Source organism: Patella vulgata, chromosome 1 (genome assembly GCF_932274485.2).
Source record: "Patella vulgata chromosome 1, xgPatVulg1.2, whole genome shotgun sequence".
Lineage (NCBI taxonomy): Eukaryota > Metazoa > Mollusca > Gastropoda > Patellidae > Patella > Patella vulgata.
Genome location: NC_065879.2, coordinates 74,962,510 through 75,028,838, shown reverse-complemented (window position 1 = coordinate 75,028,838; position 66,329 = coordinate 74,962,510). Strand labels below are relative to the sequence as shown.

Sequence of the window (66,329 nt, the reverse complement as noted above, 5' to 3'; positions counted from 1 at the left end):
CAATTATTGGCAGTTGTATTAATAATTAGATATAATATTATTATTGACAAGTCTGATAATTTTACATAAATGTATACTTATAAATTAACAAAAATACAAGAATATATTTACAAACAATACAATTGATGTAGACTTAGATATTTACAATAATTTAACACGTTACTTGATAACCATATCTTTTTAATGTACGGGGAGCCACGATGGCTCTGTCAGTAAGACTTTTGCTCGCTAACCTGGAGGCCCCGTATGCGTCCGTCTTCAATAGCCCAATCGGTACGCAACAACAGGACGCTAAACCCCATTTCATTTTACTTGTAATGTGCGTGTATCTATCATTATTAGAACAAAGAGTCCAAGAAAAGATTACGAAGGTAAATAATAAGGACAACAAAATGCAAGGATAAACTGAATTCCATGGTGGCTCGGTGCGTATGGCGCGCATGCTCACTAACCATGTTTTCCCGGTACGATTCCGGAGTTGGCTGAGACAGTTTGCCCGAGTTTCCACTTGTCAGCGGTGCAAGACCGAGGGCATGCTAGAGAAAAGTTGTAACCTTGGATATCAAAAAAAAAAAAGAAAGAAAAAAAAGGCCGTAAAGGTTACCATTGCATTCTTAAAATTCTTAAGTCAATAGTTTTGTTTTTAACTGGATTTAATCAGGATTTTCTCAGTGGTGGAGGATAAAGGGTCTGACAAGGACAGCTGTCTAGTAGTTTGGAGGGGACGAAAAACCGAGGTCACGTGTACACATTGGCGTACACGTAAAAGATCTCTTTCTTTGCAGATGGAATTTCTTCATAGCACTCTGTATTGCGTATGCCAGTCTTAAGTCCAGTCGGAGCAGAATAATAAATAGGACGTTAAACTCCATTTTATTTGGTTAGCTAACGGGTATATAGTGCCAGGCAATGAAAGCGTGCAATAAAAATAACCGAATAAAATATCTCAAATTATTAAGAAATAGTTATGATTAAAAGATTTATATACAACCTTATTATTTTGATTTTCGTGTAATTACCACAACGTTTGGCGTCGAATGCCTTATTTCCAACCTTTCACTATCTCTTCTTTGTTTATTTCGTTTCCTGTTTTAACACGAAACGACAAAACAACAAAACACAGACTTACAAGTCGCCAAAAAAGAAAAAGTTCGACCACTATCGCTATTAAAAATTTGTCAATTATCTATGTGCGCTGCGGGGTATTTCCAAATATTAGTAAAAAAAACACACATAAATCGCTTAAATGTTCCGTAATCAATTCAATTTACTGTAATAGCAGACATTTCTAGAAGGAAGGAGAAACATATTTTTGTTTGCTTCTAGAAAATCTATATAATGCGTTTTGTTGTCTTTTTGCATTTCAATAACCGGTAACCCAGTTGGTTATATTTTCTGTTGATTTTAAAATTATAGATTAAAGAAGCAAAAGCGAAATAACATGAAATGAAATGGGGTTTAAAGTCCTACTGTTTTGCTCCGAACTGGGCTAATGAAGACGGGCATACGCCATACAGTGTGCCATTGCTATGGGGGAAATTCTGCCTGGACAGCGGCACTACGACCTACTCTTATATCGAATTCCAACTGTCAAGGGATCTTTTACGTGCACGCCAATGTGTACACGGGGGCCTCAGTTTTTCGTCTCATCCGAATGACTAGACAGCTGTCCTTGTCAGGCTCTCCGTCCTGCATCACTGACAAGCAAAAGCACTTAATCAGTTGGATGTGACAGAAACCGTGCAAAATTGTACTCCTTGCACACTGTGGCGTATACCTGTATTCATTAGCCCAGTCGGTTCAGAAAGGTAAGAAATCAAAACTCATTTCATTAAAATAAATTACGTGAGATGGTCATTGTGCGACATGAAAATGAATTCAGTAAATTAATACAATCATCTATCACGTCTACTACAGTGTCCGTCTGAAATCCGACACAATGAATATTAAAGTGGTAGAATTACTTATAGTTATTTCAGATTAGAGCGCTGTTTACGCGAATTATACTTTGGGGATGAAATAAAAATTTAAGTCGAACACGTCATATGCTCACTTATTATTGTTATTGTGCAATCAAATAACATATGTATAAAATATAGAGGCTAACCGCTGTGATTGAACGATAAAATTCCGATAAATTTTGTAATAGGTTTGTTGTGAGGAATTCTCACGTTATCCTTTAATTTCGCGTGTGGTTGGTTTAGTACCGGGGAATACTGGTAGCAGACTTTCTGGAATATAGGTTTATGTTTTGATTGTCAAGGCTAATAGTACAAGCTGGACTTCTGGTAATATATGCGTGTTACTATATAAACATTATGATTGTCAAGAACTCAACTAGTTTATGAGTTCAACAGCATTTTCGACAGCAGGACTTGGGTTTGATTCCCTGTGTATGGAGAAAATGTTTCGGTACTTTTTAAAAGAAGGTACAGAAAATGAATTTGCTGTCTCATGTGGCCATTGATCCAGTTTACTAATCAAAGTTTAAATTAACAGTTAAAATTCTACTTTTTCTGGTAAATAAAGCATATACTTTAAGTATTGAATTGGGTGGGAATCAGCTTAGCGAATCAAAATGATTTTCCAGGAGCTTGCCCCCGGAGCAATTGGCAATTGTTAACGAATACTAAAGACATATTTGCAAACTATTACCCCCCCCCCCTCCCGGCCCAAAATCCGACGCCCTCGATTGCACGATAACCATTAAACTGCTAGTAACACTTCGCTGCTGATGAATCGATATAGCTATCATAATTGTATTGTTCATTTGACTGTTACTACTTACAATGTTCACGTTTTGTCTGGGTGGTACCCCGTCTGTTATTATTATTGTGTTCTACGTTTTGTTACCTTGGTTGTATGTAGTGCAGTCACTAGCACTATATTATTAAGACTGTTGTAAATGCTATAAATTATATAAAATCACAACTATAATTATTTTCATATTTATTTCTCTTGGGAGACTAAGATTTAACGACGTAAGCGTAAACCTCGATTGCTAATAATAACATAGGGACAAAGATTACAAGCTTTGCTAAATATTTGTATTAAAACGAAGGCTATGATAATATTTTAATAACTGGCTACCAGTCGAAATGAAATCGTTGGTTATAACTAAAACAAAGATTGATTTTCTCCCGTCCGGTCGCTAATCACTATCTAACCTTATATTTGAACAGCGAAAGCAAAAGCTGCAATTTTTCTATCAAAATCAATCAAATATTTGGATAAAAGTTTAATAACCGGTTACTAGTTGTAGTTATAATAAGGAAGATTGATCTGGCCAGTCCGGTCTGGGGGTTATTGATTTAGCCCAGTCTACTCTGGGGTTGTTACCTAACACAGTTGATAGTACTTAAGAACATACTGGGCTGCTACGGATCTGCAAAGACAAAGGCTCCACTTAATTTGCTAGTACACAAATCTGATTAAAATCAGATATATAAATCAGATGTTTTGAATTCATATTTCGTTTTTTGTCCTTTAATTTAACGGATTCGCTGATTATTCTAAAATTCAATTCGGTCGTCGCCCTTAGAGCATTTACAGTGTAGCATACCCGACCCATCAAGGTTAGTCGAAAAACAGATATACACGTAATTTAATTTAATTACAAACTTAAAACAAGGGAGGTAATCTATGAATTAACGTAATACCTCTATATTATGGTAAAAGTTGATTTGTTCGGCGGTATGTGATTGTTTTTTTTTAATGTTTTATAACCAATCATAATTTAACATTTCGTATTTTATACTTTCGATGATCTACACTACATGAAGATCTGACAGGTTGACCCTATGACGTCAGACATTTGATGAACCAATTATCATTGATGTTACTAGTGGGTTACCCACAGGTCCGTACAAAACACGCCTAAAGCTCTCCGTAACATACTGTTTCATTGGCTAAATTCCTCACACGTCAATGATAACAACTCTTCCAGATCCTAGTGTAGTAAAGACAAGTAAAACGAAATTTGGAACTATAAAAACGAAACGAAATAGGATCTGTGTTTTAATCAGATTGATGTTTGTATTGCTGAATTGCAATAGAAAACAGGACAGCTGCGAGCGAACTGACTGCTTGTTCTTATATGGCCAATATACATTGGCAGCACCGATATTTTTGGCTCGGTAACGAGTCGCAAGAGCTGATAAATATCTGTGCGTGAAAGGCTCTTAGACCCAACTATCATGCGATGGAGTCTTCAGGGTTTTTATTGTCGATTTCCAGCAAGTAATAACATTGTGCAGATTATTGTTGCCTTTTTATTTACTATTGATCATTGGGTAAGTCCCATTTATCAGATCATTTAATGGAACACCCCGTACAGTCTGTTTTAGTGACGACCTAAATACTAACCAGTAAGCACCGGGACTATAACTTTAATCTCACTAAAGACAAGCAAATTATCTCATCATCGAATCCCATTGAACATTGTCACAATATCTACCATTGTCACAATCAATTTGACAAGCTTACACACACACGCCCTTCCCTTGTGGTTTTTTATATGAGAATAATAGTCTTCCATAATTAGCCATTTACCAAATGAATACGTTTATAAACTACCAGTGTTACAATTAAACGGTCTATAATTTCTCCCTTTCATCGTGTTATTATCTAACTCAGATACTTAATCTTTGGGTTCATCCTTACTTTATTGTAATTGTGTCTACCATTATCTTTAACTTTACATCTATCGGTCCACTGAAGTCCAGATTCGTTTTTTTTTAAAGAGACATTATGCGAGAGCTCAATTGCCTATTGCGGGGCGTTTTTCTGGCTTTAGATATTGTATATTTTAGACATTGATTTACATCACTAGTCTATATCAACACGTTAGACAATCGGATGGCTTCGATATTAAGTGCATTAGACACAATACCGCCCATAACGGATGGAGTGTGTGTATGGAATAGCTCTATTTAACGTCCACTTACACCGACAACCGAGACTTCACAACCGTCAATATTAACTGTGGGTGGAGTTGCCATCTACCATTTACGGTTATTTCTTGTCAAAATCTAAAACATTCATAACTTCGCCAAGAGACAGGCCACAGATCACTAAACATTTGCCCATTGACTTTAATGTTAATTCTCGTCTCTTAGACCGGCTCTAACTTTTTCCCAAGTTTTCGTTGTGTAGAACGCTTTCTACCACAGATGGAGCAACATGTGGCAACCTCTTGCCCAAAAGCACGTATGAGGTTCACCATGGAAAACTTGAGATACACAAGCTGGAAGTAGAGACAAGAAAACATGCAATTTTGGACCCTACATTTCAACCTAACCAACCTCTCAACTCTTGTATCCTTCCGCCTCAAAATCATGAGTATTCACCAAAACCTGGTAGAAAATGTATTTTCAAAACCTTTTCTTCGATTCTACAACAAAAAGTCAACAAAAATCGTCATGCAAAAGGGGGACAAAGGGAAAGGGAGAGAAAGACTAAAAATAACTTTTGCCCTACGGTGACGGCGTAGAAATATTTGGTGAGCTGTTTCCATATAGGACTAAGACTAGTAATTATTTCCCCTTATTTCATGATGTAGTGCGAGTTATAAATAGACAATTTTTCCCTTAATTTTTTTCTCCCCTCTTCCTGCATTTTTGGGTTGACTTTTTGGTCTAGAATTGGAGAAAAGGGATCAAATTTGCAATTTCATAGCAGTTTTGGGTAATACTGATGATATTACAGCGGAGGGATAGGGGGTGTAAAGTGTCTTTCTGCAGAGCAATCATTGTGTCGAAAGTGAGATTTTCACCCCAGTCAACTTCAAATCCGTGTAGCAAAAAATCTATATGATTAACCCCCTATAAAATTATGATGAGGAGATTGCCAAATGTTGTCCCCATTGTGCTTATAAAGATTGGAACCAACGGAATGTTGAGAAAAAAGCTACAGCCTGTGATGTTACAGCCATTTAACATTGAAGTCAATGGGCAAATAATTGCAAGTCTGAGACCATAAGGTATTTTGACTGAACGTATTAACTCTCCTACTTTTGTATTTTATGTGTTTTGTAGTTTATCATTCGTCTTTCATATATATGTATTATTACTTGTATCGAAACACTTCCTAGAAGAAATCACTGTATACCTAAACATAGCTGATACAAGAACTAAATATGTTATACTAGCAGGATACCCGGCTTCGCTCGGGGATCATAAATCCGAAACTGGAAGTGGTAGACTAACGCCACCTGGCCTATGTTACTCCCCGGTCCGAGCTACCCCTATACCCCAAATTTCAGACTCGGGGCAGACCTAGTGTAGCCGCCAACCCCGAACAGACCGGCTTCGCTCGGGGGTCATAACTCCGAAACCGGAAGTGGTAGACTAACGCCACCTGGCCTATGTTACTCCCCGGTCCGAGCTACCCCTATACCCCAAATTTCAGACTCGGGGCAGACCTAGTGTAGCCGCCAACCCCGAACAGACAGACTTCGCTCGGGGGTCCTAACTCCGAAACCGGAAGTGGTAGACTAACGCCACCTAGCCTATGTTACTCCCCGGTCCGAGCTACCCCTATACCCCAAATTTCAGACTCGGGGCAGACCTAGTGTAGCCGCCAACCCCGAACAGACAGACAGACAGACAGACAAACGACAGTCACAAATATATATATAGATAACTAGATATTACTTTGGGAGAGGAGGCGGTGATTGGTCGCGCTGCACTTATGGAACGGTTTCTGTCACATATAAGTGATTAAGTGCTTTTGCTTGTCAGTGATGCAGGACGGAGGGCCTGACAAGGACAGCTGTTTAGTCATTCGAATGAGACGAAAACTGAGGTCTCATATACACATTGGCGTACACGTAAAAGGTCCCTTGACAGTTGGAATTCGACAGGCCGTAGTGCCGCTGACCGGGCAAAATTTCCCTCATAGCACACTGTATATGGCGTATGCCCGTCTTCATTAGCCCAGTTCGGAGCAGAACAGTAGGACGTTAAACCCCATTTCATTCTATTTTAAGAACCCGGTGAACTTTCTCGCCCAACACCGTGAGAGAACCCGGGACCCCTGGCTAGCGAGCTAACGTCTTACTTACTGAGCCATCGCGACTAGTACAAAAAGGTACCGTAATTTAAGAAAAGTACCGTAATTTAGAATTATAATGAATAGACATTAAGGTTAGAAACAGGAAGCTACGCCAAGGCACCATAAACCATTTTATAAAGAAGACAACTTCCTATTTAATTGTGATCTATATAGGGATGTTAGACGTCAATTATTTGGTGGTAATTGGATGGCGGCAAATGGCCATTAGCGTTCTGTGAAAGCAGTATAACTGCTGTTTGATTCTGGTGGATTTGATACTTTTGCGGGTTTTTGGTTTTTTGGGTTTTTTTTTACAATATTTGTAGATTTTACACGGGATTCTGATAGCTTTATTGCACCGAATGACCTAGAAAGTATCATGTTCGGCGAATAACGAATAACGCTGACCTCAATAATTGCATTTATCTTTGACTATTACTATATCATGTTACACGTTAACCCCACAATTAGCAAGGCATTAACCCCATGTATTCGGCTAATAATACTGGAATTCTGCTGAAAATATATACAATAAATAATGTGGCGCGTGGTGGTCGTTTTGAGTCCTCGATTGTCCAGCTAATAGTGGTGCCGTATGGTTGTGTACTAGTCTCGATCCTACCAGTCCAATATTGGTCCGGACAAAATAGCTTCACGTAGTATCAAAGGTCATAAGGTGATTCAAGTAGGGTTTAACATTGCTTGAGCACCCCACCCCCTCCTCCCATGTAAGCAAAATACATAGCTGGTGGATTGAGACAACATTTCCCGTAAGTCATAGCGTGAACTATATACGCGAGATGATGTTTTTTTCCAGACCAATGTTCGTTATAGTCGAATGTGGAAACAATTTAGGCTTGGATTATCAATGCTGCGGTGGCAGTAAACATCCGACTTATAATATTCTAAAATGAAATAGTACGATTCTTACTAGTCAGCTAGCGGACGGAGGCCAAGGGTGTGTGTTTGTGGGTGTGTGTGTGTGTGTGTGTGGGGGGGGGGGGGTAATGGTTAACGCGCCATTGAGACAACCTCGTGGGTTTTCTCCGCATCCTGCAGTTTCCTCCCACTGCTAAAGACCCCTACGCGCTAGCGAATTATTAAAATAAAATTGAACCACATGTTAGTCCCGAAATGACCCATTCAAGTAGTCTCTTACCCAGTGCGCTACCATGGCTCCCAATTTATACGGTAATCACAGAACGTTGGCTTGCGTGAAATTAAACACTGTGTGGGTCTACATACATATTTTTAACTGAAAACATATTTGTTGTGGCTCGTAAAAATAATCATATAGAATACATATTTTTAATTGAAAAGACATTTCCTGGGATCGATAAAAATAAACAAACAGACTGAAAGTGATTAACAAGCTCACAATAAATGAAAACAACGAACAAAACCGGACCAAGAACCAGATTGGATAATATAATGTTATACGCTCGTACCTGCTAGAGGGACAATGCGAGGGTAAAGTCTGTTATTAAAAATATTCAGAACTGTAGCTCGTTAATTAAAACCCTAATTAAGGATATATTATGTCAGATTTAGATAAAGAGCTGATCGTTCTTGCTGCAATAGTTCAAAAATAGATAATGACATTTGAATATATTGAAAATTTCATTTAAATTACTTTATTCTGAGCAAAGTTATTACTGTTTGTGGCTTTAGAGTAGATTGTTGAGCCAATGTGGTTTCTCATTAGCAATAAGGACTATAGTATGCCTGTCAGTCTATCATCTACGTCTACATAGGCGTACGAGCCAGGGGGGCGGGGGGGGGGAAGGGTCAGCTGCCCCCCTAACTTTCGGGCAAGCTGACTTTTTGGGCAGACGGTAAAGTGAAAAAAAAATTTTTATTTCATCTACTTGGCAAAATAAAGTGCCCAAAATCTAATAAAACACTAATTTTACGGGTTGGAAAAGCAGGAAAACGCGTTTGCGGCTGTCAAATATTCGAAAATTTTCTTGGGGGGTCCATACAAGGTCAGTTCCGCTTCTTCACCTCTCGAAGAAAACCGGCGCCGCTGTCTGTAAACCCGAATTTTTTTCGTGCACTTTTAGTTTTGCTTCCCTTACTGTTATCGAGCCCTAATATAACACTAATTTTACTTTTCTTTTAATTGAATACCACGAATTTGTACTGAGTTGACTATGGATTAAAACATATTGTCTGGAGCCACTCTACTTTGTGCGACATTTTTCGGGCATCGATTATTATTTGTGAATGCAGCTGCAACAGTCTGATTGGATGGTTGGGATTCAGAGTGGGATTTTGGTTACAAAACCATTGGATACTTTTGGAGTTTACACAGGCTAGAATAGCAGTAAACGCATTTGCGGTGGTTAAATTTTCAAAATTTTCTCCGGAAGGGTATAACCCCGAACCCAGCGACGATTGATTGGTTGTTTGGAATTCCGGTCAGCCAGGTAGGCTATGTTGGACCAAATTGAAGTTGCTGTATTCACAGGCTGGAATAGCAGGAAAACGCGTTTGCGGCAGTTAAAATTTCAAAATTTTCTCCCAACGGTCCCGTCTTCGTGGACTGTAAACGATTGATTGGAATTCTAGTCAGCCATCTTAATAAGGCTATATTAGACCACTTTGAAGTTACTTTGTTCACGGTCTGAAATTGCAGGAAAATGTGTATGCAGTCGTCAAATATTCCAAAATTTTCTTTTGAGGGGGTTGAGGGGGGGGGGGGGGCAAGGTAAGGTGCGCTCTATTCGCCTGTCAAGGAAGACTGGCGCTTTCTGTAAACCCGAAATTTTTTCGGGCATTTAGGGTTCTGCCCCCCTAACTGTCATCGAGTCCGTACGTCTATGTACGTCTGTATATAAATGTATATATTACTTATATCTAGATAAGTGTTTATATCTATATAGAGCTTACTGTGATATATTAAATAATGTTATTATTACTAATGACCGACGTTAATAATTTACATATTGCATATATAAGCCATCAATAACAATCATTAGATTTAGAATGTCACGATAATATCCGTTCATATATTATTGATACACTCTAAGGTTGGAATATATTAAAGACATATTCTTCAAAATAGGCTACTTTAACCAACCATTGGAGAAAATGTCTAAATTATGATGTGAAATATAACATGTCATAAACCTAATAGTTCCGGTGTAATATTTTACAAAGAGATGAAGATTTAAAATAAGCAGTAATGATAATGGGTTCTTAGATATTACATAATGAATGTTAAAGCTGACGAAGACTAATATTTTAACGAGTCCGCTGTATTACCAACTCACAACGCAAGTAGGTAACAAGTAGGTCCCGACAAATCCGCCAACAAAACGCAAATGATCGCACATTATTAATAAATATATTTCATATTGTGTATTGCAATTTCGAAGGGTTAGTGCGTAGTGGCCGATAGTTGACGGTGATATTTGCGCCCACCTACCAATATGAATTCAAAGACCAACCACACTTTCCTCGTCGTCCATGCTACGTCTGAACAATCTAGACAAAATAAAGTCTGTTCATTGTTTGTCCCAGCTTTACATAGATTTCAGTCGCCTGTTTTTGGACTGACTAGATCCATTGACTATCAATGTCATCTACGGTTATCTTTATTATTTTATTTATTCGAAGCTTATTGGTCACCTATATTATGGGATTTTCAAAAGTAGCATACTTTTATTTACAGCAGGTTCTTAAGGAAGATGCACCGAGACCCGAATTAACATCTTGAAAAACAGCTTTAAACAATATAAACAAGTCAACAGCGAGGCTGATGATCCCCGCCTTTATCCCACCATAATAATTACTTGTACCTTCATCATTTGTAAAACGTCAAGAAATCAAACAGTCTAGCTCTGATTAACCCAAGATAATATATTTTATTCTCGTATACGATATAATTGGAGTCATTATGAAGCCGCCACTAGCCCTTTTATGTCGTAATATTTACAGATTAAAAGTCCATTTCTGGTATCCAACAAAGAAGTAGAATGAATATTAATACCTTACAGATAATTATTAAATGTCAACTATTTTACTTCTAAATTTTACTAATACCTCGATTACTAACATAATCACAAATCGACAGAAGTACATTGGTATATTAAGTTCACTTAATCATATAGTTTATGTGGAAGAGTTTCAATTTACTTCATGTTTAAATTGTTTAAATGTTTTTGATGCCCTGGCAGGACTTTAAAGAATACCAAGGCTGTGATGGTTCGGTGAATGAGGAGTTGGTTCGCTAACTTGGAGGTCCTGTGTTCGATCCCTGTGTTGGCCGCAAAGCTTTATCGGGATTTTCAGGCGTTGTTCTCCCTTGTCAGTGGTTTGGAAAGAGGGTCTGGTAAGGGATAGCGTATAGTCGTTCGGATTGTACAAAAAACCTAGGTCCCGTGTAAACCTTGACGTGCACGTAAATTAATCCTTGACAGTTTGAATTCGATGTAAGAGTTGGCAGAAGAGCCCCTGCCCGGGCAAATTTTCCCTCCTAGTACACTATGATATATACGATTAGAATTTTAAGATTTTTTTCCGCCAATTCTCAAAAAGAATCGCCAGTACCCCAAAATGTTATCCCATAATCAAATTTTAATCGCCACTTTCATATTTTTGTTGCAAATTGTGACTTTGGCGAACAATAGGACGCTAATCCCAATTTCACTTCATTTCATTTCGACGGAGATTCAATTATGTGTACGAAGGATTTTGAATTTCGACATGATTCTTTAATAAGACCATTCCTTGTAATATTATTGTAAATAGTTCGACGTGAGCCATAGTCAATAGAGCGTTGGGTGGATTAATGTGGGCGTAAAAATGTGAATATTCTTCAACAAAACTGTCTCTACTACACCATTTTGTATCATTTTGTCGAATTATGACAATCACATAGAAACAGCAAAACCAGAAAGAAATAGACAATTTATAGTCTATAATGATCCCTTACATGCGATAAATGGTCTGAATGGGAGGAAAAGCTCACGTTAAATACATGTATACGTGTACCAATATAGTCTATAAAAGATTACTGATAGAAAGGGTGATTATTATCAATACAAAGATTGATCCGGTCGCAGGAAATCATCTTACCCTTTTTTGACAGCGAATGCAACAGTGGTAATATTCCAATCAAAAGTCCTGTTGCTATAAAATATATGACTATTTTTAAACAGAGGAATGACAGATAAGTAATTATAAATATATATCTTATGCTGTTTTGGATGTGAATAGATAGTTGGCATCAAATGAAATATTGGCAGAAGGCGAACTACGATTTCTGCTACTGATTAAATAAAGCTTAACTGTCATGCCATTTTAAGTCAACTGGCGTGGTTTCGATTTTCCGGTTGTACGTGACAAGGAGTAGGGTTGCCTGTCCAACCTCGTAGGTTTTCTCTGCTTCTTCGGTTTGCCTCCCACTGCTAAAGACCCTTACGCGCTAGCGAATTATTGAAATAAAATTGAACCATGCGTTAGTCCCGAAATGACCTAGTTTGTGTCGAGTTGGCGTTAAACCCCATCTCTCTCTCTCTCTCTCTCTCTCTCTCTCTCTCTCTCTCTCTCTCTCATGCCATTTATTAATTATAAAAGAAAAATGCCATTGATTATTTTATAAGAGAAAACATCATATACAGACAGTTTTAAAAACATAGTCTGTCTACGTTAAAACCAAATATTAAATCCTGAAACACGAAACACAATGGTGACAGGCCATCAGCTTTGTGAGGGGTGTGTGATTATGACAGAAGAAATAAATTGTCATATAGATGTGTTACTGGGTATTTCCATATGGCTCCTTCTTAAGACTGACGAAACAAACATTGACGATAGTAGACGAAGAGAAATAAAAAACTACCGAGAACAAATTGCAAAAGAATTTCTTTCACTAGAATCTAGTAAAGGGGTGTCTAAAGGACTCCCATCTCAAAATTGTCCGCTGAAACCCTGTAGCGTTTTTCATAATTAGCATAAATCCAAGATGGCCGCCAATTGGACTTTCTGGCCTCCATATCTTGGAAACGGCTCGTTTTAGAGCAATAAATGTATTATTATTAGATAAAAAAAAGTGATATCAACGAATCGGAAAATAAAATTATCACCACGCCAGCATGTTATGGTGTGACGTCCTGACGTCACACTGCCGTTGTTTTGACGCCAAAACACTGCTTTGATACCGAATAAGCGGGTTTGACGTGAATTCTGATGTCTTAGAGAACTCAGAATAAGCGGACTGTGATATAGTTTGTTTTTGTGACACTGACTGATTGAACTGGAATCCAATCTGGTGATTGGCTTGGAATCATGTCTGGGTTTTCCCCAGATATTTGAAACTTTCTATTGCTAATTTTGTGAAAAGAGTCGTATTTTGCCATGGATACGTGTATAATTTGCGGCAATAACCTAAATAATGGTGAGGATGTTGTTAAACTCTGGTGATTGGCTTGCAATCCAGTCTGGGTTTTCCCAGATGTTTGAAACTTTGTTTGCTAATTTTGTGAAAAGAGCCGTATTTCGCCATGGATACGTGCATAATTTGCGGCAATAACCTAAATATTGGTGGGGATGTTGTCAAGCTCACCACCAAGGGATCGAATGAAATCAATCAGGCTGCTCAGTTTCACGAGTTGGACATTTCGGTCACCCCTAATGCTCATGTGCATGTACAGTGCAGACAGAATTACACTCACCAGATTGGATTCCAGACCAGTCAGTCAGTGTCACAAAAACAAACTAGATCACAGTCCGCTTATTCTGAGTTCTCTAGGACATCAGAACTCACGTCAAACTCGCTTATTCGGTATCAAAGCAGTTAGTCCGGTCGTCAAACCCAATATTTCGGGTGAACCTGGAAATTGTCTACAAAGTTTTTTTTTTAGGATTGATTTTAGTAGCCTATGGTGTCCTCTTTCAGAATCTGCTGGGTAAACCTCGGTCACCCTTGAGCGTTTGGAGAAATTCAAGAAGACGACCACCATTTCAAATAATTCCCCATAACTTTATTTTAGGATGATGATTTTGGTGTCTAACCGTATATTTGTGGGGTCAAGGAATACACTGAAATCATTCATTATGTTGTGGGGTAATTAGATGAAAGCAAAATCTAAAATGCCAGACAATATGGCCCTTTATCTCGTTAGCGCCGGCTGAGGGCCATTATTTCACCAAACCAAAGTATATCTAGAGACAAACTACATATTTCTTGATAAAGGAGCATATGACTCATGAGTGATGTGATAACATCACATACATGCCTATTAGGGGCTCCAGGGCCACATGGGCCGACCCTGAAAAGGGGGGCACAAGCTGTTTTTTTTTATTCTACCCACAAAACACGAAAATAACCCCCGCAAAACTAGACAATATTCAGTTTATTTTTTTAGTTGTATTTCTGGCTGCAACCTACGACAGTACAAGCACAAAATATTGTACATTCTAAGCCATCCCTAGTGCATCTACAAGCAAGCGTACTGCAGGAGGTGTCATTCTTGCATCCGCATCTGATGAGACACATGGCAGACCCCGGAGCAAGTTGGCCGGTTGTAATGTTATCAATTTAGTATCCTTCATCCAGCAATAGAGTTCTGGATCAAGTTCCGACGGATTACCATCTTCCAGTGAACATCACACAATGGCTTGTTGACGAGCTCTTGCGTTCCCTGTAAATGCATCATTCATTGAGCAAGACTACCATGTTTGAGTGGGAATGATGACTTTTGGATGTCCATACCCACCAGCGTGTTTCAGGCATTGATTTGCTAGAACTCTGTCCATAACAAGCTGACATAAATACAGTGGCCCGTGTAAGCACCGATTCTACTACTCCGAGGAGTGAGAAAGAGAATACAATCAAGCTCTCTTCACTTCCAAAGCTGTAGCAGCATGTAACCGTGGCATATCGAGTAAGAGTATGGGCTGACAGGATTTCAATGATAATTGACATGTGTTTCTTCATAGTTTGACCAATGTCAGTGGTTGTTTTTTCTTTGATTGGTGATTCCATTGTGACGTGATTCTTGTCAGCGTGTTATGGACAGAGCTCTTGCAAATCGACGCCTGAAACACGCTCTAGGGTATAGGCATCCAAAACTAAAAATATATCGTCATCATCCACACTTAAACCAGTCTTGCTCCAATGAATGGTGCATTCGTAGGGAAAGTAAAAAGATGTCACCACCATGGTGTTATGTGACGTTCACTGGAAGACCGCAATCCACCGGAACTTGATCCAGAACTGTATTGCTGGGTAAAGAGACTAAATTGAGAACATTACAACCGGTCAAATTGCTCCTGTGGCTCATCAAAGGCGGATGCACGAGTGACGCCCAAAATAGTACGCTTGCTCTTGTAGCTGCACTAGAGATGGCTTAGAATGTATAGTATTTTGCACCTGTGCTGTCGCAGGTTGCAACCAGACACACGACTAAAGGATTAAACTGAATATTACCTAGTTTTGTGGGGGTATTTTCGTATTTTTTCGAGTAGAATTTGTTTTTTTAAATGTTCAAAACATTTTCAGGGCCGCCCCATGTGGCCCTGGACCCCCTGTTAGGCATGTATGTGGTGTTATCGTATCAATCATATGCTCCTATGTCCAGAAATATATAGTTTGGTTTGGATAAATAATTATTGTCCAAACCGCCGCTATCAAGTTAAAGGGTCATATTGTCTGGCATTTTGCATTTTACTATCATCTAATCACCCCACAATATAATGAATGATTTTAGTGTATTCCTTGGCCCCACAAATATACGGTTAGACACCAAAATTATCATCCTAGACAAAATACTATGGGGGTTATAGGGGATTATTTGAAATGACGGCCGTCTTGGACGCCATCTTAAATTTCTCAAAACGCTGAAGGGTGACCCAGGTTCAACCGGCAGATTCTTAAAGAGTACACCACAGGCTACTAAAATCAATCATAAAAAAAAACTTTGTATATAATTTCCCGGTCAGCCATATACCTCGAGACAGTCTACATTTCCTATTTGCTTCTTTGTATTCAGTTTTGTTTTTTGTTTTTGTGACGATGGAACATGTACCACCGATGTGGTTACTTGTATAGTTGAATTTTACTACATATGCTTACATTCGTATTTCGTGTAGCATATAGCAGATCATGACTCATGCTGGCATTACACAATGGGTTCTTTGGGTTGTATTCCTAATTGTTTTCAAATTTGAGTGGACGCTTACGGCTAGCCCCCGGATCCATTCACTTTTTTGGAATTGTCTGTATGTTTGTGTTTTCCTGAGTATCATGTCCTGTCCGTGTATTTGTTTTTGTGTAAATTTTGTGTGGTGCAGTCCCCCTGCACTTACTAATAGTGCTGCCGGATTAAGTGTTTTGGCGTCAAAATAACGTCAGTGACGTCATTACGTCACAATGCCGTCATGACATCACACCATGACCTGCTGGCGTCGTGATAACCTTTTTTTCCGATTCGTTGGTATCACTTTTGTATCTAATGATATACATTTATATGCTCTAAAACGATCCGTTTCCAAGATATGGAGGCCAGAAAGTCCAATTGGCGGCCATCTTGGATTTATGCTAATTATGAAAAACGCTACAGGGTTTCAGCGGACAATTTTGAGTTGGGAGTCCTTTAGACATCCCTTTACTAGATTCCAGTGAAAGAAATTCTTTTGCAATTTGTTCTCGGTAACTGACAAACAGAAATTATATCTCTCAGTCTATAGTAGGAATCAGAAATCTCAAGGAGGAACTTTCTAAACCAACACGAGGATTCAACCTGGTTACTATTAGTGAGGTAACATCGTGGACCACATCGAATTGATGGCGGACATTACTTAAATATTTGAAATCTGCACAAATCCGGTGTACATGCAACTTCAGAAACAAAAACGATATAAATTTACACATTAATGGTTAGAATAAAACTAGCGCCTAAATAAAATATCTGGGTAGGATAATAACATGATTACTGGGAGACAGAATTTATTGACCGTTTAATTATAACACTCCGAGTTTATACATGCATTCATTTGGTTAATGGAGAAATAAGGACCGAATCTATTTGGATGTCTATATCGAGATGTTCATGGATCGCCAAAGTTCATGTTTAAGAATAATGGTAAGATTTATATTACATGTTTTACTGCCACTCCAGTGGGAAATATGTATATTCGTGGAATCTTCGATATTAAATTTAATAACATTTATAAATGTAAATGACGTCTAATGTACTGTGACAGATTTATGGTTTTAACATTTGTTACGAACCAAAAGTGGGACGAGAAAAGAATGTGGCTTTGACTTAAAGTAGCCAAGTCTCTAACTCAATATCATCCAAAATCTTCGACATTGAAAACACGATTTATTTGTCGGTTTAAATCAACATTGATGTTGTGATTTTACCGGGTTAAAAGATGGCCCTCTGATATCCAATATTTAAGACAAAATAAACATTTTACAATTGGTACACGAATCGTGTACCATAATGCGTTTCGTCGCTATTTGTAATAAGGGACTCGAAAAACGAGGCTAGGCATACTCCACAAGTCATGTCAAACGGTGACGCTATATTCTTATCTGGAGAGCATGCCCAATAGATACTATCGGTGTAGACTGGGATAACCAGAAACTAGAGATTGAAATCCGATTGAGAATACTGGCGTATGTCGCCGAACCTAACTGATTAGAAATTACAGTAAAAACAGAAACGATTGAATGTAAATCAATTTATATACATTCATATTACATTATTATATGCTTTGCGACCCATTTGTGTCAATTTCTAGGTCCCAAATATTAGCGATTTACCTCCTTTAACGGTATAAGAATACAACTCAAAGTGGAAGGAGAAAAGAATGTCACAATAACTGGAACCAGTTTTGACTTAAACGTTAAGAATACAGCCCTGTCGAATCTAGTAAAATGCATATAAAATAACTAGTTAATTCACCGCTTAATACAATAACGATTATTTTCGCGTCATAATCACCGTCTTAAAATGAATATTGATCAATCAACGCACTTAATTAGATAACATTCGCGCGATCTGGTTTTGTATGACGTTAATCTGAAAAGGAAAGATGATTCACACGACCAAGAAAAATAAAACTATAGACGTGTTTTTTGTTCCAGTAGTATTAGTTATTCCTCATTATCATCCATTAAAATACGATTCTGTGTATGCCTCAGTGTTTGCATGCTATTTCAAAACAACAATGGCAAGTGTTTTAAAAGTCAACAGACAGTGCGGTTATTACAGTTCAAATGATTTAACAAATTAATAATTGTATAGTCAATGTGATGTAAAATAATAGCTTGCAGTATCACATCTTTATTTGGTGCAGATAAATAGACGATAAACTACAATTCATTGCATTTCAAATATGATACTGCAGTAGTGCGTTATATTATGTCTAGTTGTTCAGATGTACACATTGACATGCACGTAAAACATGCCTTGACAGTTGGAATTTGGTATTAGATTAAGACCGTAGTGACGCTGTCCGGGCAAAATTTCACTCACTGTATGGCGTATGCCTGTCTTATTAGCCCAGTTCGGAGCAGAACAGTAGGACGTTAAACCCCGTTTCATTTCATTTCTTTTTGATTGTGGATGCTGTAAAGGGTATAGCTAATAGCACACTGTATGACGTATGTCCGTCTTCATTATCCCAGTCGGAGCAGATCTCATTTCATTTTCATTAACGTTATATTCTGGCGTGTAGTGGCTAATTTCATATCTTTCATCAAACAAAACAGTATCTTGTTTTTGTTTCCTTCCAATTATAACCATAAAAAACCTACAATAAACTTGTAGATAGACACTTATAATGTAATTAGGTCTACAATTGTTGATCTACAGTCGCTTTAAACTAAAACATAAGGCCATTATATCTTTCATCTATATGCGTTTCCATTATTGGTATACAAAAAAAATGAAAAGAAGACTGATTCAATGTAAACCTGATTTTTTTCCAGTTTTTCGAGAAAAAAAAAATCCGATAGGAAATAACAGAACACGCGATGTTTATGTTAATTTCTTCTTGCTTTAAAGATACATTCCCACTAAAGTATTTATAGGGTAGTTATTCCCAATAAAGTACAGTATGGAAAGTAGAGACACCCACACTTAACAGAAAAATACTGGCTTCCCTGAAAAACACTCAGGGGCACTTTACAAAGTGACAATGTAGACATAAAAAACAGCAAAATTATGGACATGTTAACATGTCAGTTAACAGCTTGTTTAAATAAATGTGTTTTAAGGTGTTTTTTTAAAAGAATATAGAGTCAGTTGAAAGCTTGTTTAAATAAATGTGTTTTAAGTTGTGTTTTGAAAAGAATATAGAGTAAGTTAAAAGCTTGTTTAAATAAATGTGTTTTAAGTTGTTTTTAAAAGAATATAGAGTCAGTGAAAAGCTTGTTTAAATAAATGTATTTCAAGTTGTTTTTTTTAAAGGAATATAGAGTAAGTTAAAAGTCTGATTAAATAAATGTGTTTTAAGTTGTTTTTTTAAAAGAATAATAGAGATGTGCAGCTTCTTAAACTCAACTATAGATTATTCCGTAAAAAAGAGACTTGAAAACTAAACGAGCGCTGCCCAAAAAGACTAGTTAAACAGATTTACACAGACAGCGGCACTATGGCCTATGGCGTGAAAACAATAGAAATGATTTATGGACTTGAATTGTTCCAGAACCAATATTTCTTTCCTTGGAAGTAATTTTACTTGTGATTAGTTATAAGTCATTCGAGATACAATGCTATAACAGAAAAATCAATCTTTATATAATCCCTATAGACAATAAACTATACTGATGATGAACCTAACAGAGGAAACTGTCATGTGTAAATAACATAAATCAGTAAGCAAGGAGTAATTAGGGTATAGACATTGGCGGCTATTGATCTGATTAGGGCAGATAACTCTAAATTAAATACACGTTGACGCCACAAGCCGGATCTAAAACAGGCATTGCGCACACTGTAAACTCACTACGCAATTGTAGTCTACGTACCAGTGATTGTCTTGTTGATGAATTTCCTCGACACATAACCATCGAATGGGAAACATACCCAAACTACTGGACAAAATCATACCCTTCTTCAAATGAATCCTTGTTGATATCTACATTTATTGACCGATCAACCTGCAAGACGACAAAATGGGCTTGCGTGCTAGCGTTAATTGGTGGTTGTTGCTGCGTTATAACTTGCATTTCAGTCACTGTGGGTTTAGTTGGCGATTTGGGTCCCTAATTAGGGTTTCACACTGCGTAGCTTGTGTGAAACACTATTGATTTTGTTCGGATTATTATTCTTATTATTAGGGTTTCACAGCTTGTGTGAAACACTATTGTTTTTGTTAAGATTATTAGGGTTTCACAAACACTATTGTTTTTGTTAAGATTATTAGGGTCAACATTTTTTGTGTCCGTAATTTTCCTTGGCCGCCATTGGCTAATTCGGTTTTTCAGTCCTACATTAATTATTTATTATTTGATTCATATGCTGCGTGGTCCAAAATGACATTTTTTTTGTTACCGGTAAAGATTCCTGTCGGCACCGGGAGTGACGTAAAATCAGCCAAAACTGCAATTTTGACAGATTTTGACAGTTCGGTACAATATTTTGAAAGCAAATATCATTTTTTTCAAATCTGATTTAACTGAAAGGGTGCGCCCTGTAAAGACGCACCAAACATCGGGCTCATTTTTTTTAATTTCGTTTTCGGGCCATTTAGATTAAAAGGCGAAAAAAGGTGTAAGAATAAGCTATTTACAACCCATCCACCGTCTTCATATTTCAAAATATTTCATCGTAACTTTCATAACCTCGTATCAATAATCCACAAAAAGAGAATATATGTCAAAATTAGTTTGTAATATCAGCAGTTGCCGAGAAATAGGCAATTTTGCATGAATCACATTTTGTGTTATTTTGCCTGTACAAGAATCAATTATTATTCAATTTTCAATTTTCTTTCACCATTTGATGCCTCATGCCACATTTGACTAGGTTAAACCATTTTAACACCTTTACTGTCACAGAAAGTGACGTCATTTGGGCAAAAACTGAATTTTTAGCCTTCAAAACCGATATTTGTTTCAAATGAGTCGTATATGTTATTTGTTGAAAAGTATGATATTTAATTTCAATCAACAACTAGAATGAACCCATACGACCATACAGACACCACAAAATGGGTTCTAACTTTTAAGGTTGCAGAGAAATAGACGATTTTCTACAAGTCACTTTTCAAGGTTTTTGGTCTGTAACAGGGTCAATTATTATTCGATTTTCATAAAATTTTCACCATGTGATGCCTTATGCCATTCTGATTTCATAAAACTAATTTAACATTTTCATTCTCACCAGAAGTAATGTCATTTTAGCAAAATTGTATTTTTAGTCTTCAAAACAAATATTTTTTTGAAGTGAGTTATATTTAGTATTTGTTTAACATTATGATATTTCATTCCAATGGAAATATAGATTGGATCAATATGATCATAAATATGTCAAAAAATAGCTTCTACAATCTTCCCTTGCCAAGAAATAACCAATTTCGTCAGGATCACTTTTTATTACAGTTTATGGGTTCTAAGTTAATTATTTATTGCCTGATTTGTATAAAACAAAAGCTCATATACTCCTTGGTGCAAATTCTCAACTTGTTTCTACCAATAAAGTTTTCTGTCGGCACCGGAAGTGATGTAATTTTGCCTAAAACTTAAATTTCACTGTGTTATACCTAATGCCATTTACGATTTCATACAAGTAATTTAGTATTTTCATTATAACCGGAAGTACCGTCACTGTGGCAAAAACTGTATTTTTAGCCTCTAAAACAAGTAATTGTTTGAAGAAAGCGATATTCATTATTGGTGTAAAATTGTGATATTTGATTCCTATGGACAAATAATATCAATCAATACGATCATATTAATATCACAAAATTGTTTCTAACATTTTCCCTTGCCGAGAAATAACCAATTTTGTCAGGATCACCTTTTAAGATTTTTCGCATTTTAATTTCAGTGTATGGGTTCTGAGTTAATTATTTATTGTCTGATTCGTGTAAAAGAAAAGCCCACCTGTAGCAAATTCTCAACTTACTTCTACCTATAAAATTTTGCCTAAAACTTCAATTTTGACGTGTCGAAAGGTCATTTAAAAAGCAAATATTAATGTTTACAAATCTAATAGATCAAGATGAATGCCCATACTAAAGACGCAAAATATGTCTTGCTTTGTTTTCTTTTTTATTTCGGTTTTGCATTTGCATCATTTTGAAGCTGAAAAAAGTGTAAAAATGAGCTATTTACAATGCATTCAAGCTTTTCATATTTTAAAATATTTCTTGACAACTTTAACGGACCTGTAGCATTAATCCAATTTTGTCAGGATCACTTTTTAAGACTTTTTTCACATTTTAAGTCAGCTAACTTACTGGTAAGTTAGTAATAAATTTTGTCAGGATCACTTTTTTTGACATATCTAACGCATGGTAACAAATGTATAAATGGATTTGATATTGCTGGGTTTGGTTGATTCTGCGTCCATTCCTTAACACATGTGCAATGCTTATGTGGAAATCTGTTTAACGGTTTCATTGGTACCGAATGTGACATACGTTCAAGGGTAACGAGGCACCGGAAGTGACATAAATTCAAGGGTTACGTGGCACCAGTGAAACCCGTCATTACTGCATCGCCAACACGTTGGCCGTTTTATTTTCCACTTGAGCATATGTCAGAAACTACTTGTCGAATCGATCCCATATCTTTGGTTTTACGGGAAAGTCGGCATGACATAGATATTAAATCTATTTCGAACATTCTGCGACAATGCGAAATGTTCGAAATCACCAAAGTTGTCTTTTTTTAAAAAAAAAAATATTGCCGTAATGTTTACAAAAATCGACGGATTTTAACATTTGATACACTTTGACATAGCTGGAGACAGGGCAAATAGCTACGGTACTTTAGATTTCGCTGATATTATGCGCGAAATTTTGAAAATTTAAATTTTTATAAAAAACTTTTTTATTGATGAATATTTTACTTGAGCAAAAATGTCAACAATTTTTGTCTTAGTAATTTACGTTAGCCGCCATTGGCTAATTCAGTTTTTAGCTCCTAGAGTAGGCCTAATTATTTATTGTTCGATTTGTATAATAGGTCTGTTTTCCGAAATGTCATTTTTCATGTTACCGATAAAGTTGCCTGTCCGCAATGGAAGTGACATAATTTTACCAAAAACTACAATTTTGACAGTTCGGTACCACTTTTTGAAAGCAAATATTATTGTTTTCAAATCTGGTATAACTGAAAGGGTGCGCCCTTTAAAGGCATACAAAACATCGGACTCATTTATTTAAATTTCGATTTTTTTTTTTCGGGCTATATCGATTAAAAGGTGAAAAAAGCTGTAAAAATAAGCTATTTACGACCCATCCAGCATCTTCATAATTTCAAATATTTCTTCGTAACTTTTATAAACTCGTAGCAATAATCCATACAAAGAGAATGTATGTGAAAATTAGTCTGTAATATAAGCAGTTGCCGAGAAACGGGCCGTTTTGCATGCGTCATTTTTCACATTATTTTGCCTGTAAAATAGTCAATTATTATTCGATTTTCAATTTTATTTTACTATTCGATGAATAATGCAAAATTTGACTAGGTCAAACCAATTTAACACTTTCACTGTCACTGGAAGTGACGTCATTTGGGCAAAAACTGTATTTTTAGCTTTAAGAACAGATATTTTATTAGAATGAGTCTTTTTTATATGTTTTTAAAACTATGATATTTGATTACAATGAACAAATAGAATGAACCCATATAATCATGCAGATACCACAAAATGATTTCTAACTTGTACGGTTGCAGAGAAAAAGACGATTTTCCACTAGTCACTTTTCAAGGTTTTTGGTCTATAAAAGTGTCAAGTATTATTCGATTTTTATAAAATTTTCACCATGTGATGCCATATGACGTTTCTGATTTCATAAATCTAATTTTACATTTTCATTCTCACCGGAAGTAATGTCATTTTGGCAATAAATACTGTATTTTCAGCTTTCAAAACAAACATTTTTTTTGCAGTGAATTATATTTAGCATTCGTTTAACATTATGATATTTTATTCCAATGGACATATAGATTGTCGAGAAATAACCACTTTTGTCAGGATCTTTTTTTAAAGATTTTTTGCCTTATTAATTTCAGTTTATTGGTTCTAGGTTAAAGGAGCTAAATCGCTAATATTGTGGACCTAGAAATTGGCACAAATGAGTCGCAACACATATAATAATGTAATATGAATTTATATAAACTGTTTTACATTCAATCGTGTCCGTTTTACTGTGAATTGTCATCAGTTATGTTCGGCGAAACACGCCAGAAGTCTCAACTGCAAGTCAGTTTCTAGCGTCTGGCTATTCCAGTCAACACCGATATTATTTATTGCGCATGCTCTCCAAATAAGAATATGATATCACCGTTTGACATGACTTGTGGAATATGTCTAGCCTCATTCTTTGAGCACCTTGTTACAAATGGCGCTGAAACGCATTATGGTACACGATTCGTGTATCAATGGTAAAATGTTTATTTTGACTTAAATATTGGATATCAGAAGCCCATCTTTTCCAGGTAAGATCACAACACCAATGTTGATTTAAATTGCAAAAAAAATCGTGTTTTCAATGTCGAAGATTTTGGATGATATTGAGTTACGGACTTAGCTACTTTAATTATTTATTTCCCGATATGTATAATACAAAGTTCATATGTTTCATGGTGCAAATCGGTAACTTTTTTGTTACCGATAATGTTTTCTATCGCCACCGGAAGTGACGTAATTTTGCGAAAATTTACAATTTTGACCGGGATCACTTATTAACATATGTAACACATGGTAACAAATGTATAAATGGAATTGATATACTTGGATTTGGGTGATTCTCTGTCTATTTTGTAACACGTGTGCAATGGTTATATGGAAACATGTTTAACGGTTTCTTTTTTGCCGGAAGTGACATAACCCTAACCCTTTACTTCACTTTGAATTATTAGCTGGAACACTCCTATTGTACGGTGTACGTGAAGCTTGTAATGTATTACTGACTTCAAATCATTTCTAAAATCAATATATATATATATATATTTTAATTACGACGGTCCAATAGGCTTAGCTGACTTTAACCATGTTTATATAATATGCAGATTTCGTTCTAAGTATAAGATGTTTAACACATAAGTACAAGTAAGTAAGTAGGCTTATCATCAAATATTGTGATCATTAGACGTGGTATATTGCCGATAGTTCATCAAACTGCTTCAACTTTGATATATTAACCAGTTTTCGATTCTACGGGGTGATTGGATAAATTACCCCATTTAAACTCCATATATATTTATTTATGTAAACAATAAAACATAAAAACACACGAGAAAATCAATACAGCTGAGCACATGATAAATCAAAGATTTGGAAAACTTTTCTCACAATCTATTCTCTATCTTAACTTAAATTGACCCCCCCCCCCCCCCCTACGCCTATGCTGTTATTCATATTCAATCAATATGAAATTTTCCACAATGGCTGAATTAATGATACGTGTGCAAAACAATATTTAATATTGATTTGAAATGTATTGTTTTCTAGACATCTGTTATGCAATAACTCCCTGGATGGAGAAAGAAAAGTTGTAGTTTGCATGTTTGACATGTTTTTAAAACATCTTGTGTATTGTTTGATTCTCTAGAAATATGTTCAAATAAACAAAATCAATTGCAAGCCATGTAAAATTTATTATTAAATGAATCCACGTCAAATGTTTCTACCAAGATAAAAGTTTGAATATTTTTGATGTGTCGTATTTTAAACAATTTTCCAAGAATTCAAATTTTCACCAAATATTCACCAATTCCAGATAAAAGGGTCCTTGGAGCTACCAACAACAATACAAATCACACAGTCACGGGTAAAACAAGCTATTAGACGTATTATACATATAAGCAATCCAATGTATTATAATAATATACAGTACTAGAAGAATGCCCGGCTTCGCTCGGGGGTCATAACCCCGAAACCGGAAGTGGTAGACTAACGCCACCTAGCCTATGTTACTCCCCGGTCCGAGCTTCCCCTATACCCCAAATTTCAGACTCGGGGCAGACCTTGTGTAGCCGCCAACCCCAAACAGACAGACAAACGACAGTCACAAATATTAATATAAATAATGATCTATTCTAAAGGATAAGAGGGCAGAATTCACATAGGTTGATCTTTAAATACCTAACATAAGCATATACACGTGCAAAGAACAAAAAAATAAAAGCGTTATACACGGCCAGTCCAATACTTTACTAAAAGAGAGAGAGAGAGAGAGGGGGGGGGGTAACGTCCACTCGACACAAACCTAGGTCCAGTCGGGACTAACACGGTTCAATTTTATTTCAATAATTCGCTTGCGCGTAGGGGTCTATAGCAGCTGAAGGAAACCGGAGGAAGCGGAGAAAAGCCCAAGGGGTTGGACAGGCGACGCTACTCCTTGTTACGGTACAATCGGGGAATCAAAACCACGCCAGTTGACTCAATTACAGACCTTATGATACAGCGCGCACGCGCTAACCACTCGGCCATCCAACCCCTTTACTCAAAATTAAAAACAGACATACAATAAGGAATATTTCCCAAACGTTGTATAATAATATTGTGAGTAATAATCGGCTATGTGCTACATGAAATATAAATAGGAAAAACTAATACCTTTACGAGTTACGATTTACGTGAAATGTAGTAAAAAAAAACCAAGTAAAATCTAAATGGCCTGTGTAGTAATCAAAAGTTAGGAATCAACACATAAGCTTGTGTATTAATTACAAAGTTAGGACATTTTATTTATATAAATCAGAGAAAAACTAAAACTGAATACAAAAAATCCTTAAAATCGTCTTAAACTAAAATTCCATCCTAACCTAAGATAGATGCGTTTCACAAAACGATTTTAAGCATTTTAGATAAAATCCACTAAAATATTATTGTAAGTTAAAATAGTAGCGTTTCACAAAACTATTTTAGGGTCAATTTTAACTAAAATCAATTTTAACTTAGGACAGCCGTCACCCTACCCTAACTTAAAATCACGACATTAACAAACATCGATAGAGAGAGGACTGGGGTTTAACGTCCACTCGACACAAACTAGGTCATTTCGGGACGAACATATGGTTTAATTTTATTTCAATAATTCGCTTGCGCGTAGGGGTCTTTAGCAGTGGGAGGAAACCGGAGGACCCGGAAAAAACTTACGAGCTTGGACAGGCGATCCTACTCCCTGTCACGTACAACCGGCGATTCGAAACCACGCCAGTTGACTCAATGACATGCCTTATGATACAGCGCGTACGTGCTAACCAGTCGGCCGCCCACCCCCTCCCTCCCCAAACATCGATAGAGCTACGCTGTTAGATCTATTGCGACATATAGATATATTTGGAATAATGTTAATATTGCCAATGTCATATAATTTGAACATGCTATCATTCAGAAAAATAATTCTCATTCAATTTCTTTTCATTGCATAGGAAATATAGCTGCGGCCCACCCGTTTATTTTATTGTAAGGCAATATAAGCAATTAGATGACGCACCAAATTAAAACCCCAAGGTCAAATAAATCCTCAAAACCCCAGCAAACAAAACTTCTTGTTACTATGTTATATTACCATAATAAAGTATAAATTATACCATTTTCAAATAATTAATAGACAAAAAAAAAAATAAAACCTAAAAAAAAAATCTAAACTCACTTCATTTCTAATGTCTATAAAATATATCTTTGTAGGCCTACAATTGTTTAAAAAATAATTTTGTGGATACCCTAACTAAACCCAAATCATCTATAAAATATCATAAAACAAGAAATTATTTTAAAACATAAACACTTGGGTCTTATTTCAAGTCGTATGCTGATAACTTAAGTACAAAAGTATTGGTATAGGTAATCGACTGATTCGATCCATGGCTCATTCGGACCAGATTATTGACCGATTCTTGATTCTTTCGGATTAGATTCTGGGCCGTTTCTGACCATTATTCTTGACTCATCCCAACAATTATTTGAATGCCAAGAGTATTTAAAATATGACAAAAATGACAACAATACTCTGTACTTACAGACTGAATAAAATGATCTTATCTATAATTGAACTTTTCTTTTCCTAATATAATTAATAGTCGAAAATACAGAAGGGGAAAAAAAGAAAATAGAATATAGGTCTAGATGTATGTAGAAAAGGGCTATAAAATTACATACTCTGACAAAAAGACGAAACAAAATTAATCTGTACAGTATTCAAATTTGAAATTGTAATGCTCCATTGCTGAGATAAATGGGTAATATAATTACTACACATATTTTATGTTTATTATTTTATCATCGACCCTATAATAGATTTTATATACTTTTTTAACCCAAGGACATGATACAGTTTGGGTATTTACAAAGATTTAAAATAAATAGCAGAACATTCTGGTAGAATACAAATGGCCTATTTCCATTTTTTTTTAAAATCAAAAATCGAAATTATTTTTTTTTACATTTTATAGTTATTTCAGAATTCAAAATATATACTTTCCCCGTCACAAAAAAATAAAAAATAAAATATTTTGGAAAAAATTGAATATTTTTAAAATTATAGGTAGTTAAGTTGATCTTCTGTTAGTGTATTTAGGTAATAACGACATAGGTAATATTGGGTTAACATACATAGGACTATAATGGTAGGTTACACATGGTAAGTGGAAAAAATTAAATTTCCTGTCGGCACCGGAAGTGGCGTAAATTTAGCAAAAACTACAATATTGACAGTTCGGTACCACTTTTTGAAAGCAAATATTTTTTTTTTCAAATCTGATATTATCCAAAAGATGCGCCGTGTAAAGGTGTTCAAAATCTCGGACTCAGTTTTTTAAATTTCAATTTCATTTTCGGGCCATTTCGAATAAAAGGTGAAAAAAGGTGTAAAAATAAGCTATTTACAACTTATCCAGCGTCTTCATATTTTAAAATATTTCTTTGTAACTTTCAGAAACACGTAGCAGTAACCTATACAAAGAAAATGTATGTCAAAATTAGTTTCTAATATCAGCAGTTATAGAGAAATATTGAATTTTGCATGAGTCACTTTTCACATTATTTTGCCTGTAAAAGAATCAATTATTATTCGATTTTCAATTTATTTTCTTTCACCATTTGACGCCTAATGCCACATTTGACTAGGTCAAACCATTTTAACACTTTCGCTGTCACCGGACGTAATGTCATTTTGGCAAAAACTGTATTTTTAGGCTTCAAAACAGATATATTATTCGAATGAGTCTGATTTGTAATGTTTTTAAAATTATGATATTTGATTCTGATCAACAAATAGAATGAACCCATATGATCATATAGATACCGCAAAATGGTTTCTAACTTGTACGGTTGCAGAGAAATCGATGACTTTCTACAAGTCACTTTTCAAGGTTTTTGGTCTATACAAGTGGCAATTATTATTCGATTTACATAACATTTTCACCATGTGATGATACCATTTCTGATTTCATCACAAACTAATTTAACATTTTCATCATCACCGGAAGTAATCTAATTTTGTCAGGATCACTTACATGTAACAATGCATAAAATGAATTGATTGCTGGATTTGATTGATTCTGCGTCCATTTTATTCCATGTGTGCAATGTTTATGTGAAAACATGTTTAACGGTTTCATTGTTACCGGAAGTGACATATATTCAAGGGTAACTTGGCATCGGGAGTGACACAAGTTCAAAGGTAACGTGGCATTGGTGAAATCCGTCATTACTGCGTCGCAGTTCTAGTTACTATTATTATTATTATTTTTCTATTTCGATTCGATGTCTTCGGTTTTACTGGGAAAGTGGGTTTGACTTAAATTTTAAAGCTATTTTTAAGGTTCTGCGACAATGCGAAATGTCCAAAATCACCGAAATTTTGCCGTAATGTTATCAATAATTGTCGGATTGTAATATTTGATACATTTTGACATAGCCGGAGACAAGGCACATAGCTACAGTTCTTTAGATTTTTTTTATTTCCGACGAATCTTCGGAGATATTAGGCGCCAAATTTTGAAAATTTAAATTTTTACGAAAAACTTTTTTATTAATGAATATTTTTATGTGGTATTTTACCCAGGGTTCAAGAGTATTTTTCCTTGGCCCCCATTGGCTAATTTAGTTTTTCAGTTTTCAGTTTTATTGTTCGATTTGTATAAAACAAAGTTCATATGATCCGTCGTGCGAAATGTCATTTTTTTTGTGTGTTACCGGTAAAGTTGCCTTTCGGCAACGGAAGTGACGTAAATTTAGCACAAACTACAATTTTGACAGATCGGTACCACTTTTTGAAAGCAAATATTTTTTTTTTTTCAAATCTGGTATGACTAAAGGGTGTGCCCTGTAAAGGCGCAGAAAACACCGGGATCAGTTTTTTTTTTAATTTCGATTTCGTTTACGGGTCATTTCGATTTAAAGGTGAAAAAATGAGCTATTCACAACCCATTCAGGCTTTTCATATTTTAAAATATTTCTTCGCAACTTTCATAAACTTGTAGCAATAATCCATACGAAGAGAATGTATGTGAAAATTAGATTGTAATATGAGCATTTGCCGAGAAATGGGCAATTTTGCATGAGTCACTATTTACGCTAGTTTGCCTGTAAAAGAGTCAATTATTATTGGATTTTCATTTCGATTTAAAGGTGAAAAAAGGTGAAAAAATGAGCTATTCACAACCCATTCAGGCTTTTCATATTTTAAAATATTTCTTCGCAACTTTCATAAACTTGTAGCAATAATCCATACGAAGAGAATGTATGTGAAAATTAGATTGTAATATGAGCAGTTGCCGAGAAATGGGCAATTTTGCATGAGTCACTATTTACGCTAGTTTGCCTGTAAAAGAGTCAATTATTATTGGATTTTCATAAAAGTGACACCATTTAATGCGTAATGTCAATTTTAACTAGGTCAAACCAATTTAACATTTTCAATGTCACCGGAAATGACGCAATTTGGGCAAATATTGTATTTATAGCCTTCGAAACAAATAATTTATTCAAATGAGTCGTATTAAATATTTGTTTAAAATTTTGATATTTCATTCGAATCAACTAATAGAATGAACCAATACGATCATATAGATATCTACCTTGTTCAGTTGCGGAGAAATAGAAGATTTTCAACAGATAACTTTTCAAGATTTTTGGTCCATAAAAGTGTCAATTATTATTCGATTTTCATACAATTTTCACTGTATGATACCTAATGCCATTTACGATTTCATTCAAGTAATTTCAGATTTTCATTATCACCGGAAGTAGCGTCATTTTGGCAAAAACTGTATTTTTAGCCTTTAAAACAGATATTTTATTCAAATGAGTCTGATTTGTAATGTTTTTAAAATTATGATATTTGAATCCAATCAACAAATAGATGGAACCCATACGATCATACAGATACCAACAAAAGGTTTCTAACTTGTACGGTTGGAGAGAAATAGACGATTATCTACAAGTCACAGTTCAAGGTTTTTAGCCCTCCGTCCTGCATCACTGACAAGGGGAAACCACGCCGGAAAATCTGGATGAACTTTCTCGGCCAATGCAGGGATCGAACACCCGACCTCCAGGCTAGCGAACCAGCGTCTTACCCACTTAGCCACGTAATCCCCTGGTTGTAAAGAAACACAAGAGATAAATAGAACTTAAGACTAGGGATAGTGATAAGGAACCACAAGGGGTAAATAGAAAATATGATTGGGGTTGGTGATAAGGAAACGCAAGAGATAAATAGAACTTACTACTAGAACTAGTAGTGATAAGGAAACGCATAAAATAAATGTAAGATATGTCCAGGGTTGATCATACGGAAACACAATAGATAAATAGAAGTTGTAACTAGGGTTGGTGATAAGGGCACACATACACGAGATAAATGTAAGATATGACCAGGGTTGATCATACGGAAATACAAGTGGTAAATCGAAGTTGTAACTAAGGTTGGTGATAAGGAACACATACAAGAGATAAATAGACCCTGTGACTAGGGTCAATGATAAGGAGACACAAGACACAAATAGAATGTGTGTAAAATATTTACTTTTTTATGTATGTAAAATATTTATTTTTCGATATGTGTTATACAAAATGTGTGTAAAATATTTATTTTTTGATATGTGTTATACAAAATGCGTGTAAAATATTTATTATTGTTGCTTTATGGCGTACGGTGTCAAATATTTACCTATCATCTAAGGTTATTTATATATATAACTGCTTATCATCTAAGGTTATTTATACAACTGCTTATGGTACCGTGCTACTGAATTTTCACTAATGAAAAAGAATTAATTTTTTCCAATCAGATGAATTTTATCGGTGATGTCGTTACCATGGAATTTAAGCTTCTAAAGGACTTATCAGCGCTTATCTTACATTGACTGTTGTCATATTTACTCAAGGAATTCCACGTTAATAATAGAATTTAAAGTGCACATAAGATGGGCTTGGAAACTTTTGGATATGTGTAGGCAATGATTACTATATCAACTTTACGGCAAGTTTACACCAATCTGATTGAAATTAATTCAGTTATCTTCACTCAAAGTCGTAAAAATAGACCTCCCTTAAAAACGACTTTGCCAATTATCGAAAACACTCTTAATCCCCTCAGACGCCAGTGACGTCACAGTGACCGAATGCATATTCGGAATGTTTATTCCTTTATTACCTATATACAACCGGCGTGTGTACTCATTAACGCCTGACTGGTTCCTTAATCCCCCTTAGTTCCTGAATTAAATAAAACAATTAATTTGTTTTGTAATCCATTTTAATTTATGATTCAATTTAGAATTTGTTTCTCATGACAGGAATTTTAATACCCTCTAACATCGTGTGCAGTCCAATTGATTAGAGATACATTTTCGTCAAAAGAGTATTGTGGTTCTAATTTCCGCGAGTAAAAAAGTACAGTGTTAAAAAGATGTGGTCATGCAAATTGTATCATAAAAGTCAAACATGATTGAAAAGAGTTTTGTAAATGACGATCCGTTATCATCGTACGACGGATTTGACTTCATTACTCTGAAATAGACCGTAAAAATGAAATTCGAAAAAATATCTCAATATACAGTACAAATAAATTTTGAGGGTAACCATCTAAATGGAATAACAGACAGATTGAGAAGTGTCATCTAACTATCTTTGTGTATTGATAATAATATGACAGGTAGTGTCGTTAATATCTGTCATTAATTAATCAATGCGACTAAACTTATACCGACTTGGGGGTCATTAATTAATTTACATCTCGGTGTTAGCAGTGATTGTTAGTGGGATTAAGAATGCTGATTAGGTAATTATCTTTTTTACGCCGGCCAGATCAAAGACATCACTCTAGGTGGAATGTGTGCGTAGTACCCACAAATGAACTAATGGTAGAATCGTACACACACATATTAATTGTATAAAATAATTAAGTTTTACTAATAAGTTTGTTTAAAATTACTATATACCCAATAATTATTGCTCACCGGTGTTTTTGTAATCAAGTGGCCTCGTATTATTTGTTGATTGGCGTTTAAACAACATTTAAGTGATAGATGGATTAACGTTTTTGATACGATTAGGTTGTAATGTCTAACATCGGTTACCTTCTTTATAATAAAAGTATTTTACAATTGCATTGACAGTTTAATCACTCACCAAACGGCACCAGGAACTCCACGAATGATCCCGTGCAATTTTCGCGGCGAAGTTTAACCTCATTTACGACACCCGTATGAACTAATGGTAGAATCATACGCACACACACATTAATTGTATAAAATAATTAAGTTTTACTAATAAGTTTTTTAAAAATTACTATATACCCAATAATTATTGCTCACCGGGGTTTTTGTAATCAAGTAGCCTCGTATTATTTGTTGATTGGCGTTTAAACAACATTTAATTGATGGATGGATGGATTAACGTTTTTGATACGATTAGGTTATAATGTCTAACATTGGTTATCTTCTTTATAATAAAAGTATTTTACAATTGCATTGACAGTTTAATCACTCACCAAACGGCACCAGGAACTCCACGAATGATCCCGTGCAATTTTCGCGGCGAAGTTTAACCTCATTTACTACACCCGTAGTACATGGAACGGTACATGATAATAAGATACCAAGCGTTGGTTGGCAGAGAAATGAGTGCGATCTATTGTACATGTTTTGCATAGTCATCGAAAAATTCCCATATTCACTGTAGTTGTTCTTTATGTATAGAAATGGTTATTATTATTATATATAGCGAATAATGAATATATCGACAAATGACTGGCACCATTTGTATTTTTGTACTTAAGTTTGGGATATCAAGTATTACGGGGTTATCCAAATTACCGGTAAATGCGCCAATTTCTAGAGTCATCTTCATTTGACACGTGACCTATTTAAACAAAGGCAGCTTAAATTGATCTACGGCATGATACGGCATTTTAAATTCACTCTAAAATATTCCAATCACAAATGTCTAATCTATACCAATGAAAGACGATAATTCGGTGATTATGATTAGGCCAGTCACGTGGTAATTGGATCGTCAATAGACGCTTGTCCAGTTGCCGTGTGTATTGATAGTGCTATATTGTACAGGCAGTGAGATATTGTATAGATTATGTATATCCTATGTGTAGTGCCTGTGACGTCACCAGACAATCAACCGGATTAAGGTCGTAATTTAAAAATCGAAAAGCGTTTTAATTTTAATCAGATTGGTGTGAACTTGTCGTAAAGTTGATATAGTAACCATGGGCTATACATAGATGCAATTTAGATTTTTGATCTTACGTGGTCTTTAAGTATGTAATTAAGGATTTTACTTGCCGGAATTTAGATCAAATGGGAAAGTCTAAATGCTTACCTCCTAAACAATGTATATTTAGATTATAAAAAAAAGTATTGTACTAGATAGATCGCGAGTACCTTTTGGATTAAAGGCCTTGGGGTCACGGTGGCTCAGTGAGTAAGACAGGATTTTGCTAACCATGATGTCACGTGTTCCACTTCAGGATTTTTCTGTCGTTCGGATGGGACAAACAAATCGCGGACCCCAAAACACATTGACATGCACATAGAAGAACACTCAAAAGCTGATATTCGAAATAAGAGCAAGTCGTAGCGCGCATGTTCGAGCAAAATTTCCCCCATAGCACATTTTATGGCGCGCATTATCTTCATTAGACTTTAGCAAACGTATTTGTGTTGCACTGTAATGTGTCCTATCAATAAATTTGGTTTATCTTAATATAGTCATTCCACACCAAATTCCTAAAGTTATTTTATATTTACGTAACTTTGCTAAATGTTTTTATTTGTTCATTACAAAATAGCACCCGAAACCATAGGTACACGACAAGTGTACTGATTAATTGTGTCTTAAATATTGGACATTAGCACCCTATACTTTTACGGCAAGATAACAATATCAATATTGATTGAAATTGATCAATATTGAATTCTAATTCGTGTTTTTAATTTCGAATATCATGGAAAATAATGAGTTAGAGACGTAGCTCCTTTAATGTATTGTGTTTATATAGATTCAAATTGAAAATGTAGCTAAAAGCAAGATCGTGTTTTATTCTTATATATTATGTTTTTCACAGCCTATTATGTTATATGTTATATATTTCTTCTCCTAGACATCATTTGTTTATGTAACATGATTTTATGTATTGAAAATATAATACGTTTTTGTAATATGTATAATTATCACAGAAATGCTGACCCTTTTTCGACTAAACGGGGATAAGCTGGTCCTAAATCTTAACTAATAATGTTATAAAATAAAAATACTTAATTCCCCAGTCGTCTTAATATAGACAAGGATTTATTATTTTAAAGATAAAACTAATTTCAGCCAATTAATACACCATTATTGGATGCTTAGTATGTGTTATTCATTTATTTTTATGTCAATTTTATATGTTGTCTCGTTAACACAAGTATCCGCCATAGCAAAATATACTGGTTATGTCGAAACTGACTTACCTGAATGAATGCATTTATAAATACAAAACCTTTGCTAGCCATCTTGATGAGAATTTAAGTGGGATCGGGTGTTCTAATGGGTAAATGATAACCTGACTAGAAGAATTGCCACTACAGTGATTTAAATATACAAAGGTTTGTTGGTTTGTGAACTCTTCAAATAAAGTGTGTCAGGTATTCTAGACTTATACCATACTCCTTCACTCAATAGCTCAAGCTCCTTTCTATCAGAATAGACCAGCAAGAACAAAATGTTATTAATAATTATATAGAATTCAGTATACATGATATCATGCTCTCATGGGCATCTCACCCAATATTAATTTAACAATTCCTTAAACATACATTATGCAAGAGCTAAATCTGCCTATTGCAAGTCTTTATTTAGGCTTCAGATGTTATAGAAATTATTAATTAGACCTTAATTACATGACAAGCTCAAAATCCACTCTGTAGACCCTCGGATGGCTTGGATACAGCTTGGATTTAAACAGTCGTCCATTTGAAATTAAATCAAGAAATGGTCGACCAAGCTAACGTTTACCGTTAGTCACTGACGTCACCACCAGAAACTGGTTTTGAAAGGCCTACCAAGCGAGGGTATCATAGCCACTAGAATGTGACTTGATAATCAAGAAATGGTCGACCAAGATAATGTTTACCGCTAGTCACTGACGTCACCACCGGAAACTGGTTTTGAAAGGTCTACCAAGCGAGGGTACCATAGCCACTGAGAATGTGACTTGATAATCGAGAATATGTGCGTGTAGTTATCGACGGTCAATCAAACGATCGGCAATTCTCGTAGACGGTGCGGACACAGTTGATGCCAATTTCTAGTCCAAACTTCCAAAAGTGACAACTCCGTTCAGAATAAAGCAATTGGACTGAAATTTTCAATATTTTCTTTTTTTTATCATCTATTTTTGTATTATTATAGCAAGAATGGCCAACTATTTTATTAAACTCTTAACTAGTGTATCTTTAAAGTCTCCTTGAGTCATTTTAACGCAATAAGAATCCCACGCGAGCTTCAATATTGTGAAAGACGAATTTTTACCTTGAATATTGTTTCAAAGTATTAACAAAGATACATTTAATTAAAATGTAATCGATCTATGCTGATCGCTATGTAAGCCCATCGCCATTTTGATGTAGGTGAACATAATTGATAGACCTACTTTGAATCCTTATGAATCCAAGCCGGGAGGTTATCTAGAGTTGGTGTTTTGATTTTGTTTTCTTAAGTAACTGCTAAATAATTAACCTGAGTACATATTAGCGTGGATTAAGCCTTGAGAAATTTGATATTTTAGTCAAAATGCGTATGACATATCGTAAGTTCAAAGCAGTCTACCTCGAATTCCGTACAAATTATCTAAACATAAGCATGGATCAGCGATAAAGAAGAATTTTACGATCGGAATATTATATGGTTATATTGTATAAACAGTATGCTTATCAATCTGAAATATCGTTGATATTCATTGCTATTTTGAAACAAATATCAATAACGTCTTTTATTCATCGTCTTGTTTATGAATCTTGAACAAACGTTTTAGAAGGGTTATTGTTTCATCTTCTTCAGTTGCTCAATGCGATTTTCTTTTCATACATACAGTGATTATTATCCAGGATTTTCAAATGCGGAAGGTATTCTCCGGGTCGAATGTCACCAGCCGTGTTGTTTAAATACAGCAGAACAACATATTTTTTAAAACTATACTTTCAGTATTACGTTTTGTGCAAGACCAACCGCCATTAGAATATATTTTGACGAATAATTACAATTCGACCTTTTCATAATTGGCTATACCCCCGCCCAATTAGTGTGAAAGGAGGTGTGTTTTGGGAAGATATCATAAATCATATTAAATGAAATGAAATGGGGTTTAGCGTCCTGTTTTTTTCATCGACTGAGCTAATAAAGATAGGAGATGTTCATTGTAGGCCGGTTGGGGAGGTCCAGGAATTTCCGCACAATGGCCGCTTAATATCAATGAGTGTTTTGGGGAATACTTGCTGAAATTTGAAGAGAGAGAGAGAGAAAGAGACAGAGAGAGAGAGAGAGAGATGGGTTTGATAAAGACGAGAGTATCCTCGTCAAAACGTCGCTTAGTATTAAACTCAGTAACTGTGTATCCATAAAATTGTTCCCTGTGTTAATATAGACTAACAGTATATAAATATTAATTGGCTCAACTGTAAAAAAAAATCAAATAAAATTCTCCAAATCCTTGTCTTAAAAAAAAATGAACAATTGCTGTTTAGCTTATGTCTGAAATAGAATATTAAATGAAATGAGGTTTAACATCCCACTGTTCTGCTCCGAACTGAGCTAATGAAGACGGGCATACACTATACAGTGTGCTATGGGGGAAATTTTGCCCGGACAGCGGCACTACGGCCTACTCTTATATCGAATTCCAACTGTCCAACGATCTTTTACATGCACGCCAGTGTGTACACAGGACCTCGGTTTTTTGTCCCATCCGAACGACTAAACAGCTGCCCTTGTCAGGTCCTCCGTCCTGCATCACTGACAAGGGGAACCACGCCGGAAAATCTGGATGAACTTTCTCGGCCAATGCAGGGATCAAACACCCGACCTCCAGGCTGGTGAGCCAGCGTCTTATCCACTTAGCCACCGTATTTGAAATAGTATTTGCAAACTATACATATATATCACGTTCAATGTTGTTTGGGGGGTTGGATGGCCGAATGGTTAGCACGTGCGCGCTGTATCATAAGGTCTGTCATTGAGTCAACCGGTGTTGTTTCGATTCCCCGGTTGTACATGACAAGGAGTAGGGTCGCCTGTCCAACCTCGTGGGTTTTCTTCTGGTCCTCCGGTTTCCTCCCACTGCTAAACACCCCTATGCGCAAGCGAATTATTGAAATAAAATTGAACCATGTTAATCCCGAAATGACCTAGTTTGTGTCGAGTGGATGTTAAACCCTACCCCCCCCCCCCTCTCTCTCTCTCTCTCGCTCTCTCTCTCGATGTTGTTTTCAATTTTAACACTCCGCCAAACCATTCAACCGGACGAAGAGCGAGTCGTTTATATCAACAGAATGGTCCTGATCAGGTGCTCAATCGCCCAATAGAGCTTATGGTGGCGACCCCAAACGACGTCATAATGATGGTTGGGATTAAGACCATTAAAATAAAAAGACAGTTTTCACATTTATTTAATCATATACATTCTGAATTCTGATCATTCAAATTTCATATACTTGTAGTCATTTTTTTAAATTTTTCAAAACACACATGGTCTCTCTTCAGCACATGGTTGACTAAGCACGCACTGGTCTTGGTCGAATGCACGCCGAGCGTGTTATCTAGTCTCGTCCTCCAAATTGTTTCTATTTTTAGTAACAGTGTCATTTTAAAGGCCCTGTCTTGCAGTTAAGTTTGATACAAACTAATGTCTTTTCCCCAATGGTTGCTAGGTAGAAGTATCAAAATTCTAAATTTGTTTGCCGTTCATGTTTAACATGTAAAGCGGCAATGAAGTAGACATTTTTTGCCTTAATAATAGAAATAAGATGAAACAGAATTAAAATTTACACTGAAAAAAATAAAGAAGTTGGATTATACATTGTCTTACATGAATGGAAGTTAGAAATTACATGAATGGAAGTTAGAAATTACATGAATGGAAGTTAGAAATTACATGCGTAGAAGTAAGAAATTAGACGATAGCATGTTAGAATTTTGAATCTAATATACCGCCATATAACGACATCTTAGCGCACTGTAAATTAGACTAAATAAGACCTGACCCGGAGTTCACAAAGCAGGAGGCGGTGGTGGTAGATAGTTTAGGGGTTTTAGTCGATTACATCACTACTTTATCAGTTTGAATCGTTATGTAGCACTAATATACGAATGAACAATTTCAAAACAGGCCTGGTTCTCACAATCGTTTACGTTCGGGTTTCCGTCAGTGGGCAAAAAAAGAAAAAGGTGTTCTGTATTTTCCATGTAGTAGCCACATTTACATGAAGGATTTTCGGAGTTATGCATTAGAAATTTATGATAATTTAGTGCGCTTTTACCATGTCTAAGTTTTGTATGGACGACATTTACTGAGCGATTGCCAAAGTAGAAGTATAAGGGGGCTTGTTTATCATGTTTGGAAAGATGTTGTTTAAATATTTTAAGTGACGAGGAATCTTTAACATTGGCGGGTAGTTCATTCCAATCGTGCACTATCAGTGGGACAAAGGAAGATTTATAGGTTTCTGTATTACAATGGACAGATCGTAGAGAGTTGGTGTCGCGCAGAAAATATGGATTAATGTCAGATACTTAAGGTGAGACAAGAAGACATAAGTTTTGGGGGGCCAGTTTGTTTACTAGTTTGTAAAATATGGTTAACCTATGCCTATATCTTTGTTGTTTCAGAGAAGTGAGTCCTGATTCAGTGTATAGCATTTTGTGGGATGTACCTTTACCCAAACCCGTTATAGTTCTAAAGGCATCTAGGGGGATTTTTTTAAGTTTTTCACTGTCAGATTTATTACAATTATCATAAATCATATCAGCGTAATCAAATATAGAGAGAATGAAGGATTTGTATATAGTCTCTAATAATTTCCTTGATAATTTATATTTGAAACTTCTAAGAACATCCACAAGTTTGCCTACTTTAGTAATTACGGAGTTAATGTGAACGGTCCACTGTCCCGATAAATGGAATATTAGCCCAAGGTGTTTGTGGTCAGCTGTATCTATTATGTCGGTATTGTTAAAATTCACATGAAACGAAGAGGGGTCTTTTTTCCGTGAACAGGTCATGCTTTCTGTTTTATTTGGGTTAAAATTTACTTTCCAATCAATTGATCTGGTAGATATCTTAGAAAGGTCATCATTAAGACTAGATTGGCATAAAACTGGGTCCTCTATTATGACATACAAAGACGTATCGTCCGCAAACAGTCTGATATGGGAGTTTATGTTCTTGATGGCGTCGTTAATGTTAATGAGAAACAATGTTGGGCCTAGGACGGAGCCCTGAGGAACTCATGCTTCAACTTGTTGTCTATTTGATAAGTAATGTTTTATTAAGAGTAAAAATTTGTCCCTAATTCCTACAGCAAATAACTTGTTTAGTAAACCTTTGTGCCAGACTCGGTCAAACGCACGACTTACGTCACAAAATACGGCTTTAATTTCTTGTCCTTCATCCATAGCCTTAGCAATATAATCACTGAAAGTGGGAAACATTTTCATTTTTATACGCCCACATTTTCATGTGGACGTATTATGCCGTCGCCCCTGTCCGTCCGGACGTCCGTCCGTCCGTCCGTCCGTCCACAATTGTTTGTGGACTCTCTACAGGTCACAATTCTTATCCGATTTCGACGAAACTTGAAATATAGGTTTATCCCCAAAAAGATCTCGGCTGCTTTCGATATTGGCATGTATCGGATCGAAACTTCATGGATTATGGCCCCTGTTTGTACGAAAAATCACGTTTTTAGCTTGTGGACCCTATAGAGGTCACAATTTTTATCAGATTTTGTTGAAACTTGAAATGTAAGTTTATAACCCAAAGATCTCGGTTCCTTTCGATATTCGCGCATATCGGACAGTAACTTCCTGAATTATGGCCCCTGATTGTACGAAAAATCACGTTTTTAGCTTGTGGACCCTATAGAAGTCATAATTTGTATCCGATTTAAAAAACCGTTCTATTATATCACCGTTACACCCTAAGGATGACTGAGTTCGAATTTCGTGAAAATCGGCCCAAAATTGACAGACAAAATGGCCGCCGTTCGTTCCCAAATAGCGTAAGAATATGGTATATCAAGGTTGTGGACCCTATAGGTGTCACAATTTTTATCCGATTTTGTTGAAACTTGAAATGTAAGTTTATAACCCAAAGATCTCGGTTCCTTTCGATATTCGCCCATATCGGACCGTAACGTCCGGAATTATGGCCCCTGATTGTACGAAAAATCGCGTTTTTAGCTTGTGGACCCTATAGAGGTCATAATTTTTATCCGATTTAAAAAACCGTATTATTATATCACCATTACACCCTAAGGATGAATGAGTTCGAATTTCATGAAAATCGGCCCAAAATTGACAGACAAAATGGCCACCGTTCGTTCTCAAATAGCGTAAAAATATGGTATATCAAGGTTGTGGACCCTATAGAGGTCACAATTTTTATCCGATTTTGTTGAAACTTGAAATGTAAGTTTATAACCCAAAGATCTCGGTTCCTTTCGCTATTCGCCCATATCGGACCGTAACTTCCTGATTTATTGCCCCTGATTGTACGAAAAATCATGTTTTTAGCCTGTGGACCCATTAGAGGTCATAATTTTTATCCGATTTAATAAAACGTATTATTGTATTACCGTTCCACCCTAAGGACAGTTGAGTTTGAATTTTGTGAAAATCGCCCCAAAATTGACAGTCAAAATGGCCGCCGTTTGTTCTCAATTAGCGTAAAAATATGGTATATCAAGATTGTGGATCCTATAGAGGTCACAATTTTTATCCGATTTTGTTGAAACTTGAAATGTAAGTTTATAATCCAAAGATCTCGGTTCCTTTCGATATTCGTGCATATCGATATTCGTGCATAACTTCCTGAATTATGGCCCCTGATTGTACGAAAAATCGCTTTCTTTTTAGCTTGTTCTCTATCCATCTCTCGAAAATGTGGGCGTATCCTGCCTGGCAGCCGCTGGTCTAATAAAAAATTATGTAAATATTTATGAAGATATTTTTCAAAAACTTTGCCTAGACAACTAAGAAGTGAAATTGGCTTATATTTGCATACGTCGTGTAATATCACCTTTTTTATAAATGGGGACAACATTGGCAAGCTTCCAAATATCTGGGAAGGTACCGAATTCGAATAATGGAGACTTGACCTCTCTGCCATACTTGCAATACATTTACTAGTTAAATTACAGAGTAAAGGCTCTAAACATAATACCAAACTCTGGTTTACAGGACCTGGGAAATGAGAAGGAAAAAAGTTTAGGATCGCCCATTTAGGCTAAAAAAAAAAAAAGTTTGTTCGAATAACCGTAAACACCAAACTGATCAGCAGTGAATATTCGCTAGGCGACTACAATCACTGATAGCTGGGATGATATCAGCGCGGCTTAATGAGCTTGCAATATTAAAAACTCCAGGAACAAACGAACGGCTTTCGTAATGCGTATGTGAAACATATTACGTAAACACAGGTAATTTATTTTCTGCCCGACAACTTTTCTAGATACTTGAAATAATATTAGTTTTTGCCCTTCTCTATTTTAGTTCAGCCCTTTTAAAATCAGATGAGCTTCTAGTCAGTATGTATATATTGTTTGGCTTGTCAAATACAGACTCCGTACACGATCTGGCTTCAATTTTACACCGAATTATCACCGAAGCATTCTACAGGAAATACATTTTCAGCTTGTTGGGACTAAATTTAGAGCCGTGCATCGATTTTGTTCCAGTCAATATTTTAACCACTCGGCACGTCAGGGCTCGGATATTTATATAATTGGTTGGTTAGTCAAACGAAGAAACAAACAACCAAAGGTTTTTTAAGATTAAATGTCAAGAAAACACATCAGGGCTGGCTGAAAAGTTTTAAGCCTATCGGTGAACGACCTGTACAAAGCCAATGGTTTCCATCTATTTCTCTGCATATAGTCTCCAACGATGCTATAAGGTTTAGATGCTGTCAGGTAAGAAATTTGTAGTGGAGGGGAGAGAGAGAGAAATTGGGTCTTATGTCCACTCGACACAAACTAGGTCATTTCGGGACTAACATATGGTTCAATTTTATTTCAATACTTCTCTTGCGCGTAGGGAGTCTTTAGCAGTGGGAGGAAACCGGAGGAGACGAGGAAAACCCACGAGCTTAGACAGGCGACCCTACTCCTTGTCACGTACAACCGGCGAATTGAAACCACGCCAGTTGACTCAATGACAGACCTTATAATACAGCGCGCACGCGCTAACCATTCGACCATCCAACCCCCTTGTAGCGAAAAAAAAAACCGAAACGAAATATACACAAGAAACAAACATTCCATTATCGCGACTTACTTTAGATATGAAATATTGTCCTGTAAATTCACAGCATGAAATTCTTATAGAACTGACTATCTGATACATCGTTGCACATGTGGCACTGCCGGTGAAATATAACTAATTACAGTCATAAATCCTGTCAAAATATATGATGAATTAAATATAATTCGTGTATGAATGAATCGCTGAAGCGCATCCTAAACTCTTTTTGTGTTGAGGACTCTCGTGGGATATTACGTTATTCATTAAAACTGTCTTTCTCCATTTGCATAACAGACAAAAGCATAAATTGTCAAGTTTTTACTATCACTAGTAGTATAAATAGCCTGTCTGTTACACTCGACATGTGTGGGTTGACTGTCATACGAGGCCAGTGGGTATAAAAACTTTTCTATTTCAATCGACATTTACGTGTTGGATTATACACTTAAAATGGCTAAACCGGTCTTATTTGATTTTGGTAAAAAAAATGTCGATAAAACCAGTGTTTACTTATAACTGCTGACACAGTTAGCAAAAAACTAAACTAAAATTAGAAACATGTCGACTTCCGTTTAGTCTTTGCATAATTCAAATCTCTCTGGAAATTGCGACCTTTCATAGAGGCCCGTCTTCATTAGCCAAGTTGTAGCGGAACAGTAGGACGTTAAAACCCATTTCATTTCATTTCTTTTATAGCGTAATTAGCAATTTGTGTAGAATAAAATAAAATGGGGTTGAACGTCTTCCTATTGTGCATCGTCCAGGCTAATGAAGACGGACATACGCCATATAGAATGCTATGAGGAAATGTTTGACCTGAGAGAGAGAGAAAGAGAAATAGGGTTTAACGTCCACCGACACAAACTAGGTCATTTCAGGACTAACATATGGTTTAATTTTATTTCAATAATTCGCTTGCGCGTAGGGGTCTTTAGCAGTTGGAGGAAACCGGAGGACCCGGAGAAAGCCCACGAGGCTGGACAGGCGACCCTACTCCTTGTCACGTACAACCGTGGATTCGAAACCACGCCAGTTGACTCAATGACAGGTCTTATGATACAGCACGCACGTGCTAACCATCCGGCCATCCAACCTCCCTTGCTTGACCTGACAGCGGCGCTTCGGCCTCTCCTATTTTGTATTCTAACCGTCAAGGATTCGTTTACGTACATGCCAACATGTACATATTAGAGACTCTTGGCAAGCGAAATATTCCCATCCTTATCACGTATGCGTATCGTATACGCGATACGTTGCGTCAATGTAGTTTTAGAGCTTTGGCAGATTTTCGCGTCGCGTACTTATGCGTCTCTGAGCTGAGCTTAGTTCTATTACAGCATCACCACCAGTACAAGTGCTTAGCCTACAAGTCGCTGGGCTATAAAAAAAGAAAATATAATGTCGAATCTTATTAAAAATCTTCGACTTCGATTCGACAGCAATTTCTGAAAGTTTGTATCCCTTTACCATAGAACAAAATCATTGAAAGATTTGCAAGGTCCCACCTCCCTAAATTTAGCAGCATGCAGACAGACAGGAAAAGTATCAAAATTCCGAGAAAAACCCATCAAAAACAATGATGAAATTCCAGTCGTTATCATGGTTAAAATCGCATCAAATATACAAATATACACATAGATTCATAAAAACGCTATGACGCAACATTTCAGCGTCTAAAAGTAGCAAAAAGACGGTAAAAAGACGACAATGTTATACGGAGCTTTTCCGTATGCAAGTTGTTCGATACGTGCTGTCGCATCCGTATGCCATATCACGTATCAGAAATACACACATTGATGACGTCACACGCGAAATCCAAACAGATACGCCATACGGCAAACGGACCAGGAATTTACGCTTGCCAAGTCTCTATTATCTTGTTTTTTCGTTTCCGTCCAAACGACTAGATGTTGTTCTTGCCAGACTGTCCGCCCTGCACCTCTGACAAGCGGACACCACGCTGGAAAATTTCAGACCTCCTGGTTAGCGAGTCAGCAAATTACTCACTGGGCCACAATGTATCCCATGTAGTATAGCGTCATTTTGATCATCAATTATTTATCGTTTATTTATCAAAATGTCACAGACACATGAATAAGATAGCTAACAATCTTCATAATATCATAGACTTGAAGACAAATAGACTAGTCAATTCACAATAGAAGCACATTGGTCCCAAAATGATTAAAAATCGATAGATCCTAACGTAAGCTATGGCCAACTAAAGTTCACATTATTTTTATCTTTATTGTTAGTGAATACCTTGAGGCTATTTCATTTTTATTATCACTGTATATAACACCCAAGATGACATCAAACCTCTCTGTAAAACATATCTGTTTTTAAAATCCCTATTTTTTTGTTATTTGAAGGAAATTATCCGTATTATCACAAAAATATCTGTAATTTGAGATAAATAACTCGTATTTTTAACATAAAATCTGTTGTTTTAGTTGTATTTCTGTATTTGGACAGAAACGTGTGTATTTTTACACAGTTTTCAGGATATAAGCTGATAGAAACTGTTTATTAACAATATAAATCGTGTCATTAGATCAACAGACCTGTAATATTCCAGAATAACTTGTATATTAACGCCACTGTTCTGTTAATTCACAATAGTTATATCGTCGGATTCGGTTAACGCATGCGCGTCGCAGACTTAACTTATGGCGGTGAATGTTCGAATGTGCACTGACCATGCAGAATAAAGAACAGGGGAAAACCAACAATAAAAGTCTTCCTAATAATATGTATGTGTGAAGGCAAATCTACAGCATAGGTAGATACTGGGTATGTTATTGGATTATGTTCCTGTCTGTTCAGTTTGCTGCTTTTTTATGTTAGAATCTATGATCAATACACATAGTGGTCATGCAAATGTATGTTGTATTGTGTATTTGAAATCGACCATGCAAACAATATTAAAGTGTAAGAAACGCGATGGTTCAGAGAATATGATCTTGGATTATAAACCATTATAATAGCCAAAAAAGCTACCCGTCCTTATTTTGCAACTTGCCCTTTCTTGTCAATGGCGCAGAATCTAATTTGTTCAGTGTGGACTATAACTGAGGCTTTGTGTGCTATTGACCGTACATGTTAAAGAACCTTAAGGCCTAAACAGTTATCTCCGCTGCCTTGGCAAGATGTCGCAGAGAGAATACTCCGTGACATATGCAGGAAAGTTAACAACTTTTGATTTCATGTCCTGTATTTGCTTCATCATTTTGTATCAGGTTTGAATTGAAGATAACAAAATTTGTAAGAAGAGGAAAGGGCGGTAGAAAGTAGTAAAGCTAGCTTTCAGAAATCACAAAATTTGAAGCCATTCATGATTTCTTGCTCTGAATTTCTGGTCAGCCACTATCGTGTTTTCCATTATTTGCGTCACTTCCCGTTTCTTCAATTCTTCGTAACGCATCTGATAATGACTGACGCCAAAATTGTCCTTTAAAATTGGAATAACCATCACCGATTACGGTTACGCAGACAACATATGGGATGAGTGAACGGACTTACATAGCAAATAAATGAAATGAAAGATGGTTTTAATTTTCCACCTTTCTGAAGATCGGCATACGTCACGCAGTGTGCTATCGGGAAAAGTGACGCTACGTTCTACTGTTATTTCGCATTTCAACTGTCAAGGCATCTTCTAATCTACGTACGTGAGGATAAGCGCGATGGCAAGAAAATTCAGAGCGAAGAAAGCCATGATGTCGTGTCTCTTCTTACAGCTTCGCCATGTTCATTTTTTGACGTCGATCGGTGAACTCATAGCGAAGGAAAGCCGCGATGGAGCCAGATTATGCGTCTTAATCGGAGGGCAAAGGTAAGAAGTGATTTCACTTCGCTGCTCGGTCCAGATCTACTATGCGCAGGCCTATTCAACAACAGTAATGCGCATGGCAGAAACAGGCCGGTATTTTTATGAACTCGTTATCTTGCTTCGAGCAAAGTTATTATTAGTATTAATATCAGTGTTTTATTTGATTGCTTAACACACCTTTGATAGCTATTAGTTTTATATCAACAATAGCAGAACAACTTTAAATTTTAAAAATGTTTATGGTTTCAAATTCTCTAGTTTCTTTTCTCCTTTGTATATTTTTGATGACCTTACACTAGCATCTTGACCCCAGTTGACGCAGAAAAAGTAGGACGTTGATCCCTATTTCATTTCATCTCGACCTTCAATAAATTTACTATTTCAATTTCCTCCCCCACACAGTTAATCCAATAAATGAGATAATCAATTCACCAATATGTCTACCCGATTTCACTTTGTCATGCCCCGTCAATCTATTTTAACTATACAAGGAAATTCAAGATGAATTCAATGAAAATGAGTCAGTATTGATATTTGGATGTTGACAACAAACTTCAATTAGGTCAGAACGAAAATCGTTTTCTACGCTAATGATCTTTGGATAGACATGTCTATTTGGGAATAAAACCGTTCAAAAGTTATTAGGTTTTGGTGTCAGACTGTGTATGGCTCTGAATTTACATTGCTATGCTATAGGTATCATGTGTTGTAAATTGAAGAAATAGTACTTATTTTAAGAATGATGGTTAAATGGAACATCCCCAGAAAATCCTGGCTCAATGGTATCTGAATATATCCCCAAACGCACCCTAAAGTCAAATATTGATCGCCTTCTTACAGTACCAATTAATAGACATAAATCCCTGGAACTTTTTACCTGTTCATCTAAAAAATCTACTATGTTTGGAAATTTTCAAATCGAAACTAAACCGCCCCCATAAGCTAACCCTATTACCACTACCGGTGTCGGCATGTCATATAAAAAACTAAGAATCTGTTAAAGGGAGATTGTCGAATTCGGTACAGTTAAATGGAAACCACTTTTCTAACGGGTCTTTGGCGAGTTAATAGCGTTTTAATACTGCTCTAAGTGAACGAAGCATACACATAATAATTGTAACACAAAGTGGTCACAGTTGCATGCGTCATTTTTAATGATCCATATTATATGGTTATTACAAGATAGCGTGAGAGATAAACATTCTTCTACGTACACTTTAATAATCTTTCCATTTTATTTTCGATTTGCACAATATTTGCGCAATATTTGACAACTCCGGGCTCACAGTTTTGATTCCCTTTGGTTCCACATTACTGGAATGATTATCAAGACTTCCCTTTCTCAAAGGTTCCGGGATTGGGGCACGCCAACCTTATGATGTTTACGCCTGATGCGGTTGTATTATCTTAACTCCAAACTTTATATATAGTGTCGGTCCTGCATCTGTATAAGTAACCGCCATTAATTGGTTTAAACGGTAGGATTAGTTCAAACATTATACAATATGGTTTAGACAATAATATATCTGGCATGTCGGCAGGGCCTCGTCTAACATGGTGACTAGGCGGCGGCCAAAGGGTTCCGCCTACTGAGACCAAAAGTTTAAGACTGGGCGGCAACATACATACGTTTTGAAAATCGATGACAAGGTTTTTCCCATGTGCCAAGCATGCCTGAGGCTGATAATCTGTCATGTCCCTGGCTGACCGAACCAGTCAGCAGCCGGCGCAGCGAGGTTCCCGTGGTCTCACTTTGGAACGAGTGTCCTGTCAGTTTCATGTCTGGTATCCGATCAATAGTGATTCCAAGTATAGCTTTAAACTTAAATGTCAATACTCGAGCGAGTAGGTTTTAATTATATGACATATACCTACTTGATGTGATAATGTGTTTGTTGAAAGTTTGTCTGTTTGATGGTTGAAACCGTACGTAATCCTATATCATGGTGCGGAGGTTTACAAAATCGTCTTTCTGATTGTTTTATGGGTATATTTCTGTCTGCGGGTCAGCCGCAGCAGTGTTTTGGTCTCGATTTTACAGGGTATTAATCAATCCATGGTTTAACAAGATGCCAAAACTAATAGTGTATCAAATCTCCGAAACTATTTTTTTAAGTGCTCAGAAATCGAGTCTAAGGGAGTCAATTTTCAAAATTTTCTGGGGGAGGACCCCCATACCCCCCGCGCGGGCTCACACCTGCGGTGTTTACGTGGCTCGCACCTACGGTGCTCGCGGGTCGGTCGTCGCCCGACATTGCCGCGCACGACTAAATCCTTAGACGAGGCTCTGCATGTCGGTGTGACGCTAACAGTATATTTAGAATAATGCGATCCAAGATAAAAATCCATTTCATTTTTTACAAAATGAGAACAGAAAATACCTAAAGAATATCATGTCATTTTTATTATCTGTTTCAAGAAGTATTTAGTTAAAACATAGTGTTGTTCTGGGAATATCGATCCACAATTATTTTAAATGTTCTACAAAATAACTGTTATGATATTTGTTTTCAAACTGAGATTCTGTGGGGATAAAGTAAAAACAAAAATCCAAAGATCATTAATATACAGATCAGACGTTTTCAAATTTGCAGGGATTATTCACTAAACCCCGTAGGGATTACACAAGTTACATGTTCTACGATTTGATCTGCTGAGGTTTTTGGACTAATTATCATGTCTTCGTCACACTTTCCTGAAATTGACATGACACCTGTAGTAAGATGGATGGGGGATTTGTGCTAAAGAACACCTATGTATAATAATATTATGGTCTTGATTAATTATTCTCCATTGTCAGTATATTAGCTATGTTATGAAATATTGTGAGAATAACAGGAAAAGGGGTCTTAAGTTCAGTGATAGTTCTATGTCTAAAAGCACGTGATCGGAAAGTTCCCATTTCATATTTAGCATGAGTGACCAATCACATTATTAATTACTCCATAATTAGCCAATAGAATAATTAATGGCTGTGAATCTGAGAATATATAATTAATAGAATGTGCGTTCTAGGTTAGACACCATGGAGATTTGAGAGAAGACACATCAGGTAGAAATTCGTTAGCAGAGACCGCTGGGGTCCAAGTACCAACATCTGGGTTGAGGGATAGAGAGAGTGACTTTATCATCACAATCTATGCTTGTATCTTACGTATTGGAACTTAATATAAAGATCCTCTGGTATCTGTTGTTCCTGTTAATCATACTATTTAAGATGCAGTATATTCAATCACAATGTGAAGTCGTCATTAATGTGGAATGTCAGAATGACATTTAAAGATACGTCCTAACCAGTCAAAGAATTTCAAATATAACCAGAGACAATACTAGACGATCAAGGGATGTTCCAGAATATGTCGTAAGAAACAATGCATGGGTTATACGCCGGATGTGGCGACCGGTTTTTGGGCGCGGTCCGCTCTCCACGTCTGACAGACGACCCATGGTGCTACACACCAGGTGGACACCAGAATGTTCAAATTCGGTTCTGATCGTAAAAAATAGGGCCATTCGTGAGGTATCTTAACCAATCGTGTGACCGCCTGTGGAGTTTCTCAGACTCCGGCAACAACTTCGTGCGCGCTGGCAAAACCTTTGGCTGGCATGCCCAAAAATTGACGAAAGACCTTGCGAAGGTTCAATTGTATGTGTCCATTTTGTCCTTCATAACTCCATGTTGTCAAATATTGTCTTCTTCGTTTTTATTTTGTGTGATCATCGATGCAATTGGGCATTTGTCTCCTCACGAAGACAATACGAAGTAAACAAGAATCTGCCAGAATGTCTTAGAAAAGCAATGCCGTCGTGTATTATAGTCGATTACACAGAGATGGGACCACGGTGTCGGCGGCGAAGAAAGCCGAATTTGAGTAGCTCAAGCGTTTCCCATGTGTCATAGTAACGTGGACATATAAAAGGCCAGCCCCAGAACACCTTATTCAAGATAATTATTAGCGGCATTTGCCATCAACAAAGTCACACAAATAATATTCCGACCATCACGTCAAAATTTCAGATCTACAAATTAGATTATTTATTGGGGCTTGATATGGTTCATTATTATAGTTTACTATACCGGAGTTGTATCATGTATAATAAACACTTCCCAAGCGAAACAAAACATAACAATGCCACGTGACAATATTACATATGACGGATAAAGGCGTTCTTTGATTAAATGTTTTTTGTTTTGATTAGTACGTGGCAAGGAGTAGGGTGGTCTGTCCAACCTCGTGGGTTTTCTCCGGGTCCTCCCGTTTCCTCCCACTGCTAAAGACCCCTACGCGCAAGCGAATTATTGAAATAACATTAAAAACATACGTTTGTCCCGAAATGACCTAGTTTGTGTCGAGTGGACGTTAAACCTCATTTCTCTCTCCTTAGATTATTATAATCTGCCTGTGCCATTACAAGGCGAAAAACGATAGTTAAATAATACGGCAATCTGTATTTATGGGAAAAGGAGAATTAATTTTCCCAAATCAAGAAATAGATGACTGGAATATTTATTGAATGGAAAGTGAATTTTTTATGAACAAAGATCTTCGAATTTGTAGTGTTCTTGCTTGGGCGGATTTGTGATTTGAATCCATCTAAATTATAACGGGGACAGTAAATAATTCGATTACACTATGGTAACCTTTTATAGGGTATTAATTTACATAAATAGGACCTATTTATATACACTAGCTTCTCGTCACATATCTGTATTCATATATCAGCCGTCGCATTTTCCATAACTTCAGTGGCATAATAATATGCTAGTCAAAACTCGACGTCAGTGTTTTATACATTTTTTATAAAATTATAATAGATATGTTTTACATGAATGAATAAAATAAAAAATAAAATCTACAGTTTAAAACATCCTATAATGTTATGCAGATTTAATGTGTGGTGCATTTACAGTCTTATAAAGCTCTCTTATAGTAATTAAATGTTAAGGGTATACGACTGAGTTCTCGATTTATTTCCATTTATTAAAAGTGTAGTTATCGAAATATTGAGGCTTAACGTGTTCTAATTTAGATCTAAATATATCGTATAATTGAAGCCTGTTTATTTCTGAATACCCAAAATAGATTTATTATGGCTTAATTTTATATGAAAATTACGTTTAGATTTTTAGCACTTCTCTCCAATCTGATTAAAACACAGATCCTATTTCGTTTCGTTTGTTATAGTTCAAAATTTCGTTTTAATTGTCTTTACTAGACTAGGATCTGGAAGAGTTGTTATTTTACCGGCGTTTTGGTTGAAGTGAGGGATAATCCAATGAAACGGTCTGTTACGGCGACTTCCTGGCGTGCCATGCACGGAACTGTGGGTAACCCATTAGAAACGTCAACGCTGATTGATTAATCAACGTCTGACGTCATAGGGTCAAAAGCCGCTTGTACGATCCCTGGCACGAACTTCGAGTACAACTTGTCAGATCTCCATGTAGTGTAGGCCATCGAAAGTATAAAAAACGAATCGAAATATAGATTGCATTTCGCTCCAGATTGTTTTCGTTCAGAAAATGAATTAGTGATTTATTGCAGAGGGTGTATTGGGTTAATATGTAATTTACAAAGTAACGGGTTTGTATATCTTATTTTATGGATATATTGATATTGGAAATTTTTAGGATTGTTGTCTTTAGTTATATTATGAGCAAGATTAAAGATCTTTCAGTTATATCGATTTCTAATTCTTGTTCCCATTTACCAATAGCCAAAGGTTTTAAATTGAATGAAAAGGATTGGTCCGTGCGGAATTGTTTTAGTCGTGATTATTTTAAATAATGCTTTTACCAGAAGAGTTCCACGTTTTCCGAAATTTTCTGTCGACTAACATACCTATTACATAAAGTTTACAATATTAATCATTTCACTTGAACTAGTTTCAATGAAATCATGCATTATAACCAGTTTTATTTATTTATATATTTGCTTCTTCAAATTTAATTGGGTTATTCGAGTGTATCAAGCTATACATGTTTATTCTATAGAGAGTGCCAATTTTTAAATTAGGGAATAAATGTTTTGGTTTTTTTAAAATTACAATATGTAAGAATCGAGCTTTATAAGACCATAAACGCCCCTTAAATTAAATCTGTATAAGGTGGTAGCTATAATCCTCCAATCTAATCCCCTAATTAAGTATACCCCCACCCAATTCATTCAAGAATGATAACATAGCAAAACGGTGTTCAGCGCTGATTACCTAAATTATCAACTGATCTTCTCCGAAGCAGTAACTAAAGGCGTTGTTTTAAGACATACCTTAATATTTTTTATCTTTTATAATTTAGTTTTCATACACAAACCATTAATAACCCATCTTAGCATCGTGAATGACAGTGTGTTTCAAAATAATCATTTATTTGTAGTTATATTCAAATTTGTAAAAGACGTACTGTACTGTTTTGACTAATGCCACTGAAGTTATGAAAAATGCGATGGCTGATATAATTTTAGTATCATAATAAATATATGTGATGATAAGAAAATGAAATGAAATGAAATAAGGTTTAACGTCCTACTGTTCTGCTCCGAACTGGGCTATTGAAGACGGGCATACACCATACAGTGTGCTATGAGGGAAATTTTTCCCGGACAGCGGCACTAAGGCCTACTCTTTTATTGAGGGATCTTTTACGTGCATGCCAATGTGTACACGGTTCCTTGAGTTTTCGTCCCATCCGAATGACTAGACAGCTGTCCTTGTCAGGCATCACTGACAAGGGGGAACGCCGGAAAATCTGGATGAACTTTCTCGGCCAATGCAGGGATCATGTGACGATAACCTAATATAAATAGGGTCTATATCTAACTTAATACCCTATAAAAGTTTACCATAGTGTACCGTAATCGAATATTGTTTACTGCCCTCGTTACATGGATTCAAATCACAAATCCGCCCACGCTAGAAAACTACAAATCCGAAGATCTTTGTTCATAAAAAAAATTAATTTCCATTCAAAACATATTCCAGTCATCTATTTTTGGATTTGGGAAAATTAATTCTATGGTACAGGCGGGTTTAGTAATCAAAACAAACAACATGTATGGCCTTTATCCGCCATATGTAATATTGTCACATGGCATTGTTATGTTTTGTTTCGCTTGGGAAGGGAGAGAGAGAGAGAGAGAGAGAGAGAAGTGAGAGAGAGAGAGATGGGGTTTAACATCCACACGACACAAACATATGGTTTAATATTTTTTCATTAATTAGCGTACCGTAGTACCGGGAGAAAACTCACGGGGTTGGACAGGCGACCCAACTCCTTGTCACGTACAACCGAGGAATCGAAACCACGCCATTTGACTCTATGAGAGACCTTATGATACTGTGCTGCAGCGCGCACACGCTAACCATTCGGCCACCCACCCCTGCTTGGGAAACGTTTTATTATACACGATAGAACTCTAGTATAGTAAACCATAGTATAATAATGAACCATATCAATATCATGTCCAAATAAATAATCTAGTTTGTAGATCTGCAATTTGTCACGTGATTGTCGGAACATTATTTGCGTGACTCTATTTGTCGATAGCAAATACCGCTAATAATTATCTTGAAAAAAAACGAGGCATTTTTACCCAGAGTCGTTCTGGACAAAAGACCGTGTTCCAAAAACATGGCAAATTAAAAGAAAAACTACGTTTTCAATCTCCAGACAAACGTGGCATTTGTTTTACCAGGTTACAACGTGGCAAAATTTTGGCAAAATTTTAACACGTTTTTGCCACGTTTAGTGTTAGGATCCTATATTTTCACGGCAAGATAGCAACGTCAATATTGATTGAAATTGATCAATATTGAATTCTAATTCGTGTTTTTAATTTCGAATATTATTGAAAATATTGAGTTAGAAACTTAAATATAGCTCCTTTAAAATAGAATTTGAAAAAGGGCCGACTTACCATGTTCGCGTTTCCTTGCGATTTTTCACCGGCGAATAAGTCTGTCTAATGCAAATGTTATGAAACTTTTTTCATTTAAGCGTTTCCGCGATCGAGAAAATGCACGAAATACAATTTTACTCCGTAAGCGACGTTTTCACAGCTTTTCCGCGGCGATTTGTCAATACAAGTATCTATTTATATTGTGCTTTCTTAACAATAACAGACCCGTAGGAGATTCTCTATTTGTTCACCACACGCAAAACCAAGTTAATTCGAGTTACTTGACTTGGTTATTTCATCCTTGGTTAATCGCTGTGTACAATTCCATGCTTACTTTCCCAGTTTAAAGATCTAATAAGGTATGACCAACTGCCTACATGGTCCTAATTTTAATTAAATGTATCAAACAATATATTTTTTTAAAAATTCGCATAAGCTGCTATACGGTATCTAAAATGTAGCTATTGTGAAATGGAAATAACTTCAGGCAATCATACATTTGCAAAAACAATGGTGGTACAATTCACAACAATGAATACTAATGTCAACCAGTGCACACGACGGTTAGCTTGCAGGTGGCATGGCGTCAATGTACGCGATATGCACGTCGCAAAATAGATCTATATTCTCAACGAAGACATAATTGTCATCGAGCGAAACAAAATAAATGAACGGAAATAGTGTTTAACGTCAACGGTTCGGCACCGGCTGGGTTGCCCTACTCATATATCGAATTCCAAGTGTCAGGGGTTCTTTTACATTTGAACGACTATACAGAGCCCGTTGCCAGGCCTCCCGTCCTGCACCAATGATAAGGGGAACTATGACGGAAAATCCTGAACTTTCGCGGTCAACACAGGCATCGGATATTGGACCTCTAGGTTAACGTGCCAACGTATTACCCCCCACGCCCTCCCCACGCACCACAAAACAAATAAACTTATAAAATCTAATATTTGAATGTCATTTTGGAACTGGATAGAGTAACCACAAAACACACGCTTATGGAAAACAGCTACCAGTGTATTTAAGGCGACGTTTCGAAGAGTATTCTGTTAAATACACTAGTAGCTGTTTTCCATCAGTTTCTTAAATACACTAGCTGTTTTCCATCAGTAGCTGTTTTGGTGTTATAAAATCTGATGACAGTCAACTTTTATTGTTGAGCAACCTCTAATGATTTACTTCTTAAAAACGAAAAAAAATTAACATAAGATTTGATGTATGCTACTTCTTCATAAACACAGAAATGCATGGCTAGATCTTCAACGGTTGTTAGGTTTTGTTTCTTCTTGTTTGGATACTTTATCTAGCTAATGTCCAGAAATGTAAAATAATGAATAGAGTGGAGTAGTTGATTCATGTATTCATCGGTGCTTAAAGGGAATGCTAATCCGAACCATTGAATTATTTACATTTGCAAATATGCCATTAGTTAATGAAGCTAAAGTTTTTTTTATTAGAATATTACTCAAACATAGACTTTGATAGCGTCATGACAACCAACAAACCTGCGAGCACTATTGTCTTTATAACTAAATAATAAATGAGATCTTTCACATGAGGGAAGTGTGTGAATTCCGAATGCATTTAAAATAATTAATATTTGTGTGTGTCAATACTCCAGATATTGCGTTTAACCACCCAGAAATGTTGTATGATCCTTTCATTTCATAACGGTAAGGATCATGTTTTCCTTTTCTTACTGGCCCAAGCACCACTCATTTATTGTCAGAGAGATTTGTAACCTTTTGCTTCGACACAGTTGGCACATATTTACATTTCACTATATATATTAAATTAACTCCGGTGGTAATTAAGCCACTAATTTTTTGTAATCCTACATGTCAACAACAAGTAAGTCTTGCTTGTGTACGAAGGGATTACGTGTTATATTCTCATCCTCTGAGAAATCGATTTCGAACCGCAGCCTATTAATTCGCCAATGCTTATAAACACTCTACAGCTTTTCAAAGACTATTGGGGGGGGGGGGGGCTTTAGGAGAAACTCCATCGAACTATAGTCTGACACAACAATTTTTATACGCCCACATTTTCATGTGGACGTATATTGTCGTCGCCTCTGTTCCTCCGTCCACAATTGTTTGTGGACACTCTACAGGTCACAATTTTTATACGCCCACATTTTCATGTGGACGTATATTGTTGTCGCCCCTGTCCGTCTGGACGTCCGTACGCCCCTCGTACGCAAATAGTGTATAGCATCTAGTATAGCAAGGTTGTGGACCCTCTAGAGGTCATAATGTTGATCCGATTTTGATGAAAGTTGAAATACATGTTTTTTACCCAAAGATCTTGCTTCTTTTCGATATTCGCGCGTAACCCATCGTAACTTCCTGAATTATGGCCCTTGATTATACAAAAAAAATCATGTTTTAGCTTGTGGTCCCTGTAGAGGTCACAATTTTTATTCGATTAAAAAAACCCATGTGAATATATCACCATTACACACTAAGATCTTGGTTCCTTTTGATAATCGCGCATATCCGAACGTAACTTCCTGGATTATGGCGCCTGATTGTTAGAAAAATCGCATTTTTAGCTTGCGGTTTCTCTACAGGTCACCATTTTTTTTCCGATTTTAAAAACCGTTTTAATATATCACTAATCCACCATAATGAAGGTTGAATTCGAATTTCGGGAAAATCGAAATGAAACTGCCCGACAAAATGGCCGCATATTGTGTAAAAGTATGCAATACGAAGATTGTGGACCCTGTAAAGATCACAATTTTCACCCGATTTTGATGAAACTTAAAACATATCTTTATATCCCAAAGACCTCGGCCTCTTTTGATATTTGCGCATTTCAGACCATAACTTTCTGGATTCTTGCCCCTGATTGTACAAAAAATTCTGTTTGTTTTTTAGCTTGTCCTCTATCCATCTCTTGCGAAATGTGGGCGTATCCTGCCTGGCAGCCGCTAGTTCACAGAGTGACTACCTCTGTCACCGAAACTTTGTGACCGTAATAGTAGTCACGGGTTATTGTTGTGTTTTAATTACCTCTCACTTAAGGGGGGCATTATGTAAGATTTAGAGAAAGAGCTGACTGTTGTAGCTAAATTACTTTATTGAAAATTTCATTCAAATTACTTTATTGAAAATTTCATTCAAATTATTTTATTTTGAGCGAAGTTATTAGTGGTTGCAGTTTTGACAAGATCTGTGCATTGAACGTAACCACCGTACTGGTCATTCAAACCTTAGCCTCGCTTTTCCATTTTTAAATTAAATTAATAAATGACCAAACCGTTCTAATCTACTTAAAATCGGGGCTATCCGATGGCACCGAGAGTTGATTATGGTCTTGCCGCGTTTATAAATGACTAATTAATCATTTTTATAACATTTAAGAGTGTATCCGCGAGAAGACCATGCAAAAAGTGCTAAGATGGGGGGTCGGAAGTTTTTGATCAAACTTATGGTATGACACCCCCTAGGGGCAAGAGGTAACATGCTGAAGTGGTTACAGTCTGATGTCGCTCTAAAGGACTGTACAGGAATTATTCATTTTATGGGTAAAATTGCGGTTTTCACATGTGTATTTATCACCTTTTTTAAGCACAGACTGCATTCTATGGTGGAATAGCAACCTTCTAATTTTGACCCTGTCTGATAAAGCGGGTGGTCAACTTCTACCCCAGCACTAATTTGAAAAAAAAATCAGTACATACTAATTTTGTGTGGACTTGTTTTAGGGTACCATATTCACATTGTCCTTATAGTGCAGAAAAAGATACACTGTAACTTTTTCTTTCATGGTCGCAAGTAGAATTTCTTTGGATGGTTTTGAAGTGCTAAGCACATAGTATCCATAGGTGTAAAAAAAATGACCGGAATGCAACATACTTACAATATACAGCTTATTGAAAAGTGCTAAAAATAAGCTTATGTGATACATTTTTTTGCAAATTTAATTAGAGAAATAAAATTTTTGACTTTTATACGTTTTCATCATATCCATAGCCATTATTTGTACCATGTTGTACTCTATATAAGTGTGTATTTGTATTTATTGTATATTTGGTATTGTCGCATTGTCCCTTTAACATATTTGTTGTATTGTCTCTTTAAGATTTCATTTTCAAACAAGTTACCGAAAATGGCTACAAAATGTTTAATTTCAGAGCATGTTTCCACTATTCATTTTGGGACACATCCACTGATTTCTACAATACAGAAATGTGGAAGCTTAAATATTAACGGCAACGAAGCCTAATTGCGTCGAAATGGGTGACATTGAACAGTGTAGTATGGTAGCTACAGCTCTCGGGCACCGTCAGCTGCACCTTCAGGGCCGGATTTAGAATAAGAGAGGCCCTAGGCAAACCCTCTGAACAGGGCCCACGACATGGACCTTGGGGCCCTGGGACAAGCAACTCGGTGAGAGGGTGGGTCGGGGGAAGTCATGCAGTTGGTGGTTCGAATCTGACTTTTAGGTGAATTTTTCATTTTCGTTGGATTATTTTATTTAAAATAATGTCTATTTGAGAGTAATGGATATGTTTGTTAAGATTGAGCACGTCGAAACTCCAATGGAAGGTCGTGGACAACTGCAGAAGTCAATTCCCGTTGAAGCCAGATGAGCCATGAACGATTACAGGCCTTTGAAAGTATTTTTTTTCAAGATATTTTTATAAAACAGATACTAATGTATTTTAGGGCTGGTAGTAAACACCATAAGAATGAAAAGGAAAATAAATTGTTAGGTTTTTTTATCTACTACGGTTAATTATCTCCAAAATAGGGAAATTACAGGTTAATTTCATGAGTTATTGTTTCGTTTACCTAGTTTTTGTCAAGTCGATTCCGGTCATTTTTATTTTTTGTATCAAATGTTGGGAGGTTGCTTGTTCACGTGAGCATAAATTTTTTAAACCAATCCCATGAAAGAAGTAGCTATAGGGCGTCAAACTTTGGGTGACGAAAAATGGGAAATTTAGACAGGCTTTGATATCCAGTCCGTATACAGATCTCATTCGCCAGAATCGTCTGAAGTTAATATTGTGGTAACAGCACTGAGTCATCGATGAACTGTGTGAGTTTGGTATTTCTGCTACGTATAGTAAAGGTGTAAGGACTTGCCAAATTTGGTATTTGAGAAAAGACAGATTTTGGCAATTTCACCATATGAAAAATGTTTTTTCAATTTTCTCATACAGGAATTGAAAAATTTATCTAATATTGCACATTTATGTGTTTTGGGACTATCCCAACTTATAAACCAAATTTGGTCAAAATCTGTGATTGAAGCCTTAGCACCTTCTGCATGGTTTTCTCGCGGACACGCTCTTAAGGTCCAAAGAAAGACCTGCAATAGGTAGATTTAGCTCTTACATAATGCTTGTTTAAGTACATAAACTGCATCAAATAATCTCGTTTATCTGCCATGCTCTGGGAGAGTTCCGTAATTAAACTGAAAAACGGCAAATAGTCTATTTCTTAAGAGTTCGGGATTGAATTCTCTATTCAACCCAACTATTTTGCACCAACTGGGGCTACCCCTTTAAAAAGATGTTGGTGTGTGGGGTGGGGGGCGTCCCTCTGCTTAGGGTCCAGAAATTATCTAGTTTGTGTCTAGTGGACGTTAAACTCTCTCTCTCTCTCTCTCTCTCTCTCTCTCTCTAACGTTTTACGATTGTATATATATTTATTGTTCAATGAAATCTGTCATAGTGAAAATCAAACCTTATATCACCTAGTTTACGGTGTTATATCTGATGTCACATCTGTTCACTGGATTCATTTTAAATCGATTTTTATAATATACTTGCATAAAACTTGCCAAATGTTTTTATTGTATATTTGTGGCCCCATCTCCATCTTTACATGAGCAATAAGGCTCTTTCCCAAACACAGAATTGAACCCAGGAAATGTTCTCAAAAACGCAACCAACCAGACTTTTGAGATGGTAATGTGTTCTCCATGATTTTCATGTAACTCATGCTGCACGTGCTGTTCACCGGGACCAGCCCTATACAATGCACCCCCAGACATGGTTGAATCATTCACACTACAACGCCAGCAGCATGCCACGACTCACGACAGCTCAGAGGAACCAGGCGCTTGGAAGACTAGACGCTGGCCACACTGCCCAAGCCGTTGCCAATCACTTCCAGGTCAAAGTTCGGACCATCTACAGGCTTCAGCAACGCTTTGGGGCCACCAACACCACGGATGATCGCCCCCGAACTGGTAGACCAAGGGTTACCACGATCAGCTCTTTAATTGCATGCTTGTGGGTTTTAGATTTAATTCAAGTGAAGGGTAATTTTATTATTAAATGTACAACATCAATATTCATGAGCATACACCTGCATAATTGAACTGACATTGATTGTAAATATTACAGTGATTGAAATATAATAATATACTAGATGTGTTTCATTTATTTCATGTTATAGCTATAGGTAACCCATCTGATGAGCCTTGGTGGTTACCAGTTTAAAGTCGTATTCTTTCTTTTGAAAACAAATTGATAAAATAATCGTACATTCGTTTTCCAATCGTCTTCGTCTTAAAGGAGTCAAGTCTCTAACTCAATATCATCCACAGTCTTCGACATTGCAACCATGGGACTCATTGTTTAATTAAACCCAACATCAATGTTGTAACCGTGAAAAGATGGGCTTCTAATGTCCAATATTTAACACAAAGTTAAAGTTTTGAAATTGCCACACGAATCGCGTGCAAGAATGCTTTCAAGTTTCATTTGTAATAGAGAGACTCGAAGAATGAAGTTAAATATACCCAAGAGAATACTATATGCGGGTGTAAACTTGAATAACCAGAAGCCAAAGACTGGCATTCAATTTGGACTCTTCGCGTATGGGGGGTTTGGATGGCCGAATGGTTAGCACGCGCACGCTGTATCATACGGTCTGTCATTGAGTCAACTGGCGGGGTTTCGATTCCCCGGTTGTACGTGACAAGGAGTTTGGTCGCCTGTCCAACCTGGTGGGTTTTCTCCGGGTCCTCCGGTTTCCTCCCATTGCTAAAAAGACCCCTACGCACTGGCGAATTATTGAAATAAAATTGAACCATGTGTTAGTCCCGAAATGACCTAGTTTGTGTCAAGTGGACGTTAAACCCCATTTCTCTCTCTCTCTTCGCGTATTTCACCGAACATAACTGATTAGACATTACAGTAAAAACAGAAACGATTGAATGTAAATCCATTCACAAATATACAATAAAAACATTTGGCAAGTTTTATGCAAGTATATTATAAAAATCGATTTAAAATGAATCCAGTTAACAGATGTGACATCAGATATAACACCGTAAACTAGGTGATATTTTGCAACCCATTTATGTCCATTTCTAGGTGTCAAGGAATGGAAAGTCAAAATTCGTGGTATTGTCAAACGCATAAACAGTATGTCTTTTTATTTTAACAGGTTGATGTCTAATTCCCTAATGGCCCAATTTAATTTAAAGGGAAATAAAGGGAGGTGGTCCATAATGGACTTAGAAATTTACAAAGTTGTCCGAGGTTTGTTTTTATCATACTCAATTTACGAACATACATGTATCCTTAAATATCGGATAATCAAACATGGTATGGGCATACACGAGTTTTTATTACTTCATCGATGAGTGTTGATCTTTTTATACGCCCACATTGAAATGTGGTCGTATATTGTCGTCGCCCCCGTCCGTACGTCCGTCGGTCCGTCCGGCGTCCACAATTGCTTGTGGACGCTCTAGAGGCTAAAGTTAATATCCGATTGACTTGAAATTTATACACAGTGTTTAAGGTCATGAGACGAAGAAGCCTATTGATTTTCAGCGATTTCCGATAATTACTGCCAGAGTTATGGCCCTTGATCACTTCAAAAAATCTTGTGGACGCTCTAGAGGCCAAACTTAATATCCGATTGACTTTAAATTTATACACAGTGTTTAAGGTCATGAGACGAAGAAGCCTATTGATTTTCAGCGATTTCCGATAATTACTTCCAAAGTTATTGCCCTTGATCACTTCAAAAAATCTTGTGGACGCTCTAGAGGCAAAAGTTAATATCCGATTGACTTTAAATTTATACACAGTGTTTAAGGTCATGAGACGAAGAAGCCTAGTGATTTTCAGCAATTTACGATAATTACTGCCAGAGTTATGGCCCTTGATCATTTTGAAAAATCTTGTGGACGCTCTAGAGTCTAAAGTTAATATCCGATTGACTTTAAATTTTATACACAGTGTTTAAGGTCATGAGACGAAGAAGCCTATTGATTTTCAGCGATTTCTGATAATTACTGCCAGATTTATGACTCTTGATCACTTCAAAAAAATCTTGTGGACTCTCTAGAGGCCAAAGTTATTATATCCTATTGACTTTAAATTTATACACAGTGCTTAAGGTCACGAGACGAAGAATCCTATTGATTTTCAGCAATTTACGATAATTACTGCCAGAGTTATGGCCCTTGATCATTTTGAAAAATCTTGTGGACGCTCTAGAGTCTAAAGTTAATATCCGATTGACTTTAAATTTTATACACAGTGTTTAAGGTCATAAGACGAAAAGTATATTCATTTTCAGTGATTTTCGATAATTACTGCCAAAGTTATGGCCCTTGATCACTTCAAAAAACCTTGTGGATGCGCTAAAGGCTAAAGTTAATATCTGATTGACTTTAAATGTATACACAGTGTTTGAGCTCACGAGGCGAATAATCCTATTGATTTTCAAAGATTCCTGATAATTACTGCCAAAGTTATGGACCTTGATCACTTTGAAAAATCTTGTGGACGCTCTAGAGGCCAAAGTTAATATCCGATTGACTTCAGATTGATACACAGAGTTTAAGATCTTGAGACGAACAAGTATATTGATTTTCAATGAATCTTTATGACTTGGAACAGCTAAATCCATGATACTGTATTAAAGGTTTTGTATACAAAACGTTAGCATGGGGCAGAACTTTATAAAAACCAAACAAATTCTAATGGTTTTCTGAGTTGTTGCTCTTAATCAGATTTTAGTGTATTATAAATGTTTCATTACCGAAAAAAGTAAAAATATGCGACAACTCTTGTTGACTGCCCGGACGATTTAGCTGCTGTGGGCGTATGTTTCGTTGCCTGGCAACCTATCTTTTTTTGTAATTTAACACCCATGCCTTTCTTACACGTACAAATTTATGGAGAATATGAAAGTAATAACACAAGCGATGCCTCATATAGAATGTGTTATTGGGTCATATATAATATAATTCATATGGGGTTTAACGTCCTACTGTTCTGCTCCGACTAGGCTAATGAAGATGGGCATGCGCCATACCGCGTGCTATGAAGGAAATTTTGCCCGGGCAGCGGTACTATGGCCTACTCTTATATCGAATTCCAACTGCCAAGAGATCTTTTACTTGCACGTCAATGTGTACACGAGGCCTCGGTTCTTCATACCATCCAAACGACTAACAGTTGTCCTTGTCAGGCCTTCTGAACTTTCTCGGCAAATGTAGGGATCGAAAATGCGATCTCCAGACAAGCGAGCCAGCGTTTTACCCAATAAGCCACCTTTGGTCCATAATTCATGGGATGCAGAATTATCTGTTACAGCTTTAGGACCACCTTTTTGATCGGACTGAATTATATAATTTACAAAATTTGACAGAGTAAATATACAGTTTTCTGTATTCTTCAGATAGTGTAATGATCAGTCAGCCGAGCTGCAATGAAGCCGAGATAATAACAGCAGTTTCGGCTCATCTAAAATATGAGCCGGACAGAAGAGGGACCAATTAAGTACATGTACAGTTGTAATTTGTTTATTACATGTCATATTTTATTATAATCTTTATAAGCCATTTTAAGTTCTTTTATCATCCATTTAATTTTATTTTATTTTCTATGTGTGATGTCCACAAAATGTTAACTGCGCCATTGAGCATTGAGTGTTTTATATTGGTAATAGGCGCATTATAAATAATAAATTATTATTATTATTACAGTACCAATTGCATTAAAATTACTTTCTCATTTTTAGCAATATCATTCATTACCCATTACATTGAAAGTAAATAATTACATTTTATTACTATTTAAAGATTAGTGCTAATTTAGCATTTAATCAATCAGATTTAAAGACAAAGATTAGTGCTAATTTAGCATTTAATCAATCAGATTTAAAGACATGTCTTTAAATCTGATTGATTAAATGCTAAATTAGCACTAATCTTTAAATAGTAATAAAATGTAATAACATTAAATATGTTTCCTTGTTATATGCTTTTAAAACTCTAGTTATCACTGAATGCATAAGAGTATGGTTGTAATATATGTCTGTAAATCCTCTGTTTGATCTTTTATGAATGTATATTTAGTTAATCATAGTATAGATCTATGCCTTA

The 66,329-nt window shown here is 36.3% G+C and overlaps 1 long non-coding RNA gene across 1 annotated transcript; it reads left to right on the top strand.

Moving 5' to 3' along the window:
• Nucleotides 1-43,756: 43,756 nt before the first annotated feature.
• LOC126808744 (uncharacterized) lies at nt 43,757-66,037 on the top strand. The gene is made up of 3 exons (XR_007674738.2): nt 43,757-43,885; nt 63,371-63,465; nt 65,624-66,037. It is a non-coding gene; the product is annotated as an uncharacterized LOC126808744 (long non-coding RNA).
• Nucleotides 66,038-66,329: the final 292 nt, after the last annotated feature.